Source organism: Salmo trutta, chromosome 2 (assembly GCF_901001165.1).
Source record: "Salmo trutta chromosome 2, fSalTru1.1, whole genome shotgun sequence".
NCBI classification, from domain to species: domain Eukaryota; kingdom Metazoa; phylum Chordata; class Actinopteri; order Salmoniformes; family Salmonidae; genus Salmo; species Salmo trutta.
The window spans coordinates 57,066,608-57,138,696 of NC_042958.1; the positions used below are offsets into that span (position 1 = coordinate 57,066,608).

The 72,089-nt window shown below is 44.1% G+C and overlaps 3 protein-coding genes across 6 annotated transcripts; all 3 read left to right on the forward strand.

Moving 5' to 3' along the window:
- Positions 1–4,647: 4,647 nt before the first annotated feature.
- Positions 4,648–18,806, forward strand: LOC115158217 (progranulin). 4 transcript variants are annotated; one of them, XM_029706895.1, is made up of 17 exons: positions 4,648–4,820; positions 5,018–5,079; positions 5,932–6,072; positions 6,221–6,358; positions 6,567–6,671; positions 10,557–10,692; positions 10,914–11,026; positions 11,541–11,670; positions 13,030–13,121; positions 13,352–13,511; positions 13,705–13,802; positions 14,062–14,310; positions 14,613–14,849; positions 15,162–15,431; positions 16,250–16,483; positions 16,592–16,843; positions 17,246–18,806. In XM_029706895.1, exons 2-17 carry the CDS (start codon positions 5,077–5,079, stop codon positions 17,393–17,395), a joined length of 2,508 nt encoding a protein of 835 aa, XP_029562755.1. In that variant the 5' UTR covers positions 4,648–4,820; positions 5,018–5,076; the 3' UTR covers positions 17,396–18,806. The 4 variants fall into 4 exon arrangements, with proteins under 4 accessions (XP_029562755.1, XP_029562780.1, XP_029562763.1 ...); XM_029706920.1 differs by having other exon boundaries at positions 13,352–13,421; XM_029706903.1 differs by having other exon boundaries at positions 10,917–11,026.
- A 1,917-nt stretch (positions 18,807–20,723) lies between these two features.
- On the forward strand, positions 20,724–28,020 carry LOC115158237 (uncharacterized). Its single transcript, XM_029706934.1, has 13 exons — positions 20,724–20,855; positions 22,004–22,276; positions 23,350–23,425; positions 23,682–24,639; positions 24,747–24,881; positions 25,050–25,308; positions 25,602–25,706; positions 25,810–25,976; positions 26,102–26,252; positions 26,428–26,949; positions 27,062–27,304; positions 27,403–27,503; positions 27,600–28,020. The coding sequence occupies exons 2-13, from the start codon at positions 22,033–22,035 to the stop codon at positions 27,762–27,764; spliced, it is 3,126 nt and encodes a 1,041-aa protein (XP_029562794.1). The 5' UTR covers positions 20,724–20,855; positions 22,004–22,032; the 3' UTR covers positions 27,765–28,020.
- A 376-nt stretch (positions 28,021–28,396) lies between these two features.
- LOC115158242 (ADP-ribosylation factor 1) lies at positions 28,397–33,372 on the forward strand. The gene is made up of 5 exons (XM_029706947.1): positions 28,397–28,482; positions 30,824–30,981; positions 31,088–31,198; positions 31,329–31,453; positions 31,668–33,372. Exons 2-5 carry the CDS (start codon positions 30,834–30,836, stop codon positions 31,827–31,829), a joined length of 546 nt encoding a protein of 181 aa, XP_029562807.1. The 5' UTR covers positions 28,397–28,482; positions 30,824–30,833; the 3' UTR covers positions 31,830–33,372.
- The last annotated feature ends 38,717 nt before the right edge of the window (positions 33,373–72,089 follow it).

Sequence of the window (72,089 nt, forward strand, 5' to 3'; positions counted from 1 at the left end):
AATATTATTATATCAATTATTTCAATACATATTCAGAGCCAAACATCAACCCAACTTACCTTTTTAACTGTTGTCACATTCAAACTTGGCACGAGCGTTGTCAGGTGCAATTGTGAAGTTCCCTGAAGAACTCCATTAACAATGGGGGTTCCTCGATGAACCCCACCTCCTAAGAAGTTCTTTGAAGAACCTTTTGGGGCTGTTTTTCATTGCCAAAAATCCCAAGGTTCTTCGGGGATCTTTGAGGATCTTAGAAGAACTCCAGTTGAACCCCTAATTTTTAGAGTGTAAGCTAACATATGAAATTATTTTAAGACGGTTATACCATGGATCATTTAGCCATTTGATTTTGAATTGTAGGACTCATTTAGGAATATACATTTTTTGGGATATTTCATTTTAGCCCATAGAAACACATTGAATAGGTCTGTCCGTAATAAAGAGGTGGTCTGATTTTTTGACCCCACAATCCAAAAAGCAAGTTCTGAGAGGCTCTAGTTTTGTCTTATCTTGAGTAGCTGCTGCTTTTGCAACAGCTAACGGGGATCCTAATAAAATATCAAATACCAATAGGTGTGGTTCATTATTTAACTCTTTATTTTTGTTGGCACAAAACTACCTCCATCCTTCGATTCATTTGTATGGGTTACCTCGGAGACTAGTGAGAATTAAACCATGACATTGTGTGTGTGTGTGGGGGGGGGGGGGGGGGGGGGGGTCTCGGTTTAAACAGCTTTTAGAAGCTTTTTAAAACTATTTTGGGTGTTTTCGGTTCTCTTTCTGGACGGTAAGGGCTTCAATAGCAGAGCGGAAACGGAAATCAGCTGAGGGCAAAGAATGGGCGCGTTCCAGGTCACTTCATTTTAGCCCTGTCACGAAAGATTATCACCAAATAAATAACTAACCCAAAATAGTTAATCTATGTCGTTTTCAATGGGAGCAAATGAAGCATAGTGGGCAGAACAGGCAAGGAGGTGGGCAGAGCCAAGCATGAGCTAGCGAGATCCTATTGGCGCATTCTTGCATTTATATTTCCGTTAAGGAACGCCTTCTCTGTGAAGTGCACTTGCGCAATAGCTCATTTCGCCCTTGCACTCCTTGTAAACAACGCCATTTTTAGAAACGTTGGTAAAGGGTCACGTCTCTGTGCCGGCAGTTAGCTACTGTACCTAGCCAGCTAGCTATTGGCTAGACAGGTGGCTACAGGTGCGTTCACTCACCGCCTGAATTCGTAACAAATTCTTGCAAACTCCGCCTGCCTCAACACACACACGTTACGCTCATTGGTTTATTTTATTGAAATGCGAGCTGTTAGAAGCTTCATAAAACTATTTTGGGTGTTCTCAATTCTCTTTCTGCCGGTAAGGGGGGAGGGTTTCGGAAACGGAAGTAACGAACCATACACCTAACCAGTGATTGGTCAGAAATCAGCTGTAGGCAAAGACTGGGCGCGTTCCAGGTCATCTTCATTTTAGCCCTGTTTTGAAAGATTATCACCAAATAAATAACTAACCCCAAAAATAATCTATGTTGTTTTCAATGGGAGCAAATGAAGAATAGTGGGCAGAACAAGCAAGGAGGTGGGCAGAGCCAAGCATGAGCTAGCGAGATCCTATTGGCACATTTTAGAATTTATATTTCCGTTAAGGAACGCCTTCTCTGTGAAGTGCACTTGTGCAATAGCTAATTTCGCCCTTTCGCTCCTTGTAAACAACGCCATTTTCAGAAACTTTGAAAAAAGGGTCATGTCTACATAACTTAGTGCACTATGTTCATAACAGATTCTTGTTGTGGGAAGTGAAAACTGTATTGATATCGGGCTTTTCTTCAATTAGATTTTTTTAGATTAGATTTTTATTAGGATCCCCATTACAATTTACATACATTTTAAAACATTAACATGTAGTGTGCGTGTTTGCATTTATCAATTACACATACATTGTCAGTACCAAAAAACTCACAAAAAGTAGGTCACATTGGGGAGATGCCTTGTGCCATGAGGTGTTGCTTTATTTGTTTTTTGAAACCAGTTTTGCTGTTCGCGTGTGCTATATGATATGGAAGGGAGTTCCATGAAATCATGGCTCTGTATAATACTGTACATTTCCATAAATGTGTGTGTCAGTGCTGTGTGTAAGTAAACAATTTGAAATTTCCAAAACATGAATGTTTCTTAGAAAAACAAGAAGCGATACAGCAGTCAGTCTTTCCTCAACTCTTAGCCAAGAGAGACTGGCATGCATATTATTGATATTAGCCCTCTGATTACAATGAAGAGCAAAACATGCCACTCTGTTCTGGGCCAGCTGCAACTTTACTAGGTCCTTCTTTGCAGCTCTTGACCATATGACTGGATAATAATCAAGATAAGATAAAACTAGAACCTGCAGGACTTGCTTTGTGGAGCGTGGTGTCAAAAAAGCAGAGCATCTCTTTATCACGGACAGACCTCTCTCCATCTTTACAACCATTGAATCAATATGTTTTGACAATGACAGCTTACTATCTTAGGTAACGGCAAGTAATTTAGTCTGCTCAACTGGGTCAACAGCCACACCAAATTCAGCGGAGGTCTAGAACTTAGGGAATTATTTGTACCCAAATAAAATGCTCTTAGTTTTAGAGATGTTCAGGACCCGTTTATTACTGGCCACCCATTCTAAAATTGACTGCAACACTTTGTTTAGGGTTGCAGTGATTTCACTAGCTGTCTCTCATCCCAATTACACTCAAACCAATTTGCCTACCGTGCCTCCAGGGGTGTTGATGATGCGTTACTGGTCATGCTGAACAATATCTACGAACATTTAGAAAAGGCAAATAGCCTAGTGAAAATTGTATTCATTGACCTCAGTAGCGCGTTTAAAATCATCCAACCACACCTACTGGTGGATAAGCTGGTAAATGTGGGTGTCAACTCTCTACTGATCAAGTGGATGAATCGTTTCCTTGTGAACCGTACTCAACAAAGGAAGTTTAACTCCACAATATCTACATCTAGAACGGTGAATACGGGAGCCCCTCAAGGCTGGGTACTTTCACCGATACTGTACACACTGTATACAAATGATTGTCAAGCCTCTGACGCAGCCCACACATTTTTTAATATGCAGATGACACAGCGATTGTGGATTTGCTCCACCCAGACCAAGTCTCTCTTCAAGGTTTTGACAGAGAAATTGCAAAACTCGTCCAGTGGCGCGTAGATAACTTTCTTGAAATAAACGCTGAGAAAACAAAAGAGATGGAAATGGATTTCAGAAGGAACAACACCACTAACCCCTACGAAGATCAATAGGGAATCAGTCATTAGAGTGACCACATATAAGTACCTGGGAATCTAAATAGACAATAAACTGAAATTCAATGACTGTGCCTTTGCAAAGATAAAGAAATTGCAACAGAGAATGTTTTTTTTAATGTCGACCGACACATCTTACAAATGTTCTATAAATCTGTCCTGCAGAGTGTGCTGTCCTTTGGTCTGATATGCGTGTTTGGAAACATGCGAGTGCAAGACCAAGTCAAGCTTCAGCACTTGATTAAGACGGCGGGAAGGATAATTGGTATAGATCAAGAATCAGCCACCAACCTGTACACAAAACTCATCCTCCTAAAACCTAAAAGCATTTTACAGCACAGTACTCATCCCCTGCACTCAAAATTCAGTCACAGCAGCAGCCGGACAAGGGGAAAGAGACTTCTTCAAAAGAAAATTAAAACAGATAGATATGGGGAGTCTTTTATTTCAACAGCCATTAGGCTGCATAATACATAGTCTGATGGTCCCTCGAGTATACACCATAATGCACGTTCACTTTAAGCGTGTAGCTGTGGCAATTTGATTGGATTCTGTTGTGTAGTTTCTGTGTTTTATGTTTTATGTACCGTCTTTTTGAGCACATGACCAAATGAATTTCCCCCTGGTGGAATAATAAAGTTGATCTGAATCTGAATCTGTGGTTTCTGGTGCGTATAGGGTTGAATCATCAGCATACCTTGACACACAGGCTTTGTTTAATGCCAGTTTAGAGGGCCAAGAGAGCTGTCCTGCGATACACCACACTTTACATGTTTAACATCAGAGAAGCTTCCATAAAATAAAACCTTCTGTTTTCTATTAGATAGATAGCTCTGAATCCAGATATGACAGAGGTTAAAAGTCATAACACATAACACAATGTCGGCCCAGTTCCATCTCGCTCTAAAAACTCTCCCACTGCCAGTCACTGTGCTTCCTCTCCTCACTATATTTGGTGGGGAATGGACATCCCAAACTGATGCTTCAGATTTATACATCTGGTGAAACGTGTCTCTTTGTTCTATTTGTGTTATTCCTGTACCAATCTGGTAAGGTTTTATCAACGCTTGGTTAGTTACAGTATTGACAAATACATTTAACAACAATGTATTATATTGATGTAGTTACTTACTGAGAAGTCAGTTCTACAGGTTCTACAACTTTGAGAGAAAAATATGACAGTTAATGTGCGGTTCCGATGCTTAGACGTTGCTGACGCCTAACAGATTTTACAACGCCTGGATAGGTATTTTAACTATCAGCTAACCACATCATATGTTGTAGCCAATTGTCAGTCGATGACACAGTCAACGTTGGTTGTTGCGTCGCCTCTCCTCGCCCTGTGGGACGCGCCCCAGTAGGGCTGCTGATAACGATTTGGAACCAGGCCCATGGTCACAAGGTGCGAGTATCTTGTTTTCAGAAAAAAGCCGAAGTCACCGCAGATCGCATAATACTCCAACGCCGCTTTGAATGAATGATAATTTAACAAGTTTGAACTTGTACATCGCACACGAAGGTAGATAACACATTTTATACATTTTTGTCGGGCGTCACTCCTGACCAATTGAGTTTGCTTAACTTGCTAGCTAATATGCTACTAGCCAGTGCCAGCTATCTAACGTTCGCTAGCGACAACTGTCAGCTCTGTCATTAATTGTTGTTGTGACCGTCTGATAATGGCGTACTGTTACTCTTGTTTTCTTTCATCTTTAGAAGGCTAACTTTTATATGACGATATTCCCTCATAAGCCCTCTTCGCAGACTCTCTGGCAATGGTAAGAGACTCACCTCCAACACTTTGTTGAGACAAAATTAAAAGCATTGTAGTAGTATTAAAATCAAATGTTTTATTAGTCACATGCGGCGAATACAACAGGTGTAGTAGACCTTACAGTGAAATGCTGACTTACGAGCCCCTAACCAACAATTAAGTTTAAATGAAAAAAACAAAAGAATAATAAATAAAATTAGCAAGTAATTAAAGAGCAGCAGTAAAATAACAATAGCGAGACTATATACGGGGGTACCGGTACAGAGTCAATGTGCGGGGGACACCGGTTAGTCGAGGTAATATGTCATATGTGTGATTGCTTGATGAAATGAGGTTACTGCAGAACATATTGACGGTCCAGCAGACCCGCTTTGAACACCATAGTATTAAATAAGCGTTGTAGCTTAGTTAGTTAGCAAGCTACAGTACTCATTTGGAATGAGTTGGACGTGCTAAAAGTCCATTCTGATAACATTTTAGCAATCATGTTTCTCGAAATGGCTGACTAGGCTACAGTGAGTGAGTGAGTGAGTGAAGTAGTCCATTTCAGGTTCATAAGTCCCCAGATGACATACTAGCTATTGCAGTTTTGTGTAGATAAAGACTTAAAGATAGTAGTTAAAATGTTCTAGTGTGATCCAGCACATACAAATATTTGCCTAGAAAGGACATGAACCTCAGAGCAAATGTATGGAGTTAAGCACAGACTTCTGCATTGCTGAAACATTGATTACCCTGTGCACAACGTTATTCACCACCACCCACCTATTGACATAGCATTATCAAACAAATGAAGAAATATGTCTCAAACACACACAAGCACACAGTCTTAGGGTTTGTTAATCTCTCTCCTCAGACTGTGCAGATAGGGGTGGCGTGTCTGGCTCTGCTAGGCCTGACCTCAGCCCTGATTTGTCCCGATGGTGGGATGTGTGCAGAGGGGAACACCTGCTGCAAGACGCCCAGCGGTGGATATGGCTGCTGTCCACTACCGAATGTAAGTGTCTAGTTTCTGGTCTAAAGTTTGTGTCTGTGATTGCTTGATTAAGTGAGGTTATTGCAGGACATATTGACGGTCCAGCAGACCCCGCTTTGAATCGTACTCGTAGTGTGAAACATGACGCTGTTTTGAATCCCGTCTCCAGGCTGAGTGCTGCTCGGACCACCTGCATTGCTGTTATGAGGGGACAGTGTGTGATTTAGTGCACTCCAAGTGCCTTAATAAAACCGTCTCTCTGCCGTGGGTCAGAAGAGTTCCTGCCAAACGCCTAATCGGCCCTCTGGTAAAGGGAATACAACGATATCCATATATCTGTGTATTTCTGTCTATTATAATCTATTGTGTCTGTTTTGTTTAATATAGATTGGACTTCTTCATTTTATCAAGCCTATCAATTCATGGTAATTAACTTTGTTGCCTGAATAAATGTAACGCATGTTTCAAACTCACTCATTGATATGCTTTGCCTGTCACTCTTTTCGATGCTGGAGGGAGTGAAGGCAGTCATTTGTCCCGACGGCGAGGCCGAGTGTCCAGACGACACTACCTGCTGTGAACTCCCAGGCGGTTCCTGGGGCTGCTGTCCCCTGGCCAAGGTACGTTACATACTTTTCCATAAGGCCTATTCCATATTTAGAAGTCCTCTTTGGGTGACATTTTGAGAGTATAAAATTGCATTGATCAAAAATCTGTAGGTGAATAATAGTGTGTTACATATTTTAGTGCTGTCAAAATGAGGCCCCTTGCATTTAACTGCTGCCTCAGGACCATTCTTTCTTCCTGTGGTCGTACAATATTCACCTGGATCAACCACTGTAATGTGCTGAAACAATGTTTCAGTTGATTCTGCAACCGTCAACACTGTGCACTAAAATACCCTAAGGACCTTTATTGAAATAATTGATTCATCCGCACATTCTAAGTAGAGGTCGACCGATTAATCGGAATGGCCGATTTAATTAGGGCCGATTTCAAGTTTTCATAATAATCGTAAATCGGTATTTTTGGACGCCTTTTTAAAATATATTTTTTTTCACTATTTTTTTAGACCTTTATTTAACTAGGCAAGTCAGTTAAGAACACATTCTTATTTTCAATGACGGCCTAGGAACGGTGGGTTAACTGCCTTGTTCAGGGGCAGAACGACAGATTTTTACCTTGTCAGCTCGGGGATTCAATCTTGCAACCTTACGGTTAACTAGTCCAACGCTCGAACCACCTACTTTACATAGCACTCCACGAGGAGCCTGCCTGTTACGCGAATGCAGTAAGAAGCCAAGGTAAGTTGCTAGCTAGCATTAAACTTATCTTATAAAAAAACAATCAATCAATCATAATCACTAGTAAACTACACATGGTTGATGATATTACTAGTTTATCTAGCCTGTCTTGCGTTGCATATAATCGCTTAGGTACACGTTGCTCCAACCATAAACATCAATGCCTTTCTTAAAATCAATACACAAGTATATATTTTTAAACCTGCATATTTAGTTAATATTGCCTGCTAACATGAATTTCTTTTAACTAGGGAAAATGTGTCACTTCTCTTGCAAACAGAGTCAGGGTATATGCAACAGTTTGGGCCGCCTGGCTCGTTGCGAACTGTGAAGACTATTTCTTCCTAACAAAGACAGCCGAATTCGCCAAACGGGGATGATTTAACAAAAGCGCATTTGCGAAAAAAGCACAATCGTTGCACGATTGTACCTAACCATAAACATCAATTCCTTTCTTAAAATCAATACACAGAAGTATATATTTTTAAACCTGCTTATTTAGCTAAAAGAAATCCAGGTTAGCAGGCAATATTAACCAGGTGAAATTGCGTCATTTTGCGTTCATTGCACGCAGAGTCAGGGTCTATGCAACAGTTTGGGCCGCCTGGCTCGTTGCGAACTAATTTTACGTAATTATGACATAACATTGAAGGTTGTGCAATGTAACAGGAATATTTAGACTAAGGGATGCCACCCGTTAGATAAAATACGGAACGTTTCCTGAAAAACTGAAATAATAAACGTTTTGTTTTCGAGATGATAGTTTCCGGATTCGACCATATTAATGACCAAAGGCTCGTATTTCTCTGTGTTATTATCTTATAATTAAGTCTATGATTTGATAGAGCAGTCTGACTGAGCGGTGGTAGGCAGCAGCAGGCTCGTAAGCATTCATTCAAACAGCACTTTTGTGCGTTTTGCCAGCAGCCCTTTGCTGTGCTTCAAGCATTGCACTGTTTATGACTTCAAGCCTATCAACTCCCAAGATTAGGCTGGTGTAACCGATGTGAAATGGCTAGCTAGTTAGCGGGTGCGCGCTAATAGCGTTTCAAACGTCACTCGCTCTGAGACTTGGTTGGAGTAGTTGTTCCCCTTGCTCTACATGGGTAACGCTGCTTCGAGGGTGGCTGTTGTCGATGTGTTCCTGGTTCGAGCCCAGGTAGGAGCGAGGAGAGGGACGGAAGCTATACTGTTACACTGGCAATACTAAAGTGCCTATAAGAACATCCAATAGTCAAAGGTATATGAAATACAAATCGTATAGAGAGAAATAGTCCTATAATTCCTATAATAACTACAACCTAAAACTTCTTACCTGGGAATATTGAAGACTCATGTTAAAAGGAACCACCAGCTTTCATATGTTCTCATGTTCTGAGCAAGGAACTTAAACGTTAGCTTTCTTACATGGCACATATTGCACTTTTACTTTCTTCTCCAACACTTTGTTTTTGCATTATTTAAACCAAATTGAACATATTTCATTATTTATTTGAGGCTAAATTGATTTTATTGATGTATTATATTAAGTTAAAATAAGTGTTCATTCAGTATTGTTGTAATTGTCATTATTACAAATACATTTTAAAAATCGGCCGATTTAATCGGTACAGACCTTTTTTTGGGGTCCTCCAATAATCGGTATCGGTATTGAAAAATCATAATCGGTTGACCTCTAATTCTAAGTTGCTCTGGTCTTCTTGAGCATGATAATAAAATGGTAAGCTTGGCTTCAGCTATTAACAGAGTAATCCTTTGTTTAGAAAGTGACTTGACCTGAATTACTAGGCAGCAGATTAGACATAGTTAATGAAGCTAGTCCAAGTGACGGCTGGAGGGGTTTTTCACTAAGCAGAATGAAGGACCTGGCTACAATACGTGAAAATGTAATGTTTTTTTAACTTCCTTTTTCTATAGTATTTGCAAAAGCGGGCACACTGACCCTTGCCTTGTGAAATACTCTCTTGGTCTCTGAATTATGATGGTAAATATTTGATTGTAATGGTTAACACTCCAGAATAGGGGGCAAAATGCTACTTCAGCCTAGGGTATTAATACTTTGGAACAGTGCTTGTGGGGAAAATGTATTTGAGTTGACTTGGGTGTGCATATACACAGAGATGGGCAGTCGGCCTATTTCTTTTAGCTACATGTATTTGAAATAGGTATTTTAATTACTTTTGAGTATTTAGTCATATGTATTTGAAAGTCTTGGGGGGGAAATCACCATGTAATTTGGAACAAGATGCTTCAGAGAATAGTATTTTGTATTTCAAAATACTTTTCTACCATTTTATTTAGAATTTTTATATAGCGGTTCACAGTTTTGTGACCCTATGTCGCCTCGCCCTCACGTTTCTGAGGCAGGGAGCCCTGGAATGGGTTCGCCCCGAGAGAGGGGCCCAAGCCCTGGATCACTTTTTGAGGATGTTCCAGTATTTCAATACAGTGGGTTTGATGTGACCGGCACATAGTCTGTACTCCATACCCAAATGTGGGGATGTTTTGTTGTGGTTTCAATTAGTGCCAGTGAATGGGATTTGACTTTCAGTCTCTCTAGCACGGGTATTTGTCTGTTCAATGACACTCTTATCATACACACGTTCCAGGAACCTGGAGCGCATATTAGCTTTGTGCTCGAAATCTGTCTTTACTACAGTTATGTAGGAGTCTTAGGAATTGACCCACCGGTATGTTCTGCTTAAGGTGTACCGGATCGTTACTGGTTGCGTGTAAAAGTGTATTCCTACTCTACCATCTTCCACAAGCCGCAAACTCCAACTTGTTTTCTTTATTTTTGTGAATTGTAAGATCCAAGAAGCCTATTTTCTACCGACTTTTCTCTGCTGTAAATTTGAGATTGAGGTCAGATAAGTTAATATAAGAAATTAAGGAGGGCATCAGTTCCGCTCCCTACCAGTAGGATGTCGACTATGTATCTTTTCCAAAGGGTGACGTTCTGAAAATATGGGTTAAATGATGGGTTAAATTAAGGTCTCCTTCCAGTGTACCATAGTACATTCGCATAGTGAATGCAGCTCACATTGTTGTACCCCGAATTGGTGGAAACTGCCTGCATATTGGAAGTAATTTGATGTGAGGGCAAGCCCTTCTTTTTGTCATTGTTAAGCTCCTTTCCTTTGTTTGCTGAAGTGCGAAAGCCCACCTGAACGCATTCTAAACCTTGTCTTCTCTCTCAAGGCGGTGTGCTGTGAGGACAAGATGCACTGCTGTCCAGAGGGCACCAAATGTGACCTAGCTCACTCCAAGTGTGTGTCGCCCACCCTGGACACATTCCCTATGAGGGAGAAAGTGCCTGCAAGGAAGAGGCAGACAGGTACTGAAGGGACAGACAGAAATAAACTACAAGATTATCAGGAAGTTGTTGTTGAATTATGTTCCAGGGTTGTGTTCATTAGGGCACACAAAGGAAAACTTAAAAATAAATCCCTTTTTTGTTTCTTAATGGGAAAAGTCCACAGTCTGTTCCTTTTTCAGTCTGTTTTCTTCAATTTGGTGCAGAATGAACACAACACAGTTCTCTTCCTGGTGTCTCAGTAGCTGTGATTGGACAAGCAGTGACCTGCCCAGGTGGTAAGAGCTCGTGCCCAGACGGAACCACATGTTGCCTGCTGGCCAGTGGAGACTTTGGCTGCTGCCCCTACCCTGAGGTGAGTGGAGCTGGTGCTGGGTCATTTAAGCAATAAGGCACGAGGAGGTGTGGTATATGGCTAATATACCACAGCTAAGGGTCATTCTTATGCGCAACGCTGAGTTCCTGGATACAGTCCTTAGCCGTGGTATATTGGCCATATATCACAAACCCCCAAAGTGCCGTAATGCTAATATAAACTGGTTACCAATGTAATTAGAGCAGTAACAATAAATGTTTTGTCATTCCTGTGGTATACGGTCTGATATACCACGGCTGTCAGCCAATCAGGGCTCAAACCACCCAGTTTATAATACAGAGTAGATCCTGGGTCACACAATCTGAAGCCATTTTGTTCAGCTATGTGTTGCACAATGTGTGTTACACACAGGCGGATGTGTAGTAACTGTCAGTCACATATGTCCTAGTCTAAGAAAAAGTGTTTCAATGTGAGGAAAGTGTAGCTAAAGGGAGATGTAGAGATTGAACATTTCAAAACTGAGGAACTGTCTTAAATCATGTGTTCTGTACAGGGTGTGTGCTGTACTGACAAACTCCACTGTTGCCCTGGCAACACAACCTGTGACCTGGAGCATGAGATGTGCACTTCCCCCAATACACAGACTCCATTGGCCAAGAAGATCCCTGCAATCCCCAACGATGGTGAGGCACCGACCACTTCTCACCCTAATCCCTGGCTACTGGGATGTTACTAGTTGAGTTTGTAGTGTAAGCATGTAACTTTCCAGTGGAATGAGGGGTTACAGTGCATTCAGACCCCTTCACTTTTTCCACATTTTGTTACGTTACAGAATTCTAAAATTGATTAAATAAAATAATCCTCGTCAATCTACACACAATACCCCATAATGAAAAAGCGAAAACAGGTTTTTAATTTATTTAGCAAATTTAATACAAATTAAAAACATATACGTTATTTACATAATTATTCAGACCCTTTGTTATGAGACTTGAAATTGAGCTCAGGTGCATCCAGTTTCCATTGATCATCCTTGATGTTTCTACAACTTGATTGGAGTTCACCTGTGGTAAATTCAATTGATTGGACATGATTTTGAAAGGCACACACCTGTCTATATAAGGTCTCACTGTTGACAGTGCATGTCAGAGCAAAAACCAAGCCATGAGGGGGAAGGAATTGTCCGTAAAGTGCCGAGACAGGACTATGTTGAGGCGCAGATCTGGGGAAGGGTACCCAAAAAATGTATGCAGCGTTGAAGGTCCCCAAGAACACAGTGGCATCATTTTTAAATGGAAGAAGTTTGGAACCACCAAGACTTCCTACAGCTGGCCGCCCGGCCAAACTGAGCAATCAGGGGAGAAGTGCCTTGGTCAGGGAGGTGACCAAGAACCCAATGGTCACTCGGACAGAGCTTCAGAGTTCCTCTGTGGAGATGGGAGAACCTTCCAAAAGGACAGCCACCTCCGCAGCACTCCACCAATCAGGCCTTTATGGTAAAGTGGCCGGATGGAAGCCACTCCTAAGCAAAAGACACATGACAGCACACTTGGAGTTTGCCAAAAGGCACCTAAAGGAAGCAGACCATGAGAAACAAGATTCTCTGGTTTGATAAAACCAAGATTGAACTTGTTTGCTTGAATGCCAAGTGTCACGTCTGGAGGAAACCTGGAACCATCTCTACGGTGAGGCATGGTGGTGGCAGCATCATGCTGTGGGGATGTTTTTCAGCGGCAGGGACTGGGAGACTAGTCAGGATCGAGGGAAAGATGAATGGAGCAAAGTACAGAGAGATCCTTGATGAAAACCTGCTCCAGAGCGCTCAGGACCTCAGACTGGGGCAAAGGTTCACCTTCCAACAGGACAACGATCCAACAGGCTGTAACGTAACACAATGTGGAAAAAGTGAAGGGGTCTGAATACTTTCCCGAATGCACTGTATGTGGTCCTTTTGAATTCTGTGCTGTTGTAAAAAAAGAATATCACAATTATTTTGAGTTTGTTGGTATACAATATTTTTTTAATGTGCATCTTTCTTTTAGTGGATTGTCCAGACAAGTTGTCATCGTGTCCTGACGACACCACTTGTTGCCTGAAGGGGAATGGGAGCTATGGCTGCTGCCCTATGCCCAGTGTGAGTACTATGCTCTGAGCCCAGTGACTCACCACACGTCCATAATCAGCTGCAAGGAAATGTTAGCTGTCGTAGAATTTATTTTAGTTTCGCCAGATCGCTCTTTCGCTCTCTCGCTCTTTCTGTGTTTCTCTTTGTCTGTCTGTCCTGAATTTTCGTGTGACAGAGTATAAGTATGCATTAATTTAAGCAAATTTGATTCATCATGACCCCTCTGTTGCTCTCCGCAGGCTGTGTGCTGTTCAGATCACCTCCACTGCTGTCCAGAGGGCACTACCTGTGACCTGGGACAGGGCACCTGTATGTCTAAACACAGCCAAACCCCCATGGTTGTCAAAATCCCCACCACATTGACCACTTCATCCCTACAGAGCAGAGGCCCGAGACAAAGTTAGACATCAAACATTAGCACGTGATATTAACATCAATTTGCAACCGACTATCCAAGTCGGCTATTCAAGATAGACGGCTGCATAGTGACCAATGGAATGAAAGTTTATATTTGGGCAGATCTGCTGCTATTCTGCATCTCGCCAGAGGTGTCAAATCCATACGTTAACATGTGAAGGTCTGTGTCCTCCAGTCAATGCTGTGCCCTGCAACGACTCTGTGGCCTGTGCTGATGGGAGTACGTGCTGTAAATCACTAGATGGAGAATGGGTTTGCTGCCCCCTGCCCAAGGTACTGTGTGTGTGTGTGAGAGAGAGTCAGTCATAATTCCTATCACACTTGACAGTAGAGCTCAGCCCTTGAGACTCACATGATTATGAAATCTTGCATAATTCCCTTTATTCATGTTGCAAGCGTTGCCATTCTTTGACGGTCGGTGGTGTTAAATTTGTCTTGTAGCGTTAAAGATATGCAAACAGAGACACTATATAAACTGTGGACTCTTCTGAACCAGCGAACCCCACACTGATTCCTTTGAGCTCCCCCATAGGCTGTGTGTTGTGATGACCATCTCCACTGCTGCCCCCACGGGACCATCTGTAACCTGGCAGAGAGTACATGTGATGACCCCTCATCGGGCTCTGCCCTGGTTCCCATGCTGGACAAGGTGCCCGCCTTCAGCTACGTGTTGGAGGAGCCGCTGCCCAACAGCAAATGTGACGAGTCCACATCGTGCCCGGGCCAATCCACGTGCTGCAAGACCACCACAGGAAACTGGGCCTGCTGCCCCCTGCCCAATGTACGGCCATTTCCACATATACCCCCATTGACTTGTTCCTTGCTAAGTTAAGGGTCTAACCTTTAGGCAACTTTACCTTAGGTTGAATCTGATTGAATGATGTTGATGTTAAATTCTATTCTGGAAGTAACTAGACATGAAATATAATTTTCTCGACTCCCTGTACAGGAGTAGTCTGTTATGAGTAGTCTTTTTTTATTCCAGTCATCTCAGTAAGTAATTAAATTAGAGGCAAATAAGCATCACGTTTGTAGCCTAACTTATCTCAGTAGTAACAAGCCTGTGCGTTCTGTGTCCTTCAGGCGATGTGTTGCAACGACCACCTCCACTGCTGCCCCCACGGCACCGTGTGTAACCTGGAGGCCAGTACCTGTGATGACCCCTCAGGCTTCACCATGCCGTGGGTCGCCAAGGTGCCAGCCCTCGCCACCCAGACACCACTGGCCACTGAGAAGTGTGACGAACCGACCATGTGCCCCAGGGGCACCACCTGCTGCAGGCAGAACTCGGGACAGTCGGCATGCTGTCCTCTACCTCATGTGAGTTTAATTTTCTCCCATTCAATGACTCCCTTCATAGATACTGAGATGAATTGAAGAGTTGTGTATAATTCTGGAGAAACACTGTTTTTTGACTTCGGGCCCAGGGTGTGTGTTACAGAAGCATCCTAAGCTGCCGTATCTTATGTTTTCTCACTTTAAGACACTAGATACTGTAGATCAGGGCCAATATTCATAGTGTCTCAACACGCCTACTCTTTATGAATACCGGCGCAGATTTGTTGTGGTTACAAAACAAGGTGCTCTTAACTAGAAGTTCCGCATTGAAATAATGTTATTGTTGCCCCTTAGGCGGTGTGCTGCGACGACCATGAGCACTGCTGTCCTAAAGGCTACACGTGTAACGTGGCCGAGCAGACCTGTGACAAGCCCGGGCGCCTCAGCCTGCCCTGGGTCCCCAAGCTGCCAGGCCTGCCACTGCACAGAGGGCTTCCCCAGGCCAGTGCCCCCTCCGTCCCCCCAGCCAAGAACATGTGTGACCCCCACACCAGCTGCCCCAAAGATGCCACCTGCTGCTTTGTGAAAAAGGCTGGCAAGTGGGGTTGCTGCCCCTTACCAAAGGTAAGGAGTTTACTATGGATCCTTTACCTGTGGCAACCTCAGCAACCTTTCAAAATATTATTATTTATGATGAACAAGGCAATTGGAAGTTGTCGCTATTATACATAACAGAAAATTACCACATAGTTGAAATTATGAAAATAGTATTTGGGGTTACTCACTCATCTTTACTCCTTGTGGAGCGTACGGCCCAGTACATCACTGGGGCCAAGCTTTCTGCTATCCAGGACCTATATATTAGAGGAAAGGAGGAAAGCTAAAAAAATTGTCAGACTCCAGTCACCCAAGTCATGACCTGTTTTCTCTGCTACCGCACGGCAAGTGGTACTGGAGCGCCAAGTCTAGGACCAAAATGCTCCTTAACAGCTTTTACCCCCAAGCCATAAGACTGCTGAACAATTAATAAAATGGTCACTGGACTATTTACATTGACCCCCCCCCCCATTTATTTTGTACACTGCTGCTACTTGCTGTTTATCATCTATGCATAGTCACTTCACCCCTACCGACATGTACAAATTACCTTAACTAACCTGCATCCCCGCACACTGACTCAGTACCGGTACCCCCTGTATATAGCCTCGTTGTTATTTTATTGTTACTTTTTATAATTTTTTGCTTTAGTTTATTTGGTAAATATTTTCTTAACCAACAGTGCAGTTCAAGAGTTAAGGGCTTGTAAATAAGCATTTCATGTTAAGGTCTACACTTGTATTCGGCAAATGTGACAAAGTTTGATTTGAAATGACGTGGTGAAATGGTGATTATACAGTAGTAATCTCTGTATGTCCTCAGTGTAAGGTTCTTCTCCTCCCCAGGCGGTGTGCTGTGCCGATGGAGACCACTGCTGCCCCGGTGGCTACAGCTGTGACGACCAAAAGACCTGCTGCACTAAGGGCCCCCTGACTATCCCCTGGTACCGCAAGGAGAAGGCCCTGACTGTGGGAGCCATGTTGAAAGACGTCAAGTGTGACAACAAGAGCAGCTGTGCCTCTGGGACCACCTGCTGCAAGCTGCCCACGGGAGAATGGGGCTGCTGTCCTCTGGTCAAGGTGCGTCTCCATTGACTTTCTGTGATAATGGGTTGGATTTATATAGTACACACACTTTGTCTAATTGGGACACTTTCTCTCTCTCTTTTTATTTCCCTCTATCCGCAGGCTGTTTGCTGTACAGACCACGAGCACTGCTGCCCACAGGGCTACAGCTGCAACATGCAGACTGGGACCTGTGAGAAACCGGTAGAGGGTGTTGTCACCCATACGATTCCCCAGACAAAGGTGTCCCAGCAGAGAGCAGTGGAGACGGGGATAGATGTGAAGTGTGACGGCGCTGGAGAGTACCGCTGTCCCAAACTGCAGACATGCTGCAAGACCTCCCCCACAGAATGGTCCTGCTGCCCCGAACCAAAGGTAGCGACACAGCGTCTTTCAAAAATCTTTGAATATTAACTTGACATATGTAATTTTGGATTTTGACCGTAAGTGACATTCAACTTTTTATATAACGTTCTACTCGTTTGGGCGGTAACATGCCCGTCAATTCAAGTGAATAGGCCGTGCATACGTTCCAATGTGTAGGCGGTAAATGCATAAAAAAACAAAAACAACATGCTTACATACCCCCATCACTTCCATTGATTGTTAGCTTGTTGTGGCTAAAGTTTGCTGATGTTTGTGGTGGTTGTTTTAAAGAGAACCTAACCATGGATTACAGTTTCTCCCGACCCATAGACTACTTTCAGGGTGAGGAACCATCTAACACCAAGTTGAAAAATCTTGAACTACTCCTTTAAACTCGCTTTCTCTTCACAGGCAGTATGCTGCGCAGACGCCACGCACTGCTGCCCTATGGGATACACATGTAACCTAGGGCAGGGAGGCTGCTCCCAGCAGGCTGAGTTGACCTGGGATATTTTCTTCACCCACAACAAAAAGAGAGACTTTGTTCCTTTTGGACTCTGAGCCAATCAGGATGCGCTGATCTGTACTCTGCCAATCAGGAGCAGCACTGATCTGATGTGCCTCCCTCCAGCACACTTACTAACCTGCAGAACATGCCATGAGAGGAACACAACCTTATGGACAAGGGACTGAAGATTTTGTATTTTTCTATCCATCTTTTTTTTTTACGTGATTTTATTTGGTTTTCAATTGGGGTAGAACCAGGAAATAGAAATGTTTGAGAATTCAGCATCTCCACCCAACACCCATCCAGAAGCTTCTCCGTTTATCCTTAATGTCTTATAGATTTACGTTTAATTACTACTGCCCCATATCATGCCTTTTTCTCTATACAAATGAGAAACCTGAATGTATTATAGCCTCTTGTTGGAACTATCACTCTCCAGAATAAGCCTGCTTTGAGACGTATCAACAATTAATTTGTGTACCAAACTCTTAAGAACACAGCTACATAGTATAAGAAAGCTGATTTTCATGTTTCGTTGATGCAGGGCACAACCTAGCATTAGTAAGTGACTGTTAGTTTATCGCCTGGAAGTACTTTTATAGCCATTGATCAGCCGACAGTGTTAATGTGATTTAACATTTTTCTCGATTTTATGTATGTTTTGGCTGCTGGTTCTTTACTTTCTGTGAAGTGAGGATCGAGATGGATGGTCAAACCTCTGGCAGTTTTCTGTCATTAAAATTAGAATGCTGTCACTCAAACCCGTCAAGTCATAGCCATTTTCTTAAATGTGTAATTTCCATTGATCTATATACATCTTTATAATCATATAGTTGGAATACATTACAATCATTTACATACAATGTATTTAAAGCAAAACTTTTTTAATCAGTCATTTTATCTTGATGTCATAATACTCATTGTTGATCACTATTGTGATCAATACAAATGATCATAAATAACTTTATTTAAACAGGATTGTGCCCATAGGATTAGAATCGTTTAATAGGATCTCTAATTGATTTTCAGAATAGGAATCACTGGTAAACCCCAGTTAAATGATTTCTACATGAAATTTGTGGTGCTTTTACAAAAGTGATAGGGAAGTCTATTTCATAGTACGTCTAGTTCCTAGGAATTATGTATGATTGGTTTGCACAATGTTAGTTGATATCAAAATGTACACAAATCTACACCAAACACACTGTTCTTATTTCTTTTAATTAAAAAAAGAAATTCCTTCCAAATGATTTTCTCATTGAAGAGAGGGTGAATTTGTGTCACTGATAAGTGTATGCAAACTGAAGTGAATTGTTTTTAAAAATATATTTGATCGTTTTCATTTGTAAAACAACCATTTTGGGTGTATTTGTGGCATTGTAGGGCGGTGCACATTTGGCCCAGCGTTGTCCCGGTTTGGCCGGTGTAGGCCGTCATTGTAAATAAAAATGTGTTCTTAACTGACTTATATAACTCCATTGGGACTAGTCCTTTTCCAGTCAATCGTGTGTGAATGGATTATCTGACATACTTTACATTTGTGTGCTTGAATTTAGACAAGCCATATAATTTCCTGAGCTGTACTGTAGGACAATTTTAATTTTAGTCCTTTAGCAGATGCTCTTATCCAGAGCGACTTACAGGAGCAATTAGGGTTAAGTGCCTTGCTCAAGGGCACATCAAACGATTTTTCACCTAGTCAGCTCAGGGATTTTAAACATTGACATTTCGCTACTGGCCCAACGCACTTAACCGCTAGGCTACCTGACGCCCCAATAATAAGCAATGTATGAGTCATATTTTTGCCTGAACATTGGAGGGTATGGTTCATAGAGTTTCACAAGGAAAGGACACCTCACTTCCTATGCACTTCTCCCCTCTCCCTTTACATAGAGATCTGTATATAATGACAAGATGCTCATGTCCCCGCTCTAACAATGGGAATCGTCCCAAAGGCGGAAAGGCAGGTGACAAGCTTCGGTCCAAAATAAGCCCATAGAAACGCATTGTTTATTTGCTTTCCCCCTTACCCTTTTCCCCCTTAGAAGTTGTTATGACGACCAATGAAAACAAGAGGTGTGAGTAGCAAGCAGAGGCATGAAGAGTAACAGAAGCCTTGACCCTGCCCTGGCATATCACAGCTGGTGAGATGTGTCCCAGTTACCAGTGGACACAGCCAGGCTTGGCTCTGGTGCTCTCTGCTGGCTGCTAAGAGCCATGGACTAATCAGCCTCAGTGGAGGGCACGGGTAGAGAGAACGAGGTTTAACTCCAATGAGGCACGTTTGCACTATAATGCTCTGGCCCATGGCCCCTTTGGCTTTTACAACCCTTTGTTGTATTTGCCCAATGGACATGATTGTAAAAGGGCCACAAGTCCAAGGTTTCCAGTCATTTCAATTCATGATTGAAGAATACGATTCATACATTTTGTACCGTAATTAGATTAAATACAACTGTACCACTTTGTCATGAATGGTTAGAAACAGAATTGAATTTGACCACCACTCTGAGACGGAGTTCTGATAATGGACCTTTTCCAAGTCTATGTATAGATAGATCCCAGGGCACTCGACCAGTACACGGATGAAACTCGCTGACCTGCCTATGTGTACTCCTGCTGAGTGCCTCACCATTGGTTTGTCCCTTCGCCATTCAGATGTTGCCAGGGAAAATGTCTCATGGGTAGTATGTGTTTTTTGCTGACACCCCCTCCTCTGGCATGTTGCTAATTCCCATTGGAATGTGCAAATTCTGCCGATCAGAATTTGGGACAGGGCAATTCACAGGTGTTGGATGGGAAGTATTACTGAACCAGTGCTAACTACCAGACTTGTATGAAAAGTTTGACTTGACTCTACCATAACTTTTACCAGCATCACTTTGATTAAATCTGTTACTAAATTGCACTTTCTTTGTCAATCAGTCTCAATACTGATATTTTACCTTCAATGAGTTACACTTCTTTGCACTTGTGGTTCTTACCTTTATTTTGTTGCTTATTTATCGACGTTATATCCATGTTATACCTATGTATTTCATTCTCTAGGACTGCCATAGCTATCAACACAAACTTGAACGTATGTTTGAAGGTGATTGTACAAAAGAATGAGATGAGGACAGAGATTGGGAGCACAGTTTCATGAGGGGAGGCGGATGTATGTGTTTGTTTATTTAATTAACAATGACTACATCGTTAGTCAAAAGACACTTTGAAAGGGGAAAAAATGGATAGACTCAAGACAGTACCCGAGTCTCGATTCAGTAACAGTAGTGCGTGCCGGGGGTGAAAGTTGTCTCATAACTCTCACATATGGCCCACCAATCAGCACGGCCTGTCAGCAGAAAGCCGGTGGGTTACACTTGGAGACAGCACATACACAGACGCCCACACACATTCACAGAACAGAAGCAAGTAGCTTAGTCCAACTGGCCCAAGTACTCTGTCTGTCTCTACTACTACTAACACAAAGATAACTTCTCACAGAAAAGGAGCAACTGTGTCGCCTTTAAGGTATGTTGGACTACTACCTATTGATGTTTTATTGTCATTCAAACCAATGTATTTTCTTGGTATTAATGTTTTATTTCTACTAGGGCTAGGAAGGGGATGTGGGTGTAGGTGTTGGCAGACAATGAAGATAACAGGAAGTAATGGGAAAGATGGGCCATTATTTTCCCTTAGGTGACACAGAAGACTTAGATATAAAGGTTCTCATACAGTAAGATTTGAGGGTGTTAGTTGAATGCCAACCTCACAGGGAATGGGAACTTTACAGTGGTGCATGTTCAAGAATCAGGATTGCGATCTAAAATTCCTACAACTTTGCAGTGGAACCACACACACACATAACAATGAACAAAGATGTAATGAAGAACTTTTAGAAATACTACTTATTATTGCTTTCCAAAACGTGGACTAAGAAACAGAGGAAACACTTGAACCAAGTTAAGTCAGTGGATAAGTTAGTCCAAGTTGGAAATGCAGTTATGAGAGGACAAGGACACATAACCTGTGTAGCATTGTCTGTGTGTAAGTTGACAAAGGATTGTTTTGATCCCCGGCCTTCCCTGTCAATATGGTGGGCGCTAAGAAAGAGAGACTTTGACAGCTGAGCAGCCCAGTGGAAGGCATGTAACTAGTTCAGAGCATGCTGAATCTCTGCATGCTATTTATACATGTTCGCTTGGATCACTAGCCATCTCAGTTCATTCACACCGACCATAACAAATGCCATCACATTAAAATACATGCCAAATGCATAGCTAACGTCAGCATATCCGCACAGTGAATAAGCCTGTTGAGTTATGTACATTTACCCTCCCTTAGGGGTCAATAACTATCTTATGACATGGTGAGAATTATTTTGCCGTATATTATAAGACAATTTGGTTAATTTACATAATGCTTTTTGTTCGGTGTTTGGTATCCCTTTACATTTCCTAGAGCATTTCAAATAAAATTATACTACTAACTACCACATAGCCTTAGCTCTTGAGCATCAGTGCTTATTGCCACAAAGATCTCCTTGAAGAAGACCTTGAGGAGAGGGTTTGTCACCATTCTCACTATTCCCAAAAGTAAACTTACCCCATTTCTCTGCAGTAGCATGTTAGCACTCATTTGACTTTTTATTTATCATGTCTTTGATTTTATCTCAGTTTCTCTAAGGGTGCCAAGTGCAAGAGGAATGGCCATACCCAGGATGTTCAACTCAAACACGCCATTCATTGATGTGAAGGGGGCGTCACTGTTGTTCTCTTTGGGGAAGGAAAACATCATGGAGGGTGAAGAGAACAAGGACCCGTTGGTGCTGACTGTCCTTCCTACCCTGAGCATGGTGATGGAGCAGGGCACTGCCAAGCAGGTGGGCACAGGGGGGCATGATGACAGGGACCAAGTCCCATGTGTCTCCATCATCGCCCAGGCAGAGGGTAAGCCAGTAACTAATGGAGAACTCTTATTTTCCAAAGTGCAGAGTAGTTACACAGTGACACATTTTTTTGGAAACATTTTGGATGAATGAGCCAATTGTAAGCTGGGGATGATTTGGTCACCATGATGGTATGAAGGCCAGATGTTGAATTTAGCCAGGACACTGGGGTTAACACCCCTACTCTTACAATAAGTGCCATGGGATATGTTAGTGACCACAGAGAGTCAGCACCCGTTTAACGTCGCATCCGAAAGAGGGCACCCTACACAGGGCAAAGTCCCCAATCACTGCCCTGGGGCATTGGGATATTATTTTTAGACCAGAGGAAAGAGTGCCTCCTAATGGCCCTCCAACACCACTTCCATCAGCATCTGGTCTCCACTCCAGGGACCAACCCTGCTTAGCTTCTGAGGCACGCCAGCAGTGGGATGTGGGGTCGTTGTGGTGGATGGACCAAGGCGCAGCGGGTTGAGTGCTCATATTCACTTTATTTGAACACTATTGAACAAAACAAGAAAACGAACGACAAACAGCCTTGCATGCAACACACAGCTATGCAACGAACAACCTCCCACAATTACCCTAACAAACACATACCTAATTTTATAGGACCCTCAATCAGAGGCAACGAGAAAACACCTGCCTCCAACTGAAGGTCCAACCCCCAATTAACTAAACATAGAAATAGACTAGACAGAACATAGAAATACACTAACATAGAACAGTGCCCAACAACCCCGGAATACATAAATCAAACACCCCTCTACATAGACACACACCCCGAACCACATAAACCAAATACCCCCTGCCACGTCCTGACCAAACTACAATAACAAATAACCCCTATACTGGTCAGGACGTGACAGTTGTATGCTGCTAAATGGCTAAGTAGCACAGAAATAGTTTTGCATCTGCATGCAGCCAGGAGGAGGGATAGGGGTTACATTCTAGAAAGTTGTTCCCTCTCTTCTGGCTTTATTTGCCCTATTTTTTAGGGCAGAAAGGAGGGAATAACAAGCCCATGTCATTTAGTGAGCCATCTTTGATCCAGAGTAAATCTGTGTGTCCCAGGTGAAGGCTCCCAAGAGTTCAGCCCTACAAGCACAGAATGTGTCTACTCCAGATCTCACCTGCTCAAAAGCCACAGGTACTTACTTACCGGAGCATGACCATCTTTAATCTCAATTTTTAAATTGAATTGGGACTAGAAAACTGTACTGCAGATAGATGGCGTTTGCACTTTATCCTTAACAAGGCACAATAAATTGTTCGTAATAAAGTTAGTACATTTTAGGCTCATTACAATTAGCTGTTCATTTCCCCCAAAATATTATTCAGGGTTTACATGCCCCCAGACGCCCCTAGCGGTCTCGTCAACTCACTCAATGTCACTTCATTTTCAGGTCCATAGCCAAGAAAGCTACAAGCGAGAGTGATACTGACGAAGAGAACTATGTGGGTACTACCCGCACAGTCCCACACCACCACATTCGAAGGAAGTTTCGGCAAAAGCCTCAGGAAGGAAGACAGAGGGAGGAAGGACAAGAGCCACCAGTCATCCAAGGTTTATGGGTGCAGGAGATCGACTGGTCTAAATCAACCAACAAGGACATGAGCTGGGCCTCAGAGGTAAACCAACTTCCTGTGGACCTCCCCAAACACACAGACTCTATCTGGGTACCTCATAGCCGCGGAGGCTGCATTTTGGAGGGTTTGTTTGAACTTGTATCCCACTGCAGCTTGGAAGGTGTGTCAAAATGTGCAGATGGCCTGTCAGACACATACGAACTCATAGGTGTGTCCGACTTTTCTAGTGAAATAGGAGGAATGTCTGAGTCTCCATCCAGTCTGAAGAGTATATCTGATTCTGAATCCATTCGTACTCGTGAGAGCGAGTCAGACTCTTCTTCTAGTTTTGGGGATGGGGGTCTGTCGGACTCAGTCTGCAGCCTGGTGGACGTGTCGGACTGTCTCTCCAGTGTGATGTGTGTGTCGGACAATGTCCTGGCGCCAGAGAGTGTGTCCGACTCTAACTCGTCTTGCAGTCTGATGGGCGTGTCTGACTCGGACTCCACCTGCAGCCGAGGATGGGAATCCGGATCCTCCTCCAGTGTGGAGAGTAGGTCCAACTCCTTCTGCAGTCTGGTGGGTGTGTCTAACATCCCAGGGGATGTGTCTGGATTGTTGTGTAGCGTTGGGGGAGTGTCTAGCTCTGAGACAATGTTGGAGGAACTGCGCAGCAGAGTTACCCAGAAGCATCAGCGATTCGTCTCACCTTTTTTCAAAGCACTGGTCAAAGATGTCTCGGATGAGATGAAAGACGTCACTGCACAGATCAACGAAGGCCTTATATTCCACAAGGTAGGAATCCTGTTCATTTATTTCCTCATCAATATTAAGTATCCTTGTTTTATCAAAAATGCATGAAAAACCAGAATGTGCATGTATGTGTACTGTGTGTCTTTCAGCAACTCCAGCCCAATAAGTTTGAATACAGGGAGGGAAAGGAATACCACATTCTATACCACATTCAGAATGGATCGTATGGTGATGTGTTCAGTGTTCAGGACAGAAGTACCGGGTTCGAGTGTGCTGCCAAAAAAGTATGTCCCAAATACAACAGAGTTGTCGTATGATCCTATACATGATAAGCAGCAGTTTCAAAGTTGATTTCCCTCTGTAGAACAATTGGCTCAAACATTTCACTTCATGCAAGCGCCTAGTAAACCTGGTCCATAATCTCATCAAATAATTTGTTTTACTCATTCCAGATCCCACTGAGTCATTTCAACTGTGAGGAGGTGAGCACGTGGAGTGCTTTGAACTCCCCTGGCGTTGTGAAGCTCTTTGGGGCTGTGAGGGAGGGTCCATATGTCACACTCTTCATGGACCTGAAGACAGGTTGTTTGGCCCAGCTACTGAGGGAGAGGGGAAGTTTACCAGAGGAACTGGCCTTGCGCTACCTCCGCCAGCTCCTGGGAGCACTGGAACACCTGCATCACAGACACGTCCTGCATCTGGATGTTAAAGGCATGTTAACAACCCCTTTTGCCCTACCCCCCTAGACACATGTAAGATCTGAAAGAATAGCATAGGTAAATTTGAGTGTGGTTTACTAGTCACACTTTGTAAAGCAAAGTTATTTGTGGTTGTTGTGCTCCCTCTAGTGTCAGAAGATAAGAAAGCACATCCTGTAGTTTCAGGATGTACAGTACTGTTATGTCTGGCAGAAAGCAGTTCCCTATTCGTCTCTAACTCCTTATTCCTCAGATAGCCTTCTAATTGTACATTCTGTTTACTCTTTTCTTCGTTTCTTGTTGCAGTTGACAATGTGTTGCTGTCTGAGGATGGGAGGGACACGTTCCTCTGTGACTTTGGTCTCTCTGAGACGCTGGACCCAAATGGACAGAGCACGAAAGCCTTTAGACGTCAGTGTATATGTGTGAATACAATGAAAAATCTTTCAGTTACTATTCAATGGGATAAACAAAAACAAAACGATGCCCACACAACTATTTCCTAACATTTCAGAATCTGGGTGGCCCGCTGGTACAGAGACCCACATGGCGCCCGAGGTGGCACGAGGGGACCTCCGCTGTGCCAAGGCAGACGTGTGGAGTAGCTGCTGCATGCTACTGCACATGCTCAACGGATGCCACCCCTGGATCCGCTACTACAACCACCCACTGTGCTTCAAGGTAAAAAACAACCTGTGTTATCCAGGATCAGTCCTTGCTACAAAAAAACAACCAATGTTATCCAGGATCAGAGAAAAGTCCTTGCTGCAAACATGTAATTTACTACATTTCCTTTCACTGGTCAGATTGTCAATGAGCCACCTCCTCTGAGGGAGGTGCCCCCCAGCTGTAACCCCTACACTGCCGAGGTCTTGAGAGCTGGACTACAGAAGGACCCCGCCAGTAGAGCCTCGGCCACAGCGCTAAGGCAGATGACCACCAAGGCCCTGAGAGCAGGTAATCTATCTATCATTTGACAAACTTGAATTAGCTATTTACAAGTGTGTATCTATGGCCGGAATTGAATCATTGTGATTGTTGTGAAGATGTTCCCTCAGTACATGGGTGTTTGTGTGTGAGATGGAGCGAGTGTATGTTTAGAATAATGAGAGCGCCTCTTTTTTCTCTTCAGTGGGAGGACTTTGTCACAGTTCTGGTCAAGGTGATTGTCAGAAACTTGTGAACAGCAAGGCTGGGAATCATAACAGACCCTACATTCCCCCTGCCCCTGCAAAGCCAGCAGCCACACAGTCAGCACCCAAAATGCATTGGGTGAGCCCCTGGAGAGCAATGGCCGCTGGCGCAGACAGTAGTGATTCTGAGGAGGGCGGATCGGAATTGGAGAGAGATTCTGAATCAGTGACATACTCTCTGGAAGATAGGGACTGGGAATCTTATCAAAATTCCTTGGAGGAGAGCCATGTGGTGGAAGATTGGGAATCTGAGACAGATTCCGAGGTGGATATTTACTTGGGGGAGGATGGAGATCTGGAGAGGAAAAGTGACTGGGAATATGAAGGCGATTGGGAGGAAGAGGAGTCTTCCACAGAACTTTACCAAGCTCTCCACACCCACTTCCCCGTCCTGCGGAAAGGCCAGCCGGAGATTGACCAATCCTGGGGGTCAGAGCCTGAATTGGAATACTTAAGAGATGGTGAGTTAAGTGGCTACTGCTGCACAGACAGTCAGGCTTTATGCACATCTAAAACATGCAGTGCAGTGTATATTCTTGAGACAGGAAAGTAAGGCGATCTGTCTCTCTCCAGGTGTTACCGTGGGCATTTTGGCCCAGACCCCCTCCCCTGAGCCAAGGGACCACCCTCCCTCCTGTATGAGCAGCACTGGTTCATCCCAGAAGGATGATACAGACACAGACAAAGATTCTGATTGCTCGTCTGATGACCTCAGCTCTGGAGTCTTCTCCTACAACAGCCAGACAGATGGACAGAGCTTCAACTTGGAATGGCTGGTGGTATCCACCAACCAGCCACCAGCGTACTGCTTTGAAGGTAAGAGAAAATGCTCTGGGTAGACTTGCCTGTAACCATTAGGGGAGAAGGGTATGATTGTTGATAAACTCACTGTTCTTTGTGCATTGCTGGTCTAGGCGTTGAGATATGGATTGAAAACATTGGCGGTGAGTGTTTGAGGATCCGTGAACGGCGTCAGGTCAAAGTGGGTCATGTTGCCATAGGGATAAGTGAGCAGGTAAGAGATCACTGTAGATCTGAGTAAGGTTGAACATACCATTAGCCTGTCTAATTGATGTACAGATAACATGAGAGTGTGCTGTGTCTCATTTAGATCACAGTGAAGGCCTTCAGTCTGGAGACTCTGGACAGGAAGCCCGTGTCCTTCCAACAGGAAATCCAGGAGTCAGGCTTGTGGCTTTGCTGTATTCCTTCCCCAGACTGTTGTCCAAGATGGAGCTGGAGGATCAAAGAGGGAAAGCTTGAGATTCGGGAATGAGACAACTTTGAAGGTGTATACATGCAGCTATTTTCTAAATTGAGACTCAGGCACAACATTTTCACATTGTGATGATTTTTCTCTCTGTAATTATTAGCCTATAATAGTAGGTCTCTAGCTACTCATTAGAATAGATGGGGTGTGTCTCTCAACAATTCTAACTTTTATCAGTGTGATAATGCATAGGCCTACAATTCATGTGTTTTTTTTAACAATCCACCATGTAGAGAATAAATGAATCACGTGAACAAGTCCACCAACATCTGGTTTATTGAGTTGGAATAGTTCTGAAAAGCTTGTGTTAAAACAAATATTCAATCAACAAGCTCTGTGGGCTTGGGAAAGAAGACACCCTTATCACCTCACTGGAGAGTCAGTGCACAATGAGTTGAATCACAGAATATTATGCTACTGACTGCATTGATCCGAATCTATTATCTGCCACTTGCATTGATAACTTGCGTTGCATTAATAATGTGATTCAAAAGTAATTGGCTAAAATATGTACGTTCACTTCCTCGTTGTCTACAAATCATATCGGCCCCGTGATTGGATGAAAATGGTATTACAGGCGGGGTCTTTAAATACAATAGGTGATATGATTGGATAAGATTAACAGTGGGAAGTGCCTGTCCACACACCGGTGTCTACTGAGTTGCGCAAACGCCATTTTGGAGTGACTGGGAGAGAAGCGAGATCTCGAAGCAGTCTTTCTGAGGTGAATATATCATACATCATGTCATGTTTAACATATAATAATGTATGTTCGAGTGAACTAGAATCTGACAAAAACGCTCAGGTTTTCCGTTGTCCGTTCTTCAAATGACGTCACAATTTCCTCTACATCTGACGTTGCGGCATATATATGGCTAGCTAGTGATGCTAAGTTAGCGGACACAGGCTGACTAGTTTTGTCATAAGATGAGTAGCAAATGCGTGTAAAACGATATGTTCGGTAAACGTTTTAAATGCCTGAGATCCCCAGTTTGTTCGTTAACTTAACTAGCTAGTTAATAAGAGCATGATGCTAAGCATCCGCCCAAGCAGTTAGCTAACTAGTTGGAGCGTTTTCTTTTAGCTTTAACGTTATAGTACCTAGCTAGCTATAATATGTACATTCAAGGGGACATACGTTTGCAGGAATTAACTCCAAGCCACCAGTATACTCCCCAAACCCAGCAAACTACCTCAGCATACTGCTATAGTTAGCTAGTTGTATGGCTGTGGATGCATTCCGTTCATTTAACGTCAGAAACGACTTAAAAAATGACAACAATGAATGCGATCTTGACGTCAGCTGACTCGCCAAGGCTAGCTGCTTTTAGCCTGTCAGGTTTATGATTTCGGTAGCTGGTGTTATGTGACAAAAATCATCAACATAATATAGTATTTATTTAGCCAAGTTGGTGCTTGCTCCTAAGTCCTAGCTTCTAAACACTGAGCAATTGTGCATGAATCTACGTTCAAGTTAGCTAGGCCTTTCTTAGCCCTGCCCCGGTTAACTAAGCAAGCCTGAATGTTTCCCATCAGGATCTAGAAACTATCATACAATTTCATGATTAAAATAAATATCCGAATTTAATTGGCAACAGGCGTACCCGGTGGATAGTGAACTGGAGGGCCGACAACATTCTTCAAACTAACGTTAGCTAGGTAGCTAATGCCATTCCGGCATTAGAAACAGGGTTCGTACGGCCCGGGAAAGTTTTGGGTGATTTAAATCCGGAAGTTCAGGAAAAGTAATTTATTTAGGCACAGTTTAAAGTCAACATATCAGCCAGGATCGGAATGACAGTTTAGTACGTCTGTGTTTGCGCGCATAACCTGCAATTGTGCGAGACGAGTGGGCCATTACTCAGAGAGAGACAGTCGGACATTCCAGCAGCAGGTAGGCCCATATATAGCCTATAAAATATGATAGAGAACAGACTACATAGGTAGTCCGTTCAAAACATATATATTGTACCCTGTAGTTAACTGTGTTGCTTTTATTAGCATGTGTTGGGCTCCCGAGTGGTGTGGCGTAGCGGTCTAAGGCACTGCATCTCAGTGCTAGAGGCGTCATTACAGACCCTGGTTCGATTACAGACCGTATCACAACCGGTCGTGATTGGGAGTCCCATAGGGCGGCGGACAATTGACTCAGCGTCGTACGGGTTAGGGTTTGGGGGGGGGGGGGTAAGGCCGTCATTGTAAATAATAATTTGTTGTTAACTCACTTACCTAGTTAAATAAATAAAAAGGTTTGTTTTCATTAAGTCATGTCCCCCAAACACCGACACTCGCTAATAAGGCCATACAAAGTTGATTGATTAATTTAAACAATTATTTTTGACTAAACAAATGATTCACTTTGCCATTTTATTAGTTGGGATTCGGTTCAATCGTGATGAATCGAATATGAATGAAAATATTGAATGTGAATCAAAATAATTATTTGTGAATCGTGGAAAGTTGTTGATTTGGGCATCTGATGGGACGTTAGATGCTAGTCAACCTGTAAGATAAATGACTAAACTAAAATGTACATTTCCTGAATTTGTGGGCATGCTTCAGCTAAATAAAAATATTTGTAGCCTACCATAGCCATTTGATCTTTGATATATTAAATGAATGAATTATTTAAAAAGTCATAAACCTATTTGGTTGTAATGTTGCAATATATTTTACATCGAGGGTGGGCAACCATCCTCCAGGAGAGCGAATGGGTGCGTAGGCTTTTATTCCAGTCCCCCTCTAACAAACCACATTTTTAGGAATTAGCTGCTCAACCGGACCTTGATTAACTGATTTATATAGTTGCCTAACAGGTATTCTACTTGGTGGGGTTTTAAGTGCCTTGCACAACGACAGAAGATGATACATGGGATCAGAGAGCAGCCTCCCAGTGTCAATACCACAACTTTTTTTTATACTTACGTAGACGCCACTTACGTTTGGCCATGGAAATTTGGTGAAAAGTCATGAAATTCAATTTGTCAAAATGTTTATGAACCCTGTAGAAATCTAAACGTGTACCATTACTGATTTTCTTCACCTTGCATTCCTCTTTCTCTCAGATAAGTGACCATGGGGAATATGTTTGGAAGCCTGTTCAAGGGCCTTTTTGGCAAGAAGGAGATGAGGATTCTCATGGTTGGACTCGATGCTGCTGGAAAAACGACTATCCTGTACAAACTCAAACTAGGAGAGATTGTTACCACCATTCCAACAATTGGTAAGGACAATTTTCCTTGAAGGCTAATGCATATCACAATTTTCTTTTCCAAATTAGGCTACTTATGGAATATGTGCCTCTACCATTCTCTGTGTCCTTTGTCCAGGTTTTAATGTAGAAACGGTAGAATACAAGAACATCAGCTTCACAGTGTGGGACGTTGGCGGTCAAGACAAAATCAGGCCGCTGTGGCGCCACTACTTCCAGAACACTCAAGGTAAGATTCAAAGGAGCTTTGAGGATAGTTGGCAATGGTGGTCCATAGATGGTGCCATCGTTACAAGAATCAGAGTTGCTTTTCGGAGAACCAGTGTCATATTGTCATCTAACTATGTACTTCTGTGCAGGGCTTATCTTTGTGGTGGACAGCAACGACCGGGAGCGAGTGAACGAGGCGAGGGAGGAGTTGCAGAGAATGCTCGCAGAGGACGAACTGAGAGATGCTGTGCTGCTCGTTTTTGCAAACAAACAGGTGCGCATGGGTACTCATATCTGAATTCTGACTGCCTTGACTCCTTGTAGTGCTCTTTTATCCTGCTAAAAATTGTGAGTGGACCATACTCATTGACCATGCATACTTAATCATTTTTTGAATTGCCAACCCCTTGCACTTTCACTGGGCTTGAGTAAGATATTGCACAGGGTGTTAGACAGAGGATGAATAATTGAACCTGGTTGTTTCTTAGGATCTTCCCAATGCAATGAATGCTGCAGAGATCACAGACAAGCTGGGGCTCCACGCCCTCCGCCAGCGCAGCTGGTACATCCAGGCCACTTGTGCTACCAGTGGGGACGGCCTCTACGAGGGCCTCGACTGGCTCTCCAACCAGCTCAAGAACCAGAAATGATCCATTCCACCATTTTAGTTTTCCCTCTGTCTAACACGATGGCAGCACCGGTTCCAAGCCCCTTGCACCCTGGAACTCCTCCCTCCCAGTCTTTCTCCAAAAACCTCATCCTCCACCTCTCTTTTTCTGTATCGAACCTTACTCCTGGGGCTGTAACCTGTGCTGCTTGTGTGTGTACTGTGTGTTTGCAGTCAGGTGAGCGCGTGCGTTCTGTGGGTGTGAAGTGTCTAGCTGGGATTAGGAGTAACCCCGGCGTGCCTTTAAAACACCTGCAGTGGAAATAGTGGTCTGGCTCCTCGAGCGACATCCCACCCAGCCCCACTCGGTCATGCACGATCCCATCCTCCCCACGCCAAGCATGGTTTTCACAAGGCAAATAAAGAGCAATGGTGTAAACGGTCCTCCTCTCCTTGGTAGATATATATAACTTTATTTATACTACCAGTGTTGAGATTGTAAGATAGGATGTGCATTTTGAAACCTTACCTAGCCCCACCTGTGATAAAACTGCATCGTAACCTGTATCAGGTTGAAGTAAATGGAAAAAGATGCCGTCCCACCGTTGGACATTCTTCGCGTTATTTGAAAACCATGCTTTTTCTTTTTGTAAAATGATATTACCAACCCCTTTTAATGGTTCTCCAGCGAACACTACCTTTTCCCTGCGAGAAAGAGAGATGAAGCACAACCTAATAACCATAAGGAAATATTCAAATGTTAAAATTACCTTTTGAATTTAAAAACTAATGTTACATGAATTCCTCTTGGTCATTTTTCGAATTGTGAAAACTTGACATTTTGACTGAATGAATTGAAAGCAAATGTTGTCCTAATGGTAAAAGTTGCTCCTCCATATTCATCTTGTCACCTATTTATTCAACTGGGCATTTCAATACATGGTTTTGATGGGCTGCATTGGGCTGGTCGAAGGTGGGCATTCAGAAGCTTCAAACTTTATTCCTAGAAATGTTACATGTCTGTTTTCTCTAGTTCTAGCATTTATCTTTGTACAACTGCTAAACCAAATGCAATTGAGCAGTATGACAAATCTTGTATATTAAATGTAGTGTCCCCTCAAGGGTGCCAACACTCTACATTTTTGTTTTCTACCTGGAAATGTTCACAATATTATTCTTGTCTCAGAGGTTGGCAGGACCTCAGCATGCTGTACCCAGCTGCTTGCTAATTTCCTGGATGTGATGAAGGAAAAGCACCAAATAATATGAATGCTCTTAACTGTAACGCTATGGCTAATGAAGGAAATAAGCCTAGGTCAAGGGTATGAGCGCCAACATTGGCTACATTTAGCAACTTTGTACTAGATTCTTGAGTTAACAACACAAAAGGTATTGGTATCAGTACTAGTACCTTTATTCCCAGAGCTGTAAGTACTACAGGGGGCATGGGCAGGAGGGGCTACCTGGTCATAGGGAGGTTATGCTGACATGTCTGTTAAGAATGATTGGAAATCTGTACGTTTTTCCCGCTACTGTTTCTGTGGGGTTTTCCTGAACATATTAAACGATATGATTTGATCATAAAATCTGGTGTTGCCAATGAGATCTATGTGAAAGTGAGAACAAACAAGGGTATAATTTAGCCGTTAAGAAACGTTTATGGATAGCTTCTCATGCACAAACTGTCATGCAATTGTGGTGCCATTCCATTTAGAGTAAGGTATCATACTTCACTGAACAAAAAATATAAATGCAACAATTTCAACGATTCTACGGAGTTACAGTTCATATAAGGAAATCAGTCAATTGAAATACACTGCTCCAAAAATTAAAGGGAACACTTAAACAACACAATGTAACTCCAAGTCAATCACACTTCTGTGAAATCAAACTGTCCACTTAGGAAGCAACACTGATTGACAAATTTCACATGCTGTTGTGCAAATGGAATAGACAACAGGTGGAAATTATAGGCAATTAGCAAGACACCCCCAATAAAGGAGTGGTTCTGCAGGTGGTGACCACAGACCACTTCTCAGTTCCTATGCTTCCTGGCTGATGTTTTGGTCACTTTTGAATGCTGGCGGTGCTTTCACTCTAGTGGTAGCATGAGACGGAGTCTACAACCCACACAAGTGGCTCAGGTAGTGCAGCTCATCCAGGATGGCACATCAATGTGAGCTGGGGCAAGAAGGTTTGCTGTGTGTGTCAGCATAGTGTCCAGAGCATGGAGGCGCTACCAGGAGACAGGCCAGTACATCAGGAGACGTGGAGGGCAACAACCCAGCAGCAGGACCGCTACCTCCGCCTTTGTGCAAGGAGGAGCAGAAGGAGCACTGCCAGAGCCCTGCAAAATGACCTCCAGCAGGCCACAAATGTGCATGTGTCTGCTCAAACGGTCAGAAACAGACTCCATGAGGGCCCGACGTCCACAGGTGGGGGTTGTGCTTACAGCCCAACACCGTGCAGGACGTTTGGCATTTGCCAGAGAACACCAAGATTGGCAAATTTGCCACTGGCGCCCTGTGCTCTTCACAGATGAAAGCAAGTTCACACTGAGCACATGTGACAGACGTGACAGAGTCTGGAGACGCCGTGGAGAACGTTCTGCTGCCTGCAACATCCTCCAGCATGACCGGTTTGGCGGTGGGTCAGTCATGGTGTGGGGTGGCATTTATTTGGGGGGCCGCACAGCCCTCCATGTGCTCGCCAGAGGTAGCCTGACTGCCATTAGGTACCGAGATGAGATCCTCAGACCCCTTGTGAGACCATATGCTGGTGCGGTTGGCCCTGGGTTCCTCCTAATGCAAGACAATGCTAGACCTCATGTGGCTGGACTGTGTCAGCAGTTCCTGCAAGAGGAAGGCATTGATGCTATGGACTGGCCCGCCCGTTCCCCAGACCTGAATCCAATTGAGCACATCTGGGACATCATGTCTCGCTCCATCCACCAACGCCACGTTGCACCACAGACTGTCCAGGAGTTGGCGGATGCTTTAGTCCAGGTCTGGGAGGAGATCCCTCAGGAGACCATCCACCACCTCATCAGGAGCATGCCCAGGCATTGTAGGGAGGTCATACAGGCACGTGGAGGCCACACACACTACTGAGCCTCATTTTGACTTGTTTTAAGGACATTACATCAAAGTTGGATCAGCCTGTAGTGTGGTTTTCCACTTTAATTTTGAGTGTGACTCCAAATCCAGACCTCCATGGGTTGATAAATTGGATTTCCATTGATTATTTTTGTGTGATTTTGTTGTCAGCACATTCAACTATGTATGTCAACAACTACAGACCAGTATCCCTTCTTTCTTTTCTCTCCAAAACTCTTGAACGTGCCGTCCTTGGCCAGCTCTCCTGCTATCTCTCTCAGAACGACCTTCTTGATCCTAATCAGTCAGGTTTCAAGACTGGGCATTCAACTGAGACTGCTCTTCTCTGTGTCACGGAGGCTCTCCGCACTGCTAAAGCTAACTCTCTCTCCTCTGCTCTCATCCTTCTAGACCTATCTGCTGCCTTTGATACTGTGAACCATCAGATCCTCCTCTCCACCCTCTCCGAGCTGGGCATCTCCGGTGCGGCCCACGCTTGGATTGCGTCCTACCTGACAGGTCGCTCCTACCAGGTGGCGTAGCGAGAATCTGTCTCCGCACCACGTGCTCTCGCCACTGGTGTCCCCCAGGGCTCTGTTCTAGGCCCTCTCCTATTCTCGCTATACACCAAGTCACTTGGCTCTGTCATATCCTCACACGGTCTCTCCTATCATTGCTATGCAGACGACACACAATTAATCTTCTCCTTTCCCCCTTCTGACAACCAGGTGGCGAATCGCATCTCTGCATGTCTGGCAGACATATCAGTGTGGATGACGGATCACCACCTCAAGCTGAACCTCGGCAAGACGGAGCTGCTCTTCCTCCCGGGGAAGGACTGCCCGTTCCATGATCTCGCCATCACGGTTGACAACTCCCTTGTGTCCTCCTCCCAGAGTGCTAAGAACCTTGGCGTGATCCTGGACAACACCCTGTCGTTCTCCACTAACATCAAGGCGGTGACCCGATCCTGTAGGTACATGCTCTACAACATTCGCAGAGTACGACCCTGCCTCACACAGGAAGCGGCGCAGGTCCTAATCCAGGCACTTGTCATCTCCCGTCTGGATTACTGCAACTCGCTGTTGGCTGGGCTCCCTGCCTGTGCCATCAAACCCCTACAACTCATCCAGAACGCCGCAGCCCGTCTGGTGTTCAACCTTCCCAAGTTCTCTCACGTCACCCCGCTCCTCCGCTCTCTCCACTGGCTTCCAGTTGAAGCTCGCATCCGCTACAAGACCATGGTGCTTGCCTACGGAGCTGTGAGGGGAACGGCACCTCCGTACCTTCAGGCTCTGATCAGGCCCTACACCCAAACAAGGGCACTGCGTTCATCCACCTCTGGCCTGCTCGCCTCCCTACCTCTGAGGAAGCACAGTTCCCGCTCAGCCCAGTCAAAACTGTTCGCCGCTCTGGCACCCCAATGGTGGAACAAGCTCCCTCACGATGCCAGGACAGCGGAGTCAATCACCACCTTCCGGAGACACCTGAAACCCCACCTCTTTAAGGAATACCTGGGATAGGATAAAGTAATCCTTCTAACCCCCCCCCCCCTTTAAAAGATTTAGATGCACTATTGTAAAGTGGTTGTTCTACTGGATATTATAGGTGAATGCACCAATTTGTAAGTCGCTCTGGATAAGAGCGTCTGCTAAATGACTTAAATGTAAATGTAAAGAAAAAAGTATTTAATAAGATTATTTCATTCATTCAGATCTAGGATGTGTTATTTTAGTGTTCCCTTTATTTTTTTTTATATGAATTTTGCATGACTGGGAATACAGAAATGCATCTCTTGGTCACAGATACCTTTAAAAAAAGATAGGGGCGTGGATCAGAACACCAGTTAGTATCTGGTGTGACCGTGACACATCTCAGAGTTGATCAGGCTGTTGATTGTAACCTGTTGTACACCTGTTGTACACCTCGTAACCTGTTGTACACCTGTTTTACATGCTCCATGGGTAAGATGTCTGGTGAGTATGCTGGCCATGGAAGAACTGGGACATTTACAGCTTACAGTAATTTTGTACAAATTCTTGCGACATGGGGCCATGTATTATCATGCTGAAACATGAGGTGATGGTGGCAGATGAATGGTGCGGTAATGGGTCTCAGGATCTCGTCACGGTATCTCTGTGCATTCAAATTGCGATAGATAAATTGCAATTGTGTTCGTCGTCCGTAGCTTATGCCTGCCCATACCATAACTCCACCGCCACCATGGGGCACTCTTTTCACAACGTTGACATCAGCAAACCGCTCACACAACGCCATGTACACTGTCTGCCATCTGCCCAGTAGAGTTGAAACCCGGATTCATCCGTGAAGAGCACAAGTCTCCAGCATGCCAGTGAGCATTTGGCCACTGAAGTCAGTTATGACGACAAACTGCAGTAAGGTCAAGACCCAGGTGAGGACGACGAGCATGCGGATGAGCTTGCCTGAGACGGTTTCTGACAGTTTGTGCAGAATTTCCTTAGCTGTCCGGATAAATGGTCTTAGACGATCCTGCAGGTGAAGAAGCCAGATGTTGAGGTCTTGGGCTGGCGTGGTTACACGTGGTCTGCGGTTGTGAGCCCAGTTGAACGTACTGCCAAACTCTGTAAAATGACGTTGGAGGCGGCTTATGGTAGAGAAATGAACATTAAATTCTCTGGCAACAGCTCTGGTGGACATTCCTGCAGTCAGCATGATAAGTGCACGCTCCCTCAACACGTGAGACATGTGGCATTGTGTTGTGTGACAAAACGGCACATTGTGCACCTGTGTAATGATCATGCTGTTTAATCAGCTTCTTGATATGCCACACCTGTCAGGTGGGTGGATTATCTTGGCAAAGGAGAAATGCTCACTAATGGGGATGTCAACAAATTTGTGCACAGAGTAGTGCACTGGGCCTTTAATAGTCCTGTATTAGCGGACCTATATAGCCATCTGCAGTGTGTGCAAAATAAAAAAAATCATAGCACCCACAAACTACTTCCTGCGGCAATGGCGAGGAGCCGAGCATGCCCAATTTGATTGGAGTGCTTTAGCTACTGTCAAGGAGTTCGCTAAATATTTTCCTAAAGAAAAAACGGTTTGACTTACAAAGATGAGGACCAAGAGATGGAGTGCACAACTAAAGAATACACCAGAAAATACAAATACACCAGAAAGCATGATGGAGTATTTACTACGTACACATGATAAAAGAAAGGAACGAGGTGGGTAGCTAACTGTGTCATTATATCAAAGTATTTCTAAACTAAAAATCAGGTTTGGTTTCAATACTTAAATAATGTTAGGACCAGGTAGTCAGAAAAATAGATGGGTGTTGATTAAATTGTGATTGCAGTTTTTTTTTATCCTTTAAGCGCTGAGTGGTTTTTAGCGGAGTGGTTGGAAAGGATGTGCAGCCGCTTCATGAGCAATGACCGCTCAGCTCCGCTCACATACTCTGCTACTGACCTTCAAAACTAATACATCTATATTAATACAGACAGTGATGGATGGTGTCACAATGTTATGGAGTTTGTCTGTGCTACTGTACACCAAGTAAAGATACTGTAGATATTGGAGAAAAAATAAGTGTGTTTTAATGTGTGTTGCACTCTTATATGTTGTGAGTGTTGTCATGCCAAGGAGCATATATGGCATTGTGACAGTCTGTTGCCACGGAGCATATATGGCATTGTGACAGTCTGTTGCCACGGAGCATATATGGCATTGTGACAGTCTGTTGCCTAGCATTAAATACACACAAGCATACTCATGGGCCTCTGCCAATCAAATTAACCCCTGCCAGTCACACAGTCAATAACATTATTAATCCATAATATCCCCTCTCGAGGCCTCTGCAGACCCAAGCTCCTACTGTATTCCAGTATTCCAAAGAGCCAATAACCACGTTTCCCATCCACAGTTTTTATGCGAGTCAAGTCTGAGCTGTGAGGGGAACGGCACCTCCATACCTTCAGGCTCTGATCAGGCCCTACACCCAAACAAGGGCACTGCGTTCATCCACCTCTGGCCTGCTGGCCCCCCTACCTCTGAGGAAGCACGGTTCCCGCTCAGCCCAGTCCAAACTGTTCGCTGCTCTGGCACCCCAATGGTGGAACAAGCTCCCTCACGACGCCAGGACAGCGGAGTCAATCACCACCTTCCGGAGACACCTGAAACCCCACCTCTTTAAGGAATACCTGGGATAGGATAAAGTAATCCTTCTATCCCCCCCCCCCTTAAAAGATTTAGATGCACTATTGTAAAGTGGTTGTTCCACTGGATATCATAAGGTGAATGCACCAATTTGTAAGTCGCTCTGGATAAGAGCGTCTGCTAAATGACTTAAATGTAAAATATAAATGTAAGTCATTCCATCTAAAAAAGAAAAAATCAGGACAAGTGTGTTGGTAACACGAAAGTGTCGGTACAATTTTATAAAAGTTGACAGACAATCTGTTCGTTCGACATGGTGGAGTACTTTTTGTGTCGGTAAAATTAATTATGCGACAAATTGAGGTGGAAAAGATTTCTTGTAACCATCATTTCGAGATAAATTTGCAGTCACACAATGCTATGTTGTGTGGTCCTCCCACTGCGACTTGGAAATGCATGCACGGTTTAGGCTACAGTCTCGAAAGTGCACAGTGATGAGCTTCATGCGCCTTTCCAATAAAATCGAGGGTCTTAATTTGTATGCTTGGGACATGATGATCCGTACTTAACTGCCAATTAACAAATAAAAATGATATTGCGCCTATCCATCTAATTTTATAACCAAACTTGTCCAGTGTCCACTTCATCACATAAATGTTGTCTAGAGAGCATACGCGAAAATCTGATTGGACAAATTTGCCATTTATCGCAAAAGTTTTTTTTATTCGACACATGAAAACAAAACCACAAAATTGTTTGTGCCAAGATTTTATAACATTAGCATGAAAGTCTTTCCAAATTGGATGGTAACTTAGCTATTGTTATCAATGTGACACCCAATCAAATGAATTCAGAACAATATCCCTGAAGACTGCACAGCCAATCACATTATAATAACAATATCATGGAGGCTTGACTGAATTGAGCACTTGAATTTAAACGTGTGTCACTTTTTAGAGGTGAAAGAGAGCCAATCGGGATTGGGGATTGAGAGGAGCTTCACATCTCTGGAAAGGGATTGGGCATAGAGGAACAAAGGAGGACAGTTCCAGCTTTTCATTCTGGAAAATTTTGCTAAACAAAATAACAGAAAATGGAACAAGTGAGTCGCAAATGATGCCTGGATAAAATGTATAAAAATATCAAAGGGAAACGTGTTTTTTTTCTCTTCACACAATATAACCAATAAAGTACACAATACATTTCCATTAAAATAGTTTCTCTTTTTAGGATAAAGTCTATTTATGAAGGTTACATAAACAACATGTGACATGACTCAATATCAGAACATGACTCGGTGACTGCTGAGCCGGTGGCAAGTGTAAAACGTGTGTCAATTGCTATTGAGTCATGGCCTTTGTGTAAGTCATGTCAGCCACCTGCTTCTGTGGATGATGATTGGCTGGGAGCGGCGAACGGGAAGGGGAGGAGGGGCTGGCCACAAGAGGAGCCAAGGAGAGCGTGGAGCTACCCAGCAGATCATCCTCCCCACCAGAGTTCTCTTGTCTGTCAAAGCCCTCGAAGACCTCCGTCCATTGCCCTTGGTCCTCCATTAAATTACCTGGCTCAGTAAAATAATGAAGGAAAGAAAGAATCATAGTAATCACATGCAATATTTTAAATACATAAGGAGTTCAGTCAGATTTGTGACTAAAAATAGGTCAGCGTTACAGCCAACGGGCCATGTGCCTAAAAAACAAGGAAACAAGTATTTCCATAGTACATGGCACATTTCACAACATGTATTATTGATGTCCTAACACTTTCTTGTTTGGTTTCGGTGTCATAACACAGTACTGGTCACAGAACCAACCGCTGAGAATGAAAACATCACACCTGCTACCAACTCCATGGAATCCTCAACCACAATGCTTGTACAACAAGCACCCCCAGAAATGTGCAATCATTCATAAAAGGGCTCTCTCATTCATAGTACTGTATTGTGTTCCAACAAAATGACCAGCTATATCCTTTGCTTAGTGTTGCTATGCAGGACATAGGGCTTGCAATGACCAGAAGAATGCTGGCAGGCTGCAAGCATTTCGAAAGGGACAAATTGCCTGGATCAGGCAGGCAGACTAGACAAGGAGGCAGAGTTATGGGGTTCCCATTAAGTGGATACAAAGAGCCAATGTATGGACAATATTTCCCATGTGTATCTGTTGGAAAAGCATTCCCATGTGAAGCAGGTTGAGAGAATGCTAAGTGTGCAAAGCTAAAGAATTTAAAATATAAAACACATTTTGATTTGTTTAACACTTTTTGGGTTACTACATAATTTCATGTGTGTTATTTCATAGTTTGTCTTCACTATTATTCTACAATGTAGAAAATAGTAAAAATAAAGTGAATGAGTAGGTGTGTCCAAACTTTGACTGGTACTGCATATATATATATTTTTTATTCAGCATTTTCAGGGGGTGCTGCAGCACCCTCAGCACTCCTACTTCCTGCAGCTATGCACCTCGCTCCACTCCGCTCCAGCAAGTTTTTGAAAACAGCACAGAAATTACCTTTGATCTCCATACATATTAATGTCTGTTTAGATTGCCCTTTGCCTACTGCAAACATCAGGGAATTTTATTTCAACCTTTCACTGAACTATTTTGCTGACCGGGTGAATTTAGCAGATAATGATATGTTGCTCTGAAAGAATTTGCAAACTTCCCCCATGAGGCTCCAAGCATTTACCCATTACCTGGCCTGTTGTTGTCGCTTACGGAACGAGTCTGTGTTTTGCTGATTAACAGGTGAAGTTTTCAATCAGGTTTTGGAGTAGGCTGAGACAGTGTGTCGGGGGTGTCACAAGTCATCAATCGGCCTCAATTTAGCCTGTACCTGGATCTCCTCTTCGGCCTTGGGAGCCCAGGCTAGGCCGTGTTCCAGTCCCATCAGACCTGTCTGGAAGGAGGTAGGTGGAGGGACAGAGGAAGGTAGAGATATTGTGAATAAGAGGGGGAAAGAGAGAGTGAACCAGAAAAGATCAAGGGGAGGGTAAAGTGTCAAGGGAGATAAATGAAGTGTTTTGTCTGTCACTATAAAATATGTTAACTGACTCTTGGCAGCAGACACCCAGGCTCTCACCCTGGCAGTATCCTCTCTCGTCAACTGTTGACCTTGTCTCGAGTTGAGTTCTACATCCCTCATGGTCCTTGTTCCGCACGAACTGGCCTGCCTTATCAAGAACTGAAATTAGACTGTTGCCCTTTGCCTTCCTCCTCAGGAACATTCATATTCAACAATAATATATTTGAACAGAATGGCAACTTTCTGCACTTCTCCTTTTCTCACTCAGTAACTTTACATATCACTCAGTAACTTTACACACACCATGTTTCTCTTGACCCTTCCTTGACCCCTAACATATACATTCCTTATGCATATAAAGTAATCAATAAGCTATAGTAGGGTAACATTAACAAGTATATTTCAAGCTAGTAATATACTCTGCTTCTCAATGTAGTAATCTACGCTGCGACTCAATGTAGTAATGTACTCTGCTGCTCAATGTAGTAATGTACTCTGCTGCTCAATGTAGTAATATACTCCTCTACTCAATGTAGTAATATACTCTGCTACTCAATGTGGTAATATACTCTGCTACTCAATGTAGTAATATACTCTGCTACTCAATGTAGTAATGTACTCTGATGCTCAATGTAGTAATGTACTCTGCTGCTCAATGTAGTAATGTACTCTGCTATTCAACATAGTAATATACTCTGCTACTCAATGTAGTAATATACTCTGCTACTCAATGTAGTAATGCACTCTGCTACTCAATGTAGTAATGTACTCTGCTGCTCAATGTAGTAATGTACTCTGCTGCTCAATGTAGTAATGTACTCTGCTACTCAACGTAGTAATATACTCTGCTACTCAATGTAGTAATATACTCTGCTACTCAATGTAGTAATATACTCTGCTATTCAATGTAGTAATGTACTCTGCTACTCAACTACTCAATGTAGTAATATACTCTGCTACTCAATGTAGTAAGGTACTCTGCTACTCAATGTAGTAAGGTACTCTGCTACTCAATGTAGTAATGTACTCTGCTACTCAATGTAGTAAGGTACTCTGCTACTCAATGTAGTAAGGTACTCTGCTACTCAATGTAGTAAGGTACTCTGCTACTCAATGTAGTAATATACTCTGCTACTCAATGTAGTAAGATACTCTGCTACTCAATGTAGTAAAGTACTCTGCTACTCAATGTAGTAATATACTCTGATACTCAATGTAGTAAGGTACTCTGCTACTCAATGTAGTAATGTACTCTGCTACTCAATGTAGTAATTTACTCTGCTACTCAACTACTCAATGTAGTAATATACTCTGCTACTCAATGTAGTAATGTACTCTGCTACTCAATGTAGTAAGGTACTCTGCTACTCAATGTAGTAAGGTACTCTGCTACTCAATGTAGTAATATACTCTGCTACTCAATGTAGTAAGATACTCTGCTACTCAATGTAGTAAGATACTCTGCTACTCAATGTAGTAAGGTACTCTGCTACTCAATGTAGTACAGTACTCTGCTACTCAATGTAGAACGGTACTCTGCTACTCAATGTAGTAATGTACTCTGCTACTCAATGTAGTAATGTACTCTGCTACTCAATGTAGTAATGTACTCTGCTACTCAATGTAGTAATCTACTCTGCTACTCAACTACTCAATGTAGTAATGTACTGTGCTACTCAATGTAGTAATGGACTGTGCTACTCAATGTAGTAATCTACTCTGCTACTCAATGTAGTAATATATCTGCTACTCAATGTAGCAATGGACTCTGCTGATCAATGTAGCAATCTACTCTGCTACTCAACTACTCAATGTGGCAAGGTACTCTGCTACTCAATGTGGTAATGTACTCTGCTACTCAACTACTCAATGTGGTAATGTACTCTGCTACTCAATGTGGTAATGTACTCTGCTACTCAATGTGGTAATGTACTCTGCTACTCAATGTAGTAATATAATCTGCTACTCAATGTAGTAATGTACTCTGCTACTCAATGTGGTAATGTACTCTGCTACTCAATGTAATATCTCTCTCCGTCTGGTTCTCAGTCTAGCTGATCAAGGTGTTTGGTGAGTACGGTCACAGTCATTCCCTGTGGGTGTCACCCAGGGACACCGCCTGGGATGTGTGCCATATGTTGGTGCAGACGGCCCACTGCAGTGAACAGGACTGGGCTCTGATCGAGCAGCATCTAGCCCTGGGCTTGGGTATGAACACACACACACACGTCACACACACTCCGAACCAAACATACAGATGCCAACGTGCACGTTTGCACGCATCCATGCACACCCACATACACGCACACACCCTGTCTGTTACGCACACACACTGTCCAAACATTGCCCAGCAGATGCCAGTCATAAAAAAGTCTAGATGAGATGAGACGAAAATGGATTATGGTGTCCATATAAGGACAGCCTCAGACTCATAAGGAGTTGCTGTCAGACTCACTCTGCTTGAGAAAGCCTGCATAGCCAGTAGCTTTCCAGGAAAAGGGTTGGCCACCCCTATCCTACACTGTGTGAAGTATTTATCTGTGTTTTTTCCTCAAGAGTGAGTTCTGGAGGACCACTAGGTGGTGTTGGAGGTGCGGGCCGCCTGGCCCCCAAAAGACGCTCCATAGCAGTGAGTGACTCACAAGGCTCCTGTCTCTTGTCATTGTGTGCTTGTAAACAAACACCACATGACTGGGGAGTAGCGGTAAGCTTCATCATAAAAAATTATGTGACAGATAAAATGAAGAACGTAATCTTCTTTATCTGTTGACGTATTGCACAAGTTGACTGCAGGTGCAGTACTTACTTAAAAACTAGCTACAAATTTTCAAATGTCTTAAAAAACAATCCCGTGGCTATTTCCAAATACCCCGATATACGGTATAATGCCCAAGCCTAACATACACCCACCCACACACGCATGCACATACAATCACATCGTATTTTCTGATCTGTTTCTCTGTTTATTGGCATGGTAGGCAGGTTGATTCACACATGTGCACTGCAGGTGTGACATGTCTTTGCATGTACATACAGTAAGCAAATTGCTTTGATTTGCCTGATGGCTTGCCTCAACCCCTTGAAACCCTCCATATGGGCCCTATAGAGTCCTTGTGTTATCTAAATAACCCTTTGGTTTACAACTGTTGATTCACTGTAGCTTCCTCTTCCTGTTAAAGCCATTTTTCCACGAGCATATGATCTCAGACAGTGCTGATGACACCAAGGGAATGACCTCAGCAGAGCTCATCCAGGGAAACGGCCTACTGCCCTGGTATAGCTTCTCCTTTACAGTGTATTCTAGGTTTCACTCTAGATGAGAATAAACTATTACCACTGTGGGTAGCTGAGCATTGGGCCAGTAACTGAAAGCGGGTTAGAATCCCCTAGCTGACGAGGTGAAAAATCTGTTGATGTGCCCTTGAGCAAGTCACTTTACCCTAATTGCTCCTGTAAGTCACTCTTGATAAGAGCGTTTACTAAATGACTACAATGTAAACAGAGCATCCAGAACAGAAAGTCCCATTGAAAGTAATTGACAAGCAATTTAGTGCACATTGATTTAGTTCCAGGCTTTTCATATCAAGTCAATGGTATGATATGCCCCATCGACGGATAGCCTTGTCTGACTTAGGATGGGCGCAGTTAATCAAATATCCGAACTGATTTTAATATGTTTTATTATAATTTTTTTTTATTATTGTTATTATGAACAAAACAAATACCAAAACAGAAATATACAAACAAGTGTACATAAACCTAACAGACAGGGGTATTACATATCGAGATCAATTTTCAATTGGTCAAAAAGTTTTATGGTGCATATTGCTTTTTTGTTTTTAGATTTACTAATAACTTCGAAATAATATTTAAATTCTTTCTTAAATAATGTAAAGAGGGGTTTGTTCTTTTCCCACTTCATTTTATGGATAAAGAATCTTCCATGAAAGATAAACAAATGAACAATGAAAGTTAAATCAGGGTCCATATCATTTGGATCAAAATTAAACATAATATCAGAGTCTCTCAAATTAACATTAACAGTAGTTTCTTTTAAAATAGAATCTTCTAACTCTCTCCAAAATCTTCTGACATAAGAACAGGCCCAAAATAAATGGTCAAGAGTTTCTGAGTCACAACCACAAAATACACATTTGTTATCAATAGCTATTTGTAATCTGTGTATAATAAAGGTCTTTAGAGGGTAGATTCTATGAATGAGTTTGTATGATACTTCTTTCACCTTATTAGGTATAGAACATTTGCCAGATAACAATGAGACTTTGTTCCAGTTCACTTGTCCTAGGGCTGCATTCCAGTACATTTTAGCAGAGGGAATAGTAACATCTTGACATAATTTTCTTTTATGCATGGTATTGCATTTATAGTTTAAAATGTCAATTCCTTCTAGTTGTATTGAGGCTACAAAATCCTCAACAGTTGCACTTGGAGTACTGTTATATTCTCCTAAAAGAAGAATAGCACCTTTAGGGACAGCTCTAACAACTATTTTAAACTCATTAGGATTGAATGTAACATTGTGTGTTCTCATGAATTTTGAATAATCATATAGTTGTCTATCATTATTAAATACTTTTTTAACCCAGATAATGCTGTGGTCAAACCAGTTCTGGAAAAACAAAGACTTGTTTTTGTATTTTATGTATTTTTTATTCCAGATTGTATATCTATATGGGGGGAAATTATTACATGAGGTTCCAAGTTAGAAGTACTTGTTGAAAGTTAGTTAGCAAGCTTAATAGGGATCTTACTCACATCAAAGTTGTATTTGAGTAAGATTTATAGACCACCAATCTGTTGGAATATTAAATGAGGGATTATATTCCAAAAGCAATCCCTATTTATTAAATAGTTTTGCATCCATTTGATTTTAAAGATTATATTAGAGGTTTTAAAATCCAGAGCATTCAACCCTCCCTCACCTTGGGTGCTACATATTACCGCTTTTCTTAAATAATGAGGTTTATTCCTCCATATGAAGTTAAATAATTTAGTATCAACCATTTTAGTTACTGACAGAGGAACATCCAAGGCAAGGGAGGTATAAACTAATCTGGACAGACCTTCAGATTTTGACAAAAGTACACGTCCAGATAAAGAAAGATCTCTTTGTAGAAAGATCTCTCCTGTTATGTACCACAGGAGAACCAAGAAATTAAGAGCGACACCACGGCTGTCTTTTAGGCTTTTATGTTGATCTGCAATAGTATTGTGAAAAGACAGGACAGGAACACATCAGTCTCCAATGCACCATCTGACAAGTTCTTTCTCTCTCAGTGTTTTCTCAGACTCACACAATCACACTCATACATAAAGCCATAATGTATACTATAAAATAATAACCAGTCCTTAATACAAAGAATGTATCATCTTAATTCTTAGACAATAGAACCATACCTGCAATAGTATTGTGAAAAGACAGGACAGGAACACATCAGTCTCCAATGCACCATCTGACAAGTTGTTCAATACAGGAGCATGAAGAAAGGTAAAACACATATCCTGTCTCACATCCCCAATACATTGCTAGGCGCTTTCAGTGTTGACAGTACCAAAATACAACAACTCATGTACAAAAACACTGCAACACAAACAACTTAAAACGTGAAATCGCCTCTATCCCATTCAGACCGTAGAGGGCCAAAACTACATCTCCCATAATGCAACACCAGCACCAGTCTGCAGCTCAGCTAACCCTCTGCATCACAGAAAGGCATGCTAGCTAGCAACAGCAACACTTTTTAGCACTCTGTAAACTATATTAATAACAACAATAAAACTCTGAAAGTTACGTGTTTCAATAGTTTATTTATTTCACGTTATGGACTTCTACAAAGGAGTAATCTGCAATACATACCTTTCTCAGTGTTTTCTCGGACTGAGGAGAACGAGACCTACGAGTAGTACCAGGGTGTTAGTAGGTGACGCAAGCACCCAGATGAAATAAAATACATTTAATGAAACAAAACTCGAATATGTTAACATCATTCAGCTACTGTAGCTGCCTACCTAACATCAACAGGCATCACCAGTAGCGCAACAATTAAAAATAGAGACCAAAAGTAAAGTTCCTGGCGATCATAGCGATCTGACTCCCCCCTTCTGTCTGAACTTGGAATATTCCTGTTCGCGGGCTTTGGCCACTGACCCTCAACCTGGTTGTTCTGTTCTGCGTTGTGTACTATTCTAATAATTTGAAGTTTGATGGAATAACCATTTTAACTCTACTACAGCTTAATAACCAGGAGTTAAATCTCTTAACAATTTTCTCTACAATAGGAGTACATTTAAGTTGGCCCTAGTCAATGAATAGCATTCTCACATAGGTGTTCCTTTTGTCCAGGTGTGAAAGGGCAGTGTGGAGTGCAATAGAGATTGCATCATCTGTGGATCTGTTGGTGCGATATGCAAATTTGAGTGGGTCTAGAGTTTCTGGGATAATGGTGTTGATGTGAGCCATGACCAGCCTTTCAAAGCATTTCATGGCTACAGACGGGAGTGCTACGGGTCGGTAGTCATTTAGGCAGATTACCTTGGTGTTCTTGGGCACAGGGACTATGGTGGTCTGCTTGAAACATGTTGGTATTACAGACTCAGACAGGGAGAGATTGAAAATGTCAGTGAAGACACTTGCCTTGTGAATGTTGACCTGTTTAAAGGTCTTACTCACATCGGCTGCGGAGAGCGTGATCACACAGTCATCCGGAACAGCTGATGCTCTCATGCATGTTTCAGTGTTAATTTCCTCGAAGCGAGCATAGAAGTTATTTAGCTCGTCTGGTAGGCTCGTGTCCCTGGGCAGCTCTGGGCTGTGCTTCCCTTTGTAGTCTGTAATAATTTGCAAGTCCTGCCACATCCGACGAGCGTCGGAGCCGGTGTAGTATGATTCAATCTTAGTCCTCTATTGATGCTTTGCCTGTTTGATGGTTCGTCGGAGGGCATAGCAGGATTTCTTGTAAGCTTCCGGGTTAGAGACCCACTCCTTGAAACCGGCAGCTCTACCCTTTAGCTCAATGCGAATGTTGCCTGTAATCCATGGCTCGTTTCAAACTCGTTTCTCTGTGTAGTGTGAGGAGGGCGGTAGGAAGTACTACACCATGGACGATGGCCTCACCCTCTGGTGGGGGAGTTCCACCAGATCAACAAAGGCATCAGTCCCGTCTGCCTCAAACACCCCTGTGTCTGTGTCGCCCTCTGACCCCTGGGCTTGGGAGACCCCATATGACCACTGGGCTAGGGACAACCCATCTGACCACTGGGCTAGGGACACCCCATATGACCACTGAGCTAGGGACACTCCATATGACCACTGGGCTAGGGACACCCCATCTGACCACTGGGCTAGGGACAACCCATCTGACCACTGGGCAAGGGACAACCCATCTGACCACTGGGCTAGGGACACCCCATATGACCACTGGGCTAGGGACACCCCATATGACCACTGGGCTAGGGACACCCCCATCTGACCACTGAGCTATGGACACTCCATCTGACCACTGGGCTAGGGACACCCCATCTGACCACTGGGCTAGGGACACCCCATCTGACCACTGGGCTAGGGACACCCCATCTGACCACTGAGCTAGGGACAACCCATCTGACCACTGGGCTAGGGACACCCCATCTGACCACTGGGCTACGGACACCCCATCTGACCACTGAGCTCGGGACACTCCATCTGACCACTGGGCTAGGGACACCCCATCTGACCACTGAGCTAGGGACACCCCATCTGACCACTGGGCTAGGGACACCCCATCTCACCACTGGGCTACGGACATCCCATCTGACCACTGAGCTCGGGACACTCCATCTGACCACTGAGCTAGGGACACTCCGTCTGACCACTGAGCTAGGGACACCCCATCTGACCACTGGGCTAGGGACACCCCATCTCACCACTGGGCTACGGACACCCCATCTGACCACTGAGCTAGGGACACCCCATCTGACCACTGAGCTAGGGACACCCCATCTGACCACTGGGCTAGGGACACCCCATCTCACCACTGGGCTACGGACACCCCATCTGACCACTGAGCTCGGGACACTCCATCTGACCACTGGGCTAGGGACACTCCATCTGACCACTGAGCTAGGGACACTCCATCTGACCACTGGGCTAGGGACACTCCATCTGACCACTGAGCTAGGGTCACTCCATCTGACCACTGAGCCACCAGGACCATACAGTAGACTATGAGCTTTGCGTTAATCCTGCATTAGGCTATTGGTGTGAACACATAACTGATGCCTGTGGAGCTCAGATTGTGATTAAGTCAATGATCCATGCAGTAACTAGTGTGAAGGGGGCTAGATATGGGTGGTCTCGGCTATACACCCCTAGCAGTAGCTTTTATATGATTTATTTTTAAGTGGACCTAACTGTTTCAGATACCCCCCCCCCCCCCCTCCGTTTTATGTTTTAATTAATTGCTTGCAATCCCTGTGAGGCTAAGTTTAATTAGGCATTGTGCACCGATTTTAGCTGGCACAGCTTTAAGGTCTTTAGAAAGAGCATCGTCATTCGTGCTGTGATTCTGTGCTTTACCTAACGAATTTGACTTGCTTAAGGGCTTGTGAAGCAATATCACTGTGGATATTTGGCTGGATTGCTACAACTGAGCAGATTCTTCAATTTAGAAAGTAACATTGTCATACATACATCCTTAGGGGCTAGGTGATTTGCAGATGGAATTGATGCACATCAAGAACCTTTCAATGTGTGGGATGTACATTGTGCAAGTTCTTGAGTATACCACTAGAGAGCTCTCTTCATACACGGGATAGCAGAGCCAAAGATGTGAGACTTGATTTGTCATTGAGGAATGGATCAGGGGCTTTACCCAGCAGGGTAAAATTTTTAGAAGGTTGCAGTTGGAAATCAACTGTATGCTATTCACATCAGGAATTATCAAGCCTGTTCTGTGCAATAAATACATTTCTATCCGAATGTTCTGTAAAATTGCACCATCTTGAATAAGCCCAGGATTGGGCTCTCGAGTGGCGTAGCGGTCTAAGGCACTGCGTCTCAGTGCAAGAGGCGTCACTACAGACCCTGGTTCGATTCCAGGCTGTATCACAACCGGCTGTGATTGGGAGTCCCATAGGGCGGCGCACAATTGGTCGGGTTGGGGTTTGGCCGGTGTAGGTCGTCATTGTAAATAAGAATTTGTTATTAACTGACTTCCCTAGTTAAATAAAATATATAACATTTGTGAAATACTGTAACTACTCTGAATGCCTTTAGAATTTTTTACAATTACGAAAATATATGTATGCTCAATTACTGTTTTATGATGCATATTATATGCATATTTTTGCACACTGTTGGTTGAGGGAGATCTATTTTCACATGTTGCTTTTTGTAGTTAACTGATAAAGAGACATATGCGGGCTCTGCATTCCTACCCTGCATGTTCATAGTGAGTACTTACATGTATGAGATTTCTATCAATGACATCTAAGGCTTTTATCTGAATAAGTGGTTCTAGCTATGCAACGTATTATACATCTCAATTTGTTCAAGGCCCGTTTAATGTTTTGTAGTCATGTTGTTTTCATTAAATTCAATTGTATTGTGTGATATACAACATGGCAAATGTCGATGTCTCTTTCATAACTGCTAAATAAATCATGTATTTACTATGTGATTTCTTAAATGGGATCTAATTTGCATTTTCATACTGTAATCCTTGCCATGACCAGATAGAGTTGTCTTATCACTATGGCTACGGTATCTGCGTATAAATAAATATCTCCCCAACATAAAAAGAACAAGAATGGACCTCTATGTTACTGATGAATGTATAGCCTACCTATGTACCATTTGACAGTAGAGTGTTAGTTTTGGGTAAGCTATAAAGCTTAAGACTTGATTTCTCTGGTGGTCTACAGAACTGTGTAAGTGTATGTGTGTGTGTGTTTGTGTGTATGGTTAAATAGCTTCGCTAAACCTTCAGATCCATTCGCCAGCCCTGCAGGGGTTGCCACGGCAACAGGTTTTCCCCCATAGTAGGCCTTTAGATGGGCAGGTAAATTGAGAAACTGAGGGATCAAATGAGCCCGATAGACTAGATTCTAATGAATGGCATACAATTAGAAAAATTTGGCAGATATGTTAGAGACCAAGAGAGACATGGACTGAGACTGCCACAGTGTCAACAGGGTTAAATATCCTATACATGTCATAGCGTAAACATATTAACTATGGATGACAGGTTGTCATTGTAAAACATAATGTGTTGTCTAATAACCTACATGAGAGGTAAGAAATACGTTAATCTATTCACATATCAAAATGTATTAATATACTATCTAACTTGTAATTTCTCATCTATCTCTCGCTCTCTTACTCTCTTGCTCTCTCTTTCATTCTCTCTCTGTGTGGTGGTTGTCGCTGGGTCAGTCTAATGAATGTAATGTTACTGAATCTTTCTGAAGCGTTTCCTGGAACCAGATTCATTATTCAGCTGCTGCGCCTGGACGGTGAGAGAGGAACTGCACTTGCTGTCATAGGGCAGCAATGAATCTGTCACTATACAGTCTCCTCTGTCTCTCCTTCCCTCCCTCTCTCTCTCCCTTTTCCTCTCACAGTCACCCTCCTCTCCCTCCCTCCTCTCTCTCCCTCCTCTCGCTCTCTCCCTCTTCTCTCTCTCCCTCCTCTCCCTCACTCCCTCCCTCCTCTCTCTCCCTCCTCTCTCTCTACCTCCTCTCTCTCCCTCCTCTCTCTCTCCTCTCTCCCTCCTCTCTCTCTCTCTCTCTCTCTCCCTCCTCTCTCCCTCCTCTCCCTCCCTCCTCTCTCTCTCTCTCCCGCCGCACGCTCCCTCCTCTCTCCCTCCTCTCTCTCTCCCTCATCTCTCTCCCTCCTCGCGCTCTCTCCCTCCTCTCCCTTTTCTTCCTTCTCCACTTTCCCCTTTTTCCTTCTGTTCTCTGTCTGCTCTGCCCCTCCTCTCTGCAGATGTCATCCACCTTTCACTCTCTGGTGTGAGTAATTCTAGTACTCCATGTCTCCCTTTCTTAATTATACTCTGAAGGAATTCAAGAGTTTTGAACTGCATAGAATTCAGCGGAAACTAAGATGAAGCTTGCAGTAGTTTCCCATCTTGACCTATCATTTCCTTCTCTCAATAGAAAGCAAGGTGGGCTGAGAAAGAGGATCTCCTAGTGAATACAGTACCTTGCTCAAGGGCAAATTGAAGGGCTCACTCCAACCTGGCACAGTGAGTGTCACTCACCCACTTACTACACTCAAGGCCATCTTTTATATATCACCATGTTTTATTAACCAGTCAGTAAACAAACGGCCTGTGGCACATTATGACTACACACACATAGGCTATACATTACACAACATGTTATCTCTTACACAACACACACCCAGGCATAAACCAAGGCACACACACAGCATATCATTCTTACAAAGCCATATCCAATAGTATCTGTTCAACAAACTAAATTGGACTTTATGGTAAACAGACAGTAGTCGTCATGTTGTGTGCATTATTTTGTGTCATACAGCATATGATGTAGCCCAGGCCTGACCCTGAAAACAAACTGTTACCTTCTCATTAATTCATGGCCTTCCATACTGAATTACAGCCTACGGTAACCCAGGATTTACTTAGACCATGTCTGTCCTGTGTCCTCTATCACACACGCACACACACACACACACACACACACACACACACACACACACACACACACACACACACACACACACACACACACACACACACACACACACACACACACACACACACACACACACACATACACACACACACACACACACACACACACACACACACACACACACACACACACACACTGCTCATAGATCAACTGGTTCCACTTTGTATCAAAGTGCACGCATACAAAATACTAGACACTAACGCATCCACGGGACTCTCTTTAGTGCTCTTGTCGAGACCCATCTTTGTTAGTTTCAATTATTTATATCTACCATCAGTAAGTTTGGTTAAAGTGTCAAAGACACTAGAAAAAGTAGAAGACAACTCCAAACACTGTCCCAAATGTCCCACCTGCAACCAATGGTTAACATAGTATGAGTTTACAAACATATAGTTGGGATTTTCTCATTGGTTCAAAAACGTTTATCATACATAAAGGTTGCGTTCCCCTGCTCAGACGTTGCATTCTTTAACCAATGGTCGTGTGCCACGTCATTGACTGTGTCATCGACTGACAGATTACGTATGATGTGTCTAGCTCTAGCTGATATGTAAAATAACTACCCAGGCGCTGTAAGATCTGGCATGCGTCAGCAACGCCTGGGCAGAGGAACGCATCCAAAGACATGATTCCTCTACAAGTCATACATCCTGAATAGTATCCAATGAAATAACATGCCTAGATTAAATCTAGCATCCATGGGCATTTGGACCAGAGAGCAAAGCTACAGATTTTTTTAGGACACTGTGCCTTTAAGAGGAGTGTGTCGGGGGAGGGGTTTACATTAATAAAACATTAGTTTATTCAGTGGACATGCAAAGACATGGGTAAAGGCTCTCCTGCACTGTAGCATGCTGGATTTCACACAGACAGACAGACAGACAGACAGACAGACAGACAGACAGACAGACAGACAGACAGACAGACAGACAGACAGACAGACAGACCCCTGCCAACCCACCACAGAACAGACATACTCACACCAACCCTAAAACACTCTCCCCCGTGCAGTGTGGTTGTACCAGAAAAACTGGACGGAGACAAAAACATGGATGCAGAGAAAACAGAAGAATGAAGAGAGAAGCAGAAGAAGAAAGAAGGAAAAGAAAGACGACTTAATAGAATAATATATACTATGAGGAGAACAGAAAACAGATTGAAAGGATACAAAGAAGGAGAGCTGAGATCCAGTACTAAGACAGTACAGGACGGTGTAGAAGTGTGACTGTCGTGGTGCAGAATGGGAAATTCTTCATCCCCAGGCATGTCAACTCTATCTCCGTGCATACTGTAGTTCCTGCAGGTATTTTTATTTTTACTTGAGTGCCTTTCTCTCAAACGCTGCGGCAGGAAGTTCTCTTTGATCTTTTGACCTGGGGGATGGATGCTGATTTGGGAATGTATTTTTTGGTATTTTCATGTTCTCGTTGATATGCTAATGTTTCATTGACTGGTTTGATTGAAGTCTTATCAGTGAGTATGTTTCCTCGCCTCCATATGATGGTTATTGATAAATGTCTAAATGTACAGTATTGACATGCTGTATTTGAAATATTGTTGCATGTGTGTTGCAAGTAGGATGTCAGGGGCTTGGACTTTCCGTTGTGATCTTTAAAAATGTTTATTGATATAGTATTATAGTGGTTTGAAGGGGTGTATTACAGGCAAATTGGGACTAAAATGTGTTAATGATATTAATGTGATGAGACATATATATTTTTATATCAATAACAATTGTATATTAAGTGAGGGCTACCTTGATGGGCAGTAATAACAATCTAGTTCAGTAATAACAATCGAATGTCACAGTGGGGATAATGTCGACACCATGGCCATGGAGCACAGCATGTGCATCCCATATCCTCTTCAGATCTCTCTCTCTCTCTCTGTAGAGAGACATTCGATTGTTATTACTGAACTAGATTGTTATTACTGTCCATCAAGGTAGCCCTCACTTTATATACAATTGTTATTGAAATAAAAACTGGAGGCTGGCCTGAGTGGAAAGGACGAGTAGATGAGTAGAGTAGATGAGGTACATTTAAGAGTATATACAGTTGACGTCTGAAGTTTACATACACTTAAGTTGGAGTCATTAAAACTTGTTTTTCTACCACTCTCACAAATTTCTTGTTAACAAACTATAGTTTTGGCAAGTCGGTTAGGACATCTACTTTGTGCATGACACAAGTCATTTTTCCAACAATTGTTTACAGACAGATTATTTCACTTATAATTCACTGTATCACAATACAGTAAGTTAACTGTGCCTTTAAACAGCTTGGAAAATTCCAGAAAATTATGTCATGGCTTTAGAAGCTTCTGGTAGGCTAATTGACATAATTCGAGTCAATTGGAGGTGTACCTGTGGATGTATTTCAAGGCCTACCTTCAAACTCAGTGCCTCTTTGCTTGACATGGGAAAATCAAAAGAAATCATCCAAGACCTCTGTCACACCCTGACCTTAGAGATACCTTTTATTCTCTATTTGGTCAGGTCAGGGTGTGGCTAGGGTTGGAAATCTATGTTTTCTATTTCTTTGTTGGCCGGGTATGGTTCTCAATCAGAGGCAGCTGTCTATCGTTGTCTCTGATTGGGGATCATACTTAGGCATCCTTTTTTTCCACCTTTGTTTGTGGGATCTTGATTTTGTATTGCTGCTGTGTAGCCTGCAGAACTTTACGTTCATTTTTTTTGTATTTTGTTGTTTTGACGGTGTTAATTTTTAAATAAAGTAAAATGTTCGCCTACCACGCTGCACCTTGGTCCAATGTTTATGACGAGCGTAACAGAAGATCCCACCACCAAAGGACAAGGCAGCGTGGCCAGGAGGAACAGGGATCCTGGGCCCGGGAGAAAAGGGAGTGGAGGACATCATGGACATGGGAGGAGGTTATGGCAGGGGACAAGACCCTGCCATGGAAGCAGGCGGAGGCAGCGAAGGAGGATCAACGGCGACTCCGAAGTTCACGACCACGACGGAAGCCCGAGAGGCAGCCCCCGGGTTGGCCGGCAAAGCCGAGGGGCAAGTCTGAGAGCGAGGAGGAATATTGGGATAGACTGAGCGAGGACTATTGTGAGATAGTTGAGGGGGGTGATGAGGTAGAGTGGATGCATTGGTGTCTGGAGCAAGACAGTCGCCGTGAGGAGCGTGGGACCAGTCAGGCACCATGTTTTGCAGAGATACGCAATATGTCTCCAGTGCGCATCCACAGCCCGGTGCGTTCTGTGCCAGCTCCTCGCACTTGCTGTGCGAAAGTGAGCATTCAGCCAGGACGGGTTGTGCCGGCTCAGCGCTCCTGGTCTCCAGTACGCCTCCTCGGTCCAGGATATCCTGAGCCAGCTCTACGCACTGTGTCACCAGTGGGCCTTCACAGCCCAGTGCGTCCTGTGCCAGCGCCCCACACTTGCCGGGCTAAAGTGAGTATCCAGCCAGGACGGGTTGTGCCAGCTCTACGCTCCAGACCTCCAGTGCACCTCCATGGTCATGTATATCCTGCACCGGTTCTACGCACCAGGTCTCCAGTGCGCCTCCACAGCCCAGTACGTCCTGTGCCTGCTCCTCGCACTCTTTCTGAAGTGCGTGTCCCCAGTCAGGTATGTCCTGTGCCTGCTCCCCGCACTCGCCCTGAGGTGTGTGTCACCAGTCTGGTGCCACCTGTCCCGGCTCCACGCACTAGGCCTCCAGTGCGCCTTCCCAGTCCAGAGCTTCCAGCAACAGTTCCCATTCCAGAGCTTCCGGCGACAGTTCCCAGTCCAGAGCTTCCGGCGACAGTTCCCAGCCCGGAGCTTCCGGCGACAGTTCTCAGTCCGGAGCTTCCGGTGACAGTTCTCAGTCCGGAGCTTCCGGCGACAGTTCCCAGTCCGGAGCTTCCGGCGACAGTTCCCAGTCCGGAGCTTCCGGCGACGGTTCCCAGTCCGGAGCTTCCGGCGACGGTCCACAGTCCAGAACCTCCTGAGACGGCCCACAGTCCGGAACCTCCTGAGACGGCCCACAGTCCGGAACCTCCTGAGACGGCCCACAGTCCGGAACTTCCTGAGACGGCCCACAGTCCGGAACCTCCTGAGACGGCTCACCTCCTGAGACGGATCACAGTCCGGAACCTCCTGAGACGGCTTATAGTCCGGAACCACCTGAGACGGTCCACAGTCCGAAACCTCTTGAGATGGTCCACAGTCCGGAACCTCCTGAGACGGTCCACAGTCCGGAACCTCTTGAGACGGTCCACAGTCCGGAACCGCCTGACACGACCCACAGTCCGGAACCTCCTGAGACTGCCCACAGTCCAGAACCTCCTGAGACGGCTTACAGTCCGGAACCTCCTGAGACGGTCCACAGTCCAGAACCTCCTGAGACGGTCCACGGCCTGAAGCCTCCAGTGATGGTCCATGGCCCGGAGCCTGCAGTGATGATCCATGGCCCGGAGCTTGCAGTGAAGATCCATGGCCAGGAGCCTTCAGCGACGATCTGCGGCCCGGAGCCTCCAGTGACGGTCGGCAGTCCGGAGCCTCCAGCGACAGTCGGCTGTCCAGAGCCTCCAGCGGGAGTTCCCAGTCCGGAACCATCTGCGGCAATCTACGGTCCGGAGTCCCCAGCGACGATCTACGGTCCGGAGTCTCGGGCGACGATCCACAATCCGGTTCCTCCGGCGACGATCCACAGTCCGGTTCCTCCGGTGATGATCCACGGTCCGGTTCCTCCGGCGACGATCCACGGTCCGGAGCTTCCGGCGACGATCCCCGCACCAGAGTCGCCACCGAAGATGCCGGATCCGCGAGCGGAGCAGGGTCTACGTCCCACACTGGAGCCGCCACCGAGGCTAGATGCCCACACGGACCCTCCCCTATAGAGTCAGGTTTTGCAGCCGGAGTCCGCACCTTTGGGGGGGGTACTGTCGCGCCCTGACCTTAGAGATCCCTTTTATTCTCTATTTGGTTAGGTCAGGGTGTGACTAGGGTGGGAAATCTATGTTTTCTATTTCTTTGTTGGCCAGGTATTGTTCTCAATCAGAGGCAGCTGTCTATCGTTGTCTCTGATTGGGGATCATACTTATGCATCCTTTTTTCCCACCTTTGTTTGTGGGATCTTGATTTTGTATTGCTGCTGTGTAGCCTGCAGAACTTTACGTTCGTTCGTTCTTTTTTGTATTTTCTTGTTTTGACGGTGTTAATTTTTAAATAAAGTAAAATGTTCGCCTACCACGCTGCACCTTGGTCCAATGTTTATGACGAGCGTAACAACCTCAGAAAAAGTCTGGTTCATCCTAGGGAGCAATTTCCAAATGCCTGAAGGTACCACGTTCATCTGTACTTTGGTGCGAAAAGTGCAAATCAATCCCAGAACAACAGCAAAGGACCATGTGAAGATGCTGGAAGAAACAGGTACAAAAGTATCTATATCCACAGTAAAATGAGTCCTATATCAACATAACCTGAAAAGCCGCTTAGCAAGGAAGAAGCCACTACTCCAAAACCGCCATAAAAATGCCAGACTACGGTTTGCAACTGCAGATGGGGACAAATATCGTACTTTTTGGAGAAGTGTCCTCTGGTCTGATGAAACAAAAATAGAACTGTTTGGCCATAATGACCATCGTTATGTTTGGAGGAAAAAGGGGGATGCTTGCAAGCCGAAGTACACCATCCCAACTGTGAAGCACGGGGGTGGCAGCATCATATTGTGGGGGTGCTTTTCTGCAGGAGGGACAGGTGATCTTCACAAAATAGATGGCATCATGAGGATGGAAAGTTATGTGGATATATTGAAGCAACATGTCAAGACATCAGTCAGGAAGTTAAAGCTTGGTTGCAAATGGGTCTTCCAAATGGACAATGACCCCAAGCATACTTCCAAAGTTGTGGCAAAATGGCTTAAGGACAAGATAATCAAGGTATTGGAATGGACATCACAAAGCCCTGACCTCAATCCCATAGAAAATTTGTGGGCGGAACTGAAAAAGTGTGTGTGAGCAAGGAGGCCTACAAACCTGACTCAGTTACACCAGCTCTGTCAGGAGAAATAGGTCAAAATTCACTCAACTTGTGGAAGGCTACTCGAAACGTTTGACCCAAGTTAAACAACTTAAAGGCAATGCTACCAAATACTAATTGAGTGTATGTAAACTTCTGACCCACTGGGAATGTGATGAAAGAAATAAAAGCTGAAATAAATCATTTTCTCTACTATAATTCTGACATTTCACATTCTTAAAATAAAGTGGTGATCGTAAGTGGTGATCGTTTTACTAGGATTAAATGTCAGGAATTGTGAAAAACTGAGTTTAAATGTAGTTGGCCAAGGTGTGTATAAACTTCAGACTTCAACTGTATACGGGCAGTAGTGTATTAGGTTTGATATTTTCTGTGCATTAAAATGCATCGCTCCATAATGAGAAAAAAAATATTCCCACGCAGAGAATAAGTTCTGCTTTATACATGAGTTGATATTTTTACTGAATGAAGACATTGCCTTGGGTTGTGCCATAAATGGCTGTCTTGCGTTATATGTTTGTATTTAGAGAATTTCTTTGAGCTCTGCAGAGTGGAGGTTTTCTCAGCACTGTACGTTTTTTCTCAGACTTGCCTTAAATGCCTGAAATCTTCATATGTAGCGACTGAATGAGTTAAGCTCACTCTTCTCAGTGACATGTGAAAAAGCCTTGGGGGGGGGGGAAGACAAACATCAGATACATAGAATGTATGAGTGACTGACTGAGGAAGAAAAGGGATACAGGAAAGAGTCTGTCACACGGAAATAGCAGTCTTTGGAAACGGGGAAACGGATCTTAAATAAATGGTGGTTTTCATGTATCATTTGATCTAGCGTGTTGACAGTGGGCGAGACGGCAGGGGCAAGGAGACACACAGAGACGCAGAGAGCACTGGGAAAGGCATAGAGGCATAAACTTGAAAGAGCTTATTTAAACCAAGTACACAGCAGGTGAGATGACTTTGAGTACTCATTAGGCCAGTCAACTGTAGGATAGATGAGATTGAATTATTGGCTAGAAAGCCAGTTACTCCTCGTGACCAGGTTTCAAGTAAGATATACTGTAGCCGTCAAGTGAGATATAGGGTTCTTTACAATCAGGAGGGACATTTTGATTGGTAAAAAAGGTTCTTAGCTGATTGCCTTGGGATACGACAGTAAAGAATTCTCATACTGATTTCCCCCAAATCCATTCCCAAGGTGTAAGCTATAGGGTCAAAAGCTATATGGCCGAAGCTCCAATAATGTAAGTCCACTGGAAGGTTAATAGTTCCAGTTCATTTCTGTACACAGCCATGACATAGGGGGCAAGGGGTTATTTTCACACTGGGTGTTTTTACAGGAGGAAATTGAGCCATGGCTGGTGTTCAGAAATAGGCATCTGTGTTCAGGGTTTCCTCTCCTGCATTTTGTATGTGACAGATGTGGCATTTCCCCACGTTTGTTTGCTCAGATGCGAGCTTGATGATTTAACTGTCTTAAATGAAATCAAACAAACAGAGACTAAAGCCTGATTACTAAATTACATTGTGCGGATGAGTAACTGCTAATTTCTTGATTATACACTCTGTCCCTCTGAAATCCTGATATCTGAAGGTGAAATGAAATGTTTTGTCCTGCACCACAAGCAGATGTAGCATGTATCATTTCAATTCCTTATCTTTTCATGTCTTTAGGCATTGGTTCATTATTGAGTGGTATGGCAGTTAAGAGCATTGAGCCAGTAACTGAAAGGTCGCTGGTTTGAATCCCCAAGCCGCCTAGGTAAAAAAAATATGTCAATGTGCCCTTGAGCAAGGCACTTAACCCTAATTGCGCCTGTAAGTCACTCTGGATAAGAGCGTCTGCTAAATGACTCAAATGTAATGGATAAAAACGGATTGACGATGGCAATCTCCCATCAGGAATCTCTCCATGAGGTAAAAAAACAAACCTGAAGGTACAGTAGTAGAGAAAGAAGGAGCAAGGGAGTGAGAGAGCAAGAATGTGCTTGCTGATTAGATTGTGCTGACTTGGGTTTTCACACACGCACACACACACTGCAGAAGCTCGTTCTTCACCCTACCCATCCACAACAGTCCCACAGCCTCCAGTGTGATTTTATTGGGATGACAAGTGTGCAGTCCCTCCATATTTCTGCCACTCCAGCCTGAATCCCACTAAGTCTACACTAATCATCCCAGTTGGGCTGCTCCTTACTGCTCCTTACGTCAATGGTAATCTGGTTTTAGCACAATAGGGGATGTCATTACTGCCCACACTTTCTCCTTAAAGCAGAACGTGGGGCCAATACGGCAGAGCAGCGTTATCTATGGTCTCTATCTACCTTGCTAATGATCTAGTCTGTGAAAATGATGTAGCCTTTGATTGGCACAGTGCTAATGCCTTCTGCCAGTTTGATTACGTTATAACTCCAGGCTCTATCACTCCCCCACAATCATGATGAAATTGGATGAGCTGGTGTATCATCAACTATTAAATATAATCCTCCCAACCACAATAGTGGGTGAGCAAATACCGTTATTGAATCTATTAGCTTTATATTTGAGTCGCAACCAAGACGAACACAATATTCACAGTAAACCAACATCCCCCAAAATATGTTCTCATCAACAGTGTGTGAATAGGAAGTAAACATCACTTTTCGCAAATATAAACTTACAAACTCTACAGGAATGATTAGAATATCTATACATCTCCAATTAAACGGACGTGTTCGCATCACCTTGGAGTGGATCAGTGGATGTGTAAACAACATGCTTGTGTAAATCCCACAGTAGAGTGGGTGTCTAATCGCGTACACCAGATACACAAGACGTTGCAGCACCGACAGCGAGGCGGCCACCGACTCACATTGAAAACCAAAAAGAAAAGTGAGAGAGAGAGAGAGAATGATGGATATCGTCGTAGTCATTAATAGAGACAGGAAAAGACAGCTCGCCTCATCCTGTGTTATCAGGCGAAAGGTGGCAGCATGGGAGGATCATTGTGCTGGAGGCTCATGTGCGAGTCTGAGATACAGTGAGAGAAGAGAGAGAGAAGAGAGATAGAAGAGAGAAAAGGGAGACTGGCTCATTTGCAGCTTGTCCCTGAAGACGGTGAAAGGATTATACTCTCAGAAACACACACGCGCACACACACACACACACACACACACACACACACACACACACACACACACACACACACACACACACACACACACACACACACACACACACACACACACACACACACACACACACACACACACACACACCCATCTCAGCAGCACAGTCAGAAACCCTGCCTGCCTCCAATCTCTGGCACTGCACTGTGCACTCCTCCTTCGCTCTTCACTGCCACTCGATACACACACTTACACACACACACCTCACACACACTGGGACACACACTCCACTACCATGTAGAGCCTCTGCAAAGGACACACCGGCACAGGACCAGCCAGGTACGATCCATCCATTCCTGCTGTGCTATAATTGACACATTCTGCATCAGTGGACTGGATGAGTGGTGCTGGAGTGAGCCAGGCAGTCAGCTCGGCTGCGGAGCAGACCTTCTTCTTGCAAAGCTGCATGCACCAAGATTATCTGGCTTTTGCATAACCAAGGAGAGCGAGAGGGGTTGGATGCTCAGAGTGTGGTGGAGCCCAAATCCTCTGCTCTGCCGCCCAGGGAGAGAAGTATGCGGCTGCAAGGCACATCAGCCTTAAAGGGGAATGGAAACACTTTAGTTACTTCCCTTTTAACCTGGATTGACCTTGAGTAGTTAACGGACTATTAAAAACCATATTGAGCACGAGCCAAAGTCTCGCCTTCTTAAATGGCACAGTTAGCCTTCTGCCAGTCCATTTCTCACGTGACTGGGGCAACCATGAATATGGATGAGGTTGTAAGCTAGCAGACATGTCAGGGCAAAATGCAAGTAGTATAGGATATATTCATCTCGTGCAATTAGCTCATATTTTGTTGAGATATCAGAGGATTTGAAAGGGAAAATTAGAATGAGCGTGTTGGATGATGCTGTGCACCCCTCTGGGTTTTGACACTGATGGCTTATGATAACATCTTACTTTGTTTTTAGTTTAGAGTACGTCAGAGGTTTCGCTTCGTATATCGGAAGTAGCTGCAGCTTTGGTGATATATAAGCTGTTTTCTAATACAGCCGGGAGAGTATTGTTGACTCCAAATCAATGTGATGCTTTTGAAGTTGTGCTGATCAAATTCCACTAATCTACAACTTCAGAATCCCTTTGATGTCCGTTTGATATCAGTTTGTAAATCCCCGGATATCTAGGGTTTTCTTTTCTTGAAAAACGTCTTTCAACAAAGAAGAATGTCACAGGTTGAATTAAAAGGGAAAGGGGGATACCTAGTCAGTTGTACAACTGAATGCCTTCAACTGAAATGTGTCTTCTGCATTTAACCCAACCCCAATTAGCGTTTTGTTGTAATTCTTTTGATCCTGCTTACATTTTTTAAAGAATTGTCTCTACGACATAATGCCATCCATCTCCCAGAGCACTTAATTATGTTTTCACTATGATGGCTTAATTTCTCTGGAAATGTTTTCATCAATTTCTTTATAGCCAGCTTTCCATCAGAATACTCAATCATATATACTTTAGTTGAGGTCATCTTGACAGACATTGACCCACATTTTGATACAGTCTCAAAGCTGTAATTTCCCTTGTACAAGATGCTGTCTTTTTTTAAAAGATGATGAGAGGGAAGAGTGTATATCTGGCTGAGGTGGGGCTGATCTGGTTGTGGTCTGGTTGGGGCATTTCTATGGTCTAGCTATGGTCTGGTTGTAGTCTGACTGGTCTGGTTGTGGTTTGGTTGTGGTCTGGTTGTGGTATTTCTATGGTCTAGCTATGGTCTGGTTGTAGTCTGACTGGTCTGGTTGTGGTTTGGTTGTGGTCTGGTTGTGGTATTTCTATGGTCTAGCTATGGTCTGGTGTAGTCTGACTGGTCTGGTTGTGGTCTAGTTGTGGTATTTCTATGGTCTAGCTATGGTCTGGTTGTAGTCTGACTGGTCTGGTTGTGGTCTAGTTGTGGTATTTCTATGGTCTAGCTATGGTCTGGTGTAGTCTGACTGGTCTGGTTGTGGTCTAGTTGTGGTATTTCTATGGTCTAGCTATGGTCTGGTTGTAGTCTGACTGGTCTGGTTGTAGTCTGACTGGTCTGGTTGTAGTCTGACTGGTCTGGTTGTGGTCAGTGGCCGTGGTCTGTCTGCGGTCTAGCTGTGGATTGGCTGTAAGGTCTAACTAGCTGTATGTTCTGGTTGTGATCTGACATGGTCTGTCTCAGTGGTCTTGCTGTGATCAGACTGTGGTCTGTGTCTATGGTCTGGCTGTGGTAGGGCCATGTTATGGTCTGGCTGTGGTAGGGCCATGTTATTGTCTGGCTGTGGTAGGGCCATGTTATGGTCTGGCTGTGGTAGGGCCATGCTATGATCTGGCTGTGGTAGGGCCATGCTATGATCTGGCTGTGGTAGGGCCATGCTATTGTCTGGCTGTGGTAGGGCCATGTTATGGTCTGGCTGTGGTAGGGCCATGCTATGATCTGGCTGTGGTAGGGCCATGCTATGATCTGGCTGTGGTAGGGCCATGTTATGGTCTGGCTGTGGTAGGGCCATGTTATGATCTGGCTGTGGTAGGGCCATGCTATGATCTGGCTGTGATAGGGCCATGCTATGATCTGGCTGTGGTAGGGCCATGCTATGATCTGGCTGTGGTAGGGCCATGTTATGGTCTGGCTGTGGTAGGGCCATGTTATGGTCTGGCTGTGGTAGGGCCATGCTACGATCTGGCTGTGGTAGGGCCATGTTATGATCTGGCTGTGGTAGGGCCATGTTATGGTCTGGCTGTGGTAGGGCCATGTCATGATCTGGCTGTGGTAGGGCCATGTTATGGTCTGGCTGTGGTAGGGCCATGTTATGGTCTGGCTGTGGTAGGGCCATGCTACGATCTGGTTGTGGTAGGGCCATGTCATGATCTGGCTGTGGTAGGGCCATGTTATGGTCTGGCTGTGGTAGGGCCATGCTATGGTCTGGTTGTGGTAGGGCCATGTCATGATCTGGCTGTGGTAGGGCCATGTTATGGTCTGGCTGTGGTAGGGCCATGCTACGATCTGGCTGTGGTAGGGCCATGTTATGGTCTGGCTGTGGTAGGGCCATGCTACGATCTGGCTGTGGTAGGGCCATGTTATGGTCTGGCTGTGGTAGGGCTATGTTATGGTCTGGCTGTGGTAGGGCCATGTTATTGTCTGGCTGTTATTGTCTGGCTGTGGTAGGGCCATGCTACGATCTGGCTGTGGTAGGGCCATGTTATGGTCTGGCTGTGGTAGGGCTATGTTATGGTCTGGCTGTGGTAGGGCCATGTTATTGTCTGGCTGTGGTAGGGCCATGCTATGGTCTGGCTGTGGTAGGGCCATGTTATTGTCTGGCTGTTATTGTCTGGCTGTGGTAGGGCCATGCTATGGTCTGGCTGTGGTAGGGCCATGTTATTGTCTGGCTGTGGTAGGGCCATGTTATGGTCTGGCTGTGGTAGGGCCATGTTATTGTCTGGCTGTGGTAGGGCCATGTTATGGTCTGGCTGTGGTAGGGTCATGTTATTGTCTGGCTGTGGTAGGGCCATGCTATGGTCTGGCTGTGGAAGGGCCATGCTATGGTCTGGCTGTGGTAGGATCTGGCTGTGGTCTTTTTGCTGTCTGACTGTGATGCTACAGCAGGTTGGTTGTGATTGAAGATCTGCCACCCAGAAGAGCTGACCCAGCGGCCCGCTGCATTACTCACAGCCTCCAGCCCAGTCAGGCCCCATCCTAGCCAACCTCCAGCCCCCAGCCCAGCCAGGCAACCAGCCCAGCCAGGCACCCAGCAGCTACAGAGGGCAGGGGTTAAGGAGACATTTGGCCCTGTGGGGACATGGAGGGGAGAGATCAGTGATAACAACAGCATGGGGTGCCAGGCTGTGTCATATAAATGCAAAGGGTAGGATGTTGATGCTGTGCACATGCATCGATACGTCTGTCTGCCCTCATGCTCAGCAACACATTGTCTTGAACTTGTGTGTGTATGGGGAAGGTGTGTGTGTGTGTGTGTGTGTGTGTGTGTGTGTGTGTGTGTGTGTGTGTGTATATGGTGTTTTTTCATTATCAGATGAGCTAAGCTTTTAATATTTTTGACACACAATACATTGGATCTCTCTCTCTCTCTCTCTCGCACGCATGCAAACGTACACACGCACACATGCACGCACGCGCACGCACGCACACACACACACACACACACACACACACACACACATACACACACACTTTTCTATTTAACTGTCTGCTCGACTGAATCAGTTTCCCATTTGCCTTTCTTTTCCTCTGAGCATCAGTCTTTTTAATTGCTTAGCCTACTTCACTGTCCATGTAGCAGTTGACTTATGACCATTGTTGAATATGTCTGTAAAAAGTTTCCAGTTATGAGTTGCTGGTGTGTGAATTGCCTCAGCGCGCATCACATTTGCAGTCAAGGCAGATTTGAGATGACGCTTAAGCAAAATTAGTGAATTCAGCAAATTACTAAAGACTAACCAACGATGTGCCGTCGTGCGGTGAGCTATCCACAGAAATGTTCCCCTTAGTTGACATAGTGTAGTGTACTGATGCAGTATGCTTGTCGTATGACTTCAAAACAGGGCTATTCCATCAGGGTCCTACATGACTGAAACACCTCTGGTCACTTTCCAATCTAATCAATACATGAGTGAATTTTGTAGCTAATCAATACATTCAGTTGATCAATCAACTGCCAAGCAGAGAAGACAGCCAGCAATCCTTCAGCTCTGCGGGGCCGGTAATTAAATAGCCCATCTGCTCCGAAAGAATGCGCCCTCCTAACGCCAAGGATACAGAATAGACCAGGGATCATCAACTGTTTGTTGACGGCAAATTGACCTCAAGAAGCACAAACAGATATAATGTTTGACTAAAACAGAATCATTTCAAACCTTACTTACATTTGTATACGATCACATGTTTCTCTCTATGATGCGTGGGAAGACTTGGGAACATATTTCTTAAATTAAAATCACTTGGAGCTGATTTCCTTGTGTTTTTAGTGTATTATGTCAAACCCCCAAAAATGCTCAGAAAATTTGGGGCCCAAATAAAACCACACGCCAGTTGGGGAACCCTGGTATAGACACTATGTTATGTGTGAACCATAAGGTACTATATACCCTAAGGAAGCCCCTCTCATCAGCCTCTTTCATCACACCTACTCCTCATGTGTGTGTTATTGTGCTCTCCAACCTATAGTAAACCCTATATTCATGACATTGCGCTCCACCCTAATGACGCTTAGTTGCCTCTTATTCATGGAGCTGCCTGGCTGAATCCCAAGCCCGGTCTTGGTCACTAACATGGAGCTGCCTGGCTGAATCCCAAGCCCGGTCTTGGTCACTAACATGGAGCTGCCTGGCTGAATCCCAAGCCCGGTCTTGGTCACTAACATGGAGCTGCCTGGCTGAATCCCAAGCCCGGTCTTGGTCACTAACATGGAGCTGCCTGGCTGAATCCCAAGCCCGGTCTTGGTCACTAACATGGAGCTGCCTGGCTGAATCCCAAGCCCGGTCTTGGTCACTAACATGGAGCTGCCTGGCTGAATCCCAAGCCCGGTCTTGGTCACTAACATGGAGCTGCCTGGCTGAATCCCAAGCCCGGTCTTGGTCACTAACATGGAGCTGCCTGGCTGAATCCCAAGCCCGGTCTTGGTCACTAACATGGAGCTGCCTGGCTGAATCCCAAGCCCGGTCTTGGTCACTAACATGGAGCTGCCTGGCTGAATCCCAAGCCCAGTCTTGGTCACTGATTAGTCTGCACTTTTAGATCATGGACTCTGACTCATCCAGCCCCGGCACTCAGTCAATGTCTGAACCCAGAGGGAGAGAACGTCTCCTCAGCTCCAAGCATAGATCCTGGCCAGGGACAACATTAGCAATAACATATGACTGTGGTCATGCTATGCATAGTGTGTATTGTCAAAAAGTTACAGGCACCAGCTGTCATAGTAGGCATGTACTAATGTATACCCCAAAATATTTCAAAAACATATTCCAAGGTATAAACTGAACCATAAACCATAAACTGAATTGAGCTCCATACAATATCCAATGGAATGAATCCCTCGATACAACATGGTAATTATTAAGGGCATTATTACGTAATTACCATTTCAACATTTCATCTCTATCTCGACTGTTAACTGTGTTTTCTGCGTTACGATGTACACTTTCCTCTGACATGCAAGTACTGTCACAACTAATGCGTCAGGCCCTCCCATTGGGACTTCACTGGTGGAGGGAACAAGCTGTTCTTGACTTTAATTCCAGGGTGTCATGTGCTTAGCTCTGTGACAGGCTGTCTGTCAGCTGATGGACCGTGGTAAACTGTGGTACTGTACTGTGAGATATGGGTGGGGTATTTAGTCAAGAAAGCGGTATATACGCTATGAATGTACCGTTTGGGCCAGAGGCCATTGGAAGATGTATGATAAGAGAATTCAATTCATATGGAAAGGTTGTATTGAGATGTGTCTTGATAGTGTAGTGAGTGGATGGTGGCTTAGCGTGTGAGAGAAGACGATTGAGGGGAATGGTCGGGAGCTGGGTGGTAAGAGATTGTGTGGAGAGAAGGAATAGAGAGGAGAAGAGAGCACAGTAATGAGAATCAGTTGTGTGTTTGTGTGTGTGTGTGTGTGTGCATATATCTGTGTGTGCATGCGTTTGACGTGTGCGCGTGTATGTGTGTGTGGAGGACATTGGGTTTTCATGGTGAGATGTTTATCTCTGGCAGAACCAATTCCCCCTGCTTGGAGCACAGGGACACACTCAAATAATAGATTTATCTTAGAGCACCAATACATTTCAATATTTTGTCATCTTCACTATGCTGAATTATACATGCACACAAACATGACTGTCTGCAATTGATGACAGATTTGTTTCAATATCCTGTGCAATATCCCAGCACCCAAAACATTTATCATCTAATGGTTAGCATGTCAAACCCTTCATTCCCATTGACTAGAATTAACCACTGGAGACAGTAGAGTTCAAGTCACTTTGTGTTCCGATGCTAAACAGAGCTGTCTCTCATGCTCTTCCATCGGCCAGTAGCCAAGCTCTTCACAAACCGGATGAGAAGAGCTCACTGTTGGGTGAAAGGAAGCAGTGTTTCCTTAGCCCGGTCCAAGGTCTGTTTGTGCTGTCTTGCAAACGTTTGGGATGACAATGATCATACTGTAGGAGTTGACAAGACAGTGCAGACAGATCTGGGACCAGGCTAGCGTGTCCATGGTTCAGTAAGGCCATTTTTGAGTGGATAGTGTCAGAAATTGGTGATGGCAATCAAGTTGTGAAAGTAATATGACTGACATCAGTGACCGACTGAGAGAGGGAGTAAAGGAAGGAAGTTTGGAAGGATACGGAGGAAGGTGGACAGGAGGAAAGGAAGGAAATAAGTGATGAAGTTAAGGAGGGAAGAAGCTAGGAAATAATTTTAGTAGGACTTGGCCAGAGCATGAACTTGCCATTCCCAGAGCTGAGCAGAAATAATCAGGTGTCAGAGTGATGAAATCAGAAAAATAAAAAAACGGCCTCTGTCACACCCCCGTGTCAGCGGCGTCCGAGGTTGTTGTGTTCGCCCCATAATGACAAATGTTTGGCCACAGCCGTGAGACAATCCATTTGGAATGTGTCCATGCTCCTGGTTGGCTGAAATACAACACCGCCGGGCAATGTCTATCACTCACAGGGTTTTAAGTTCCGCTTTAACTCTAATGAACACTAGCTCCGGTGATGAATCCTCGGCCGCCTCGCAAAAGAGGAGTGAGGGAGGAATGAAGGTGAGAAATGGCCTCCTCCTACAGTGACAAAGTTTACATAAAAGACTCTGCAGTGTGAATAGGAAAAATTAAAAGGATGTTCGTCACCAGCATTAATAGTGTAATTAACTCTCCCATAACGTTTCTAATAATGGGACCTGTGTTAGAGGTGACAGGTCATTAAGAATCCGACTGCTGTGAGTTATACTGCCAGGGTAGAAAAGCATTGGGAGATACAGGGTTCCTTGTGTATAGATGGATTCAACTGGTTTCATTGAAAATGTCCTTGTTATAGTGATATCATTTGAATATAAAATTCAAGTGATACGTCATCTATTTACATGATGCCGTCACTTTAGAATAGAACGTACTATATTGTCCAATCAATGTGTAAACATGCCTTTGGCTTCATAAATGTTCCATTATAAAACCTTCAGCCCCCGACAGATTTTCCCTGTCTCCTCTAACAGATCTCTGCTGTCATGGCTGCATCATGGAATCCCTGCATCCCACCCCTACTCTGAAACCAAGTGATATCAAACCCTGTGAAACGCGTTATCACCGTTTTTGCTCTGTACTGAAAGAGCTCCATCTGGAAAATATGACCTCTGACATGTACAATTTTGGGGGATTTGTGGATTAATGAACAAAATACTAAAATAGCGTTTTTAAGTGAACTATCCCTTTAAACTGGGTGCAGGGCACTAATTCAGCCCAGACAATGCAGTAACAGTGACTGTATTACCCTGAGAACATCTGTGTCGGTCGGAGAGCTTTAACAACTGTCTGGCTGTGGCTTTCTAACCTTGAGATAATCACACATAGAGCTGCCCATCTACAAACTAAGTAATGGGCCTAAACTGCAGAAAATCAATATGGATCCCTCTATCAGTGCAGCCATAAGACGTGATTGACTGTATGGATTCAATACCGTCAGCTGTTTAACTTCTGTAAGACCTACTTACGGAAACAGAGAGGAGTGCAACAGTGAATGGTCAATGGCTGATGTTGCATTAGGCGTAATGTATGGACCTTTATAGAGCATTTTTAAATATTGCATTGATGCTTGCACGGTTATGGTTCACTATCGTATATGATGCTGACCATTCTCTCCTTTATTTATTAGTTTGCTGTTGGACTGTACTTGGCGACTTCAACCTCCCGACGTTTGCCTTCGATTCATTTCTTTCCAACTCTCTCTTTCCCCTCCTTGTCTCTTTTGACCTCACCCTTTCGCCAACTTTTATCGCCGCTTTATCCGGAGTTACAGCACCCTGGCTTCCCCCCTGTCTGCACTCACCTCTCCCAAGGTTCCGTTCACATGGTCCCCAGCTGCTGACCGGGCGTTCCGGGACCTCAAACACCATTTCACCACTGCTCCCATCTTAGTTCATCCTGACCCGTCCCCCCGGTTTATCGGCCCTTTCCCCATCTTTAAAATCATTGGCCCCT

What these genes read in the sequence shown, in the direction of transcription:
- LOC115158217 (XM_029706895.1), top strand. An exon ending in CCCTGCAATCCCCAACGATG is followed by an intron (nt 11,671 to 13,029) that starts GTGAGGCACCGA and finishes TCTTTCTTTTAG; the next exon opens with TGGATTGTCCAGACAAGTTG. An exon ending in TTTGCTGCCCCCTGCCCAAG is followed by an intron (nt 13,803 to 14,061) that starts GTACTGTGTGTG and finishes GCTCCCCCATAG; the next exon opens with GCTGTGTGTTGTGATGACCA.
- LOC115158242 (XM_029706947.1), top strand. Translation starts at nt 30,834, where the DNA reads ATGGGGAATATGTTTGGAAGCCTGTTCAAGGGCCTTTTTGGCAAGAAG. An exon ending in TACCACCATTCCAACAATTG is followed by an intron (nt 30,982 to 31,087) that starts GTAAGGACAATT and finishes TCCTTTGTCCAG; the next exon opens with GTTTTAATGTAGAAACGGTA. An exon ending in CTACTTCCAGAACACTCAAG is followed by an intron (nt 31,199 to 31,328) that starts GTAAGATTCAAA and finishes ACTTCTGTGCAG; the next exon opens with GGCTTATCTTTGTGGTGGAC.
- LOC115158237 (XM_029706934.1), top strand. Translation starts at nt 22,033, where the DNA reads ATGGCCATACCCAGGATGTTCAACTCAAACACGCCATTCATTGATGTG. An exon ending in AAGGCCTTATATTCCACAAG is followed by an intron (nt 24,640 to 24,746) that starts GTAGGAATCCTG and finishes TGTGTCTTTCAG; the next exon opens with CAACTCCAGCCCAATAAGTT. An exon ending in CCATAGGGATAAGTGAGCAG is followed by an intron (nt 27,504 to 27,599) that starts GTAAGAGATCAC and finishes TGTCTCATTTAG; the next exon opens with ATCACAGTGAAGGCCTTCAG.